This window comes from Lolium perenne, chromosome 3 (genome assembly GCF_019359855.2).
Source record: "Lolium perenne isolate Kyuss_39 chromosome 3, Kyuss_2.0, whole genome shotgun sequence".
NCBI classification, from domain to species: domain Eukaryota; kingdom Viridiplantae; phylum Streptophyta; class Magnoliopsida; order Poales; family Poaceae; genus Lolium; species Lolium perenne.
Window position 1 is genome coordinate 323,449,964 of NC_067246.2, and position 72,089 is coordinate 323,522,052.

Sequence of the window (72,089 nt, forward strand, 5' to 3'; positions counted from 1 at the left end):
TCACGGAGACTTTTTATAGGCGGAAGGGCAGGTCAAGAGGCGGCACGGGGGCCCCACACTACAGGCCGGCGCGGCCAAGGGGGGGGCCGCGCCGCCCTATGGTGTGGCCCCTCCGTGGCCCCTCTTCGTCTCTCCTTCGGACTTCTGGAAGCTTCGTGAGAAAATAGGCCCCTGGGCTTTGATTTCGTCCAATTCCGAGAATATTTCCTTACTAGGATTTCTGAAACCAAAAACAGCAGAAAACAAAGAATCGGCACTTCGGCATCTTGTTAATAGGTTAGTTCCAGAAAATGCACGAATATGACATAAAGTGTGCATAAAACATGTAGATAACATCAATAATGTGGCATGGAACATAAGAAATTATCGATACGTCGGAGACGTATCAGCAGGCCTCGACGGGACAGCAATCGTGGGCGGTGGAACGGCGGGAAAGTTCCCGCGCGCACCAAGGTTCCCGCGCGCGCGAAAAGGCCATTGGCGCGCGCTCGCGCCCAAGTTTCCCGCCAGGCCGCTGGCTATAAAAGACGGCGGCGGTCACAGACCGCATCACACCCGCTCCGCCGTCCTCTCCCCCTCCACCTTCTCCGGCGCCCTCTCCATCACCATGCCGCCCACCCTGCAGGCCACGTGGGCCAACCTCTCTCTCGCCGCCCGGGCCAGGTTCCCGCGGACGGAGGAGGAGGAGCGTGCGGACTCGGGGTGGGTCGCCGACGACGAGGCGCTCCGCGTCACTGTCGAGGCGGCGGCGAAGAAGGAAGGGGACGCGGAGATGGTGGAGGCGGCCGCGGACGGCTGGCACGAGACCGCGGACGGCTGGTACGAGGCCGCGGAGGAGCGGGCGGCCGCCGCGGAGGAGGAGCCCACGAACGAGGAGGACCTCGCGCTGGCGAACATCAAAGCCGCCATCGAGGAGCGTCTCGCCGACCTCACGCGCGTGACGAAGGAGCACAAGGCGACCTGCCGGGCCGGCCGTCGCCGATTAGGCGACCTCCTCGGCCAGAAGAATGAGCTGGTCGCTACGCGAGCAGCCCGCCACCTCATCCAGATGCCCACGCCCGAGCGGCGCGCCCGGGAGGCTGCTGCGTCGGCGGAGCGCGGCCGACAAGAGCGCATGCGCCGGCGGAACGAGAACCACGAGGCCCAGGCCGCTGGCCGCGTCCGCCTGGAGGCGCGCACTGCTGTGGAACGCGCCGTCCTGCAGGAGCTGGTGCTATGCGGGAAGCAGATGGTGCCGCCGCAGGAGGCGGAGCGCGAGCGCGGCCGAGGCGCGCGGACGGAAAAAAGGAGGATGAAGGCCTCAGCCGCGCCACCCAGCTTGTAAGCTGGAGTGGAATCCTCACGCCTACAGGCCGTCCGCGTCGAGTAAAATCCACGGCCCCGATGGCGAGCCGGCGAGGAGTCGCCGGCCAGGCCGCCGGCCCCGTACGTATTAGGATAGAAGCACTAGTAGAAAAAGAGGCTTCCATACGCCCTCATTAGTCCCCAAATATTTTGACCCGAGACTAATGGGGCCTTTAGTCCCGGTTCTGCTGGTGAACTAAGACTAATGCTCTGGCCGAGACGAAAGGGTACCCCTTTAGTCTCGGTTGGTAGGGCTATGGTGGGATGCAGCTGGCGCAGAAACCTTTAGTCCCGGTTGGGGACACCAACCGGGACTAAAGGGGTCCCCAACCGGGACTAAAGGTTTTTCCGGGTTTTTCACTCCCCACGCACCATGCACCCCCCTCCCCCCTAGATCGTCTTTTTTTGCTTTGTAAAATACAAAATAAAATAATAGAAAATAAAAAAAAATTGTTTTCAGATTCTTGTATATTATGCAACCTACTATTCGGAGAAATTAAGAAATTCGAATTTTCACTTTTTTTGCAAAAAAAGTTTGAAAAATGGTAAAACCGCAATAACTTTTGCATACGACGTCGGAAAAAAACATATAATATATCAAAAAAATCCTGGGAAAAAGTTACATCCGAATTCACCTGGGTTTACCCGGTTAGACAATTTTTAGATTCTCAAAATTCCAAATGAAAATATGAAAGCAGGAAGATTTTAGTTTTTGCTATAAATTACGGATTTTATATTTTTAAATTTTTTTAAAAATTAGAATTAATAATTACATCCAGCATAAAGATTACTATTACTTTTACCCAATTTTTAGATTTTCAAATTTTTAGGTTTTAAAAAATACTTAAAAAATTAAAAAAATTAACAATAATAAAAATTAAAAAGTTTATGTTTATTTATGTATTCACGACTATTATTACATCATTATTTTTGTTTATGAAAAGAATTTTTGAAATTCAAACAATAAAGAAATGTGACATCGATCAACATGTTAATAGAACTGATATGATAGTAGTATCACATACATGCGCGCGTAACACTTGGATGCGGAACGGAATGGAACTCGGAAGTTAAGTGTGCTAGTGGTGGAGTAGTGGGAGGATGGGTGACCGAGCGGGAAGTTTGACCACGAGTAGGTAATTTGACTAGAGATAAGTGTAGTTAGAGATAGAGACTAAGCTATACAAATAACTGAAATAATAGGAATTCTGAAGAAAAAAATAGAAAAAAAAACGGAGTGAAAAAAAAATTAGAAACCCAAATGAATTAATTTTTTTTTAACGAAATAGCAACCGGGACTAAAGGTTATTCGTCCCGACGCACGCTAGCCGCCCAAGTGGCGGGGCCTTTAGTCCTGGTTCGTAAGAAACCGGGACTAAAGGGGGAGCTTTAGTCTCGGGTATTTAGTCCCGGTTGCACAACCGGGACTAAAGTCCCTTATCAACCGGGATTAAAGGCCATTTTTCTACTAGTGAAGTAGTAGACTTAAAAAAATGTAATAGGTATTTTTTAATGGAAAAACTATTTATGTCTATGACACGCGGGCCAGGGGAGGACATGGGGAGGACGCGCGCGGCCAGCCATCGGCGTCCGCGGCCACGCAAACTCGTCCCAGATTTGGGCCGGGTTTAGGTCGTCCCGAACGCCGCGGCCATCCGTTTTTGGGATGGGTCCGCACGCTGGGCCGCGGTTTTGTCCGTTTCGACCCATCCGGACGCGCGGACGCGGGATAATCGCTGCATTGGAGATGCCCGCCTGGTAATTCTCGAACCTGGCGAGTTCGAATCAAATATCCGAGATTCAAATCTGAACTCAGTTATTAAACGAGTCGCTTCAAGCTAGCTCGCTACTTGACGGGGTTTTATTAGCTAGTAAGCTGAGATAGCTCAGAAGGCATAGTTGTGGGGGCCTATATAGCGTCAATAAGAACTCGGTTATTAAACGAGGCGATTCAAGCTAACTCGCTATTTGACGGGGCTTTATTAGCTAGTAAGATGAGATGGCTCAGAAGGCATAGTTGTGAGGGCCTATATAGCGTCAATAAAGATACGATTTTTTTTCCGAAAATTACAGCGATATATTAATAATTATTACCAGCAATACAAAGAGACTCAAAATAGGTCATTGCATCATCCAGTGACGACTACAAATACTAACCGAAGGGGTGCCGTCGTTCTCACCTCTCCATCACCGAAGGAAGGCAAAACTTGTCGTAGTAGAGCTTGTTGTAATAGACACACTAGAATTCATCAAGATAAGACCCCGAAGGACCAGCGTACCATAGCAACAACGATCGCCAATGCTGACAACCGTCAATTGGAAGAGACTGATTTGAAACCACACAAGCGAACAAGAAGACTAACCGGATCCCAGGAGATCTATCAAACAGCTAGATGCACCATCGGAGCAAGGATATGGTGCGGAGGACCTTATCCCGACTTTAGGATGTAGCCACCGCCTCACCATCCGGAAGACTGAAAACAAACTAAACGGGAGAAACTGAAAATTACCGCTGACGAGAGGCCGTGGTTTACCACACCTCCAGACCCCAAAGCCACCACAGACGGAGCGGATCGACAACATTGCCGGCAAGAGGGACAAATCCCTAGATGGGTTTTGGAAGCGCCTCATGATCGTCTCATATATTTTCATGCTCGTACCGGTTCACTTGTAAGACACGTCTTCCTTTGCCCCTCCATGCTAGTAAAATAATACATCACTTTCATTATCCCTCAATGTTATATAAGAAGGCAAATGATAACTCCTAGTTCTTCCACACGATACCGGGTATGAAAATGAGTACTACCGAGATTTTCTTCTCCTTCTTTAGAATACCCACGTGGAGAGTTTGCTCTGAGATTTTACCATGTAGATCCCCCCACCGGCCTCGATTCTCATTGCCGACGGTGGCCATGGTGGTCGGTGGTGTCTGGGAGGGGGGTCTGGCTCCCTACAATTTTAGATTTCCTTCTCCTTAGCTTCTCCGAGGCAAATAATGTGGCGTATCTGGATGCACCACTGGCATTCCTCTATCTTCTCTCCTTCAAGCCCATGGTTGCCACGAGTTTGAGGGGTGGAGCTAGGTTGGAGGTGGATGTCCCGCCTTTCTGTCCCAAGTGGTGGTGTCTCCACCAATGTCGAGGTTGACTGCGTCGAGCTGCTGAATCGCGGTGGAGAAGGAGCAGGACCCGATTTCTTTTCTAGTGTTTCTTTTGAGGTCATTTGTGCAAAATGCAAGGAGTTAGTTGTTTCTTCTTACTCTTTTCGGTCCCTATCTATAAAATATATTGTCACCTACAATAAGCAATGAAGCACTCGATCCTTCTGGACCATTCTCTGTTCAAAAAATAGAAAAAATACCGCAATGGATATAAATATAGTACTTCTTTCGGTTTTGTATATTATGCCACTATTAGAAATACATTTTGCATTTTTATTAGACCTCAAAAAAATGGTGCCCATTAATGAGAAAATTGCATGCAACCATAGAAATACATTGCATCAACATGTTTACTCCCTCCATACCTATCGTATCCTGTAGCCATAGGCTCTCGTTGATGCCCGGGAGACGATAGGACCATAGTGTATACAATCTGCAGCTAGTCTAATAACCTGTAAAAATAATTGTACCCTTTTGTTTGTTAAAAAAATATCGCTTCTCCATGCCCATATGGACAAATATAAATATGACAAACATGAATCTGAAACACCAATGCTTATCTTAACTCTAATTTTCTTATCAGTCCAATTTGCCCAAGTACCAAACATATTGGAAATATCTGATGATAATTAAGGGTGTATGTGAAGTAATCATGCGCCAATTTATAAAACCAAAAGAATATGAGAGAAACAAATGTCCAGCGGTGTCCACTGAGTCACAAAAGTAACACTTTTGACACCCATTTCCAATTTCGTTTAGCTAAGTTATTTGTTGTTAACATGACTTTATTATTAAGAAACCACATGACAATTTTAATTTTAAGCGGAATTTTCAACTTCCATGGGTATTTATATTTATGTAAAATTCTTGTATGACCATTCATCATTCATTTGGTCCAAGCACATAGACTTGACAATAAATAATCCCGTGGATGTAAGATTCTAGGTAAATTTATCTGAATTTCCTAAAATCTTTACCATCATAATCTATGACATAAATGTAACTATTCGTTCCATTTGTTGTCGGTTACCCTCCTAAAGCCAATATTTAATGTGGTTTATGCTAGAACATTTGCATCCTAGACATGTTTTATTTGTCCAATGTTATATAATGATGTGTACGACTGCCCTAGCGCATGGTCGACCCATCTCCTATTTTGAAAGAGCCTCTGGCAAATAAGTATTCTTTAACCCGCATAAGGCCTTTTAAGAAAAAAAAACTGTGGCTTTGGCTCAAGTTTCGACAAAGTTTTATTATCTAGGTATTTGTTATGTAGCAATTGTTGCCACATTCCTTCTTATATGAATAGTTTTAAAAAGACATTTATTAAGTAAGAAACCTGTTTATTAATTCAAGCACCTCAATATCTAGTCCTCCTTGGTCCTTTGGGTGACATATAATATTCCATTTTGATAACTTGTATTTCTTCTTAGTATCATTACTATCACTTTGTCGGAAGAATTTTGACCAAAAATATCTAAAAACTTTCTTATTGATAAGGTATTGACTTGTCAATGCCTACAGATTGTAGACTAGGGTTTTCGTAAAGAGTGGAGAGCAAGTAGATCTCGAAGGTTCAGCCGGAAAAGTACTCGACTGCTAGAAAACTAGGGTTATGTTGACAATGCAATTGATACTTTCCTCGTCCCTCGACTCCCCCTAATATAGGAGGCGGAGCCGAGGATTTCGTATTACACACGGTTACATATTCCGGGAGACTCTTTGAGTTCAACCCATAAATTTACAAGCCATTATTCCTATTACAACTCTTATCTTTCCAAACTATCTCTTAACTGGGCTTCCGAGCTTCATAAACTTCGGATCATGGGCCTTCGGCAAACCCTGAGTACTATCTTCGGCAGGCCCATTGGGGATGCCTATGTCAGTAGCCCCCGAGGTTTTGCTTGAATCGAAGAATCAGGGAAAATCTCCACCTTTACAATGAACACTTGATTTCTTCGAATTATCAGATATTTTTTATGAATCTATCTTATATTGTACAGGATAATGATAATTGGGGCTGGTTCATCTGACGGATCAGGTACCAGTTAACCGCTCTCATGGTAATCCCACAAATACCTACTTCAAGATAAAGTCCCTGGACATGATCTCGGTATACTGGCGTAGTTTGGACATGTGCCGCTTAAGGTCTTACCATATGCCGAACTCCAGTCGCGTTTTATCAGGTACCTAACGCGTCCGTTAGGATTTTTCTTCGCATCTGTTGATACGGAAAAAAGTAGCAGAGCGCATTCTGGTGCGATGCCATGCCGCGCAGGACGGATCATGGGCTCTTACATTCGCAAAGTATTTGCGGTATTCAGAGATTATTTTGCGACTGACGCACTCTGAGAATATTTTGTCGAGTGCCTCTTTCGGCTGCTGGAATAGCACATTTACTCGAGTCATATCATGACTTTATGTTTTTATTGTCTTCCCGATGGGAGTATATGAAGAGTTACACCATAACTCGAAATATGATCTACAATATTTCTTTAACTTCATCGGGTACGCTAACAGCGTTCCCGATGGGAGTAGGGTGGGTGAGGAAAAAAATCGACTAGACCAGTTTCGATCTGTTTACCTCTGTCCATCGCGCTGCTTGCTACCGAAGATGTTGACGATGTTGAACGTGCCATCGAGATCAGCTCCTTGACGCCTCTAATCCCCACAGACGGCGCCAATTGACAAGGTATTGACGTGTTAATGCCTACAGATTGTAGACTAGGATTTTCGTAAAGAGTAGAGGGCAAGTAGATCTCGAAGGTTCAGCCGGAAAAGTACTCGACTACTAAATAACTAGGGTTATGTTGACAATGAAATTGATACTTTACTCGTCCCTCGACTCCCCCTTATATAGGAGGCGGAGCCGAGGATTTCGTATTACACACGGTTACATATTCCGGGAGAATCTTTGAGTTCAACCCGTAAATTTACAAGCCATTATTCCTATTACAACTCTTATCTTTCCAAACTATCTCTTAACTGGGCTTCCGAGCTTCATAAACTTCGGAGCATGGGCCTTCGGCAAACCCCGGCTACTATCTTCGGCATGCCCATTGGGGATGCCTATGTCAATTATCCCTTTAAGCATTTCAAGTAATGAAAGTATAAACATTGGTAAACTATTCAAAATTGAATTAATAAGGACTAGATGATCTCCATAAGTGTGTAACTTGCTTTTCAAATACCATAGCTTTGCAATAAAACGATTCTCTGCTGGATTCCATCCAACATTTCATAGTTTTCTGTGATGGATACATACCTCAAGGTACCGAAAAGGTAGGGAAATCGACTCACATCAAATTTTCTTGTACTGATGTTCCATATCTTTCGCTTTTCCAAAACTAAAAATCGCACTCTTGTGGAAATTCATTTTAAAACCTGATAGTTGCTCAACTATGCACAAAATTAGCTTAATATTTACACCCTTCTCTAGATCATGCTCCAAAAAAAGTATGCTATCATCATATTGCAAAATAGAAACCCCTCCTTCTACCAAGTAAGGTATGAGACTCACAACATAACCACCTCCTTAATTTGCTCGAGCAATAAAAACAGCCAACATATGAGCAACGATGTTGAAAAACATTTCAGTTAAACATGACACACAAAAGTACGATACACTTAAACATTTGACTTACATTTACATATTAATCAACATTTCAGTTACACATGACATATAAAAAAGTATGATACACTTAATATTTGAATGGCTCACGATCAATATTACCACATGTATTACATAGAAATCTAGTAAATAATTAAACTAAGATACCTCCTCATATGCTCTTGGTGCTACGCCTTTTTTTTGCTTTGGCTTCGGATCTTCGAGCCTCACCGTCTTCTTAAGCTCCATCGTCACTCGGTATAGCATGTAAGCCCGCGAGTGGTCATCGGACATAGCCTCGAAGTCCTCCATAGTACATACTATGAACATGGCTTAATTGACGTTGCCACAACACGAGAGAGATCTCCAGCAAGTCGATCTGCCACCTCCACCGAGGACTCCACGTGGTGGGAGCAGAGGAGGGGGCAAGCCTTGAACGAGCAGCTTGAGGACCGGGAGCCCATGGGCCCATGCTCGACCAGGTAGCGCTGCAAGAAAAGCGGGAGCCCTTTGCGCCTCCTCCATCTATACTCTGTGGGTGACTTGCGAGCTATTTCAGGTGGCGATGCATCGAGTAAATGACGAGGAACTACAACATTACAGGCGGTCATGTCTGAAAACTACAAATATTGGGCAAGGCGACACATAACTACCACGCTTGAGGCTTGGTCGAGACGTGGAGCACTGATTCTGCCAATTAGCCTTGTTAAGTTGTTTTCTAACCGTTCGGCCCCACCTGTCAGGTCTACGTGGCAAGTGAAAACTTAACTACCGGTTTCATTTTCCATAAAAACTCTAAAATCTTATTTTCGTACTACACATAGGTCCTCCTCATTTCCTCACATGCAAATACAAAATGGATCTCTTTACTATTATATTCCAGTTGGTCGTACGTCATACAACGCGTTTGGTGAAGGAGATTGGAAGCATCTAAACCGTTCAATCTGATCCAAGGTCTCTGCTTCGTTTGATCATTTTTCCACTCCACCCGCATATAAGAGGATCAATCAAATCGATTCTCCTTTAATTAGCCATAAATGCTATTTCCTTTCTACAACGGAATGAAGCAATCAAATATCAGTTACCAAAATCAAGACATTTGTTACAGGTGCATCGCTCGGCCTTTCTCTCCTCCCGCAAAATGCTCCGACGCCTCCAGAGTCCAGATGCAGACCACCTGGGCCTCCTCGCCCATCCGACGCCATCAGCGCCGCCACCACCACCGCATAGGCCGAGATGGCCACAACGACTCCGCCACCGCACCGTCCCGGACCACCACTCCTCGGCCTCTTCACCTCCTTTGCGAGCTTCTCGGCAACCTGATGTCAACTCTATCAGCTTCCTCGATGTAGAGGATGTCCAGCGGGGTGGCGTGGGAGAGGAGCTGCGCTCGGCCGGAGCTCATGGCGGCCGCTTTTGGGAGGGCCGCCCTGTCGCAGTCGCCTTTGTTGTGTGCTTCAGGCGCACTGTTGGTTCAGGTATGAGCTCTCCACGAAGGGATTCTACTTCCTTTTTGTTCCCCTTATCTTGTTATACTAGCTCTTGTTTTCGTTTCCCAGCAACTTGGTTGATCACGTTTTGTTCAAGGTTCTGCTGCTGTGTAGAGACCCTCTATTGCTTTATAAAGTCAATGAGGAAAAAGTTGGAATGCACTAGGACAATCTTTTCCTCTCCGGTGAACATGCGGTCAATTTTGGGCGTGAAAATAATTTGGATTTCCATAGCATTTCTTACAATGATTATATCATCATTTGTTAATATGAACCGTACTCTATAACTACAATCGATTTGAACTACGTGAAAGGGAAAATGGAGAGAGGGGATACTTTGTTGATGTATATATTCAGTAACAACGAATATTTTATTAATCCACGTGGCATAGCTATGTTTATGAAATTTCCTTTAATTCTATATTAAGTACTTCATGTCGCTTGCTTATTTCTACTAATACTGAAAGACCCTATAATTTCCCTTTTTGTGCGGTCCACTTTATCGGCTATACCCATGTTAGTACATCTTAAGATTTGAGCTTTAGGTGTGTTCATATTACTTCCTCTGTCGAAAAATAAGTGAATCAACTATGTCTAGATTTGGATGTATAAACACACTAAAAACGCGTCTAGATACATATCTAGACAAAGTTTGAGTCACTTATTTTTTGGATGGAGGGAGTATAACTTTCATGAATCTATTTTCTGGTCATGTATTAATTTCATGATGGTCGTACTTGAACCTTTCATATATCCATTTATAAGTAGCTTTAAGTCTTTTCTACAGGCTTACAGAAAGGCTCCCGGCGATAAGATTTTTTTCTTGTAGATCAACCATACATGTGTGTCATTATCAATTGTTAACAATTTGCTTTGTCTCTTTCAGTAAGACATATACCTGATGACATGTCAATGATACGGTGTCATTAGCCAAGATTCATGATGTTTCTTCCATTTCTTTCTTTGCAGGGGAGCTTTGAATTTTGTCCTTATCATTTGGTGCTCTGGTTACAGTTCCTATAGCTATACATGCATGTATGAGGATCAGCTCTTCATATGTCACTGTTTTGTTAGTGCCCGCAAGCTGAATCTGGCCAACATTGACATCTGGGACTCATATTGTTGTTTGTGTTGGAAGAATGGCTAGGCCAGTTGTGCTAACTTTGGTTATATTCTCATGGCTCCCCCTTTTTATCCATGCCATGGTCTATCAGTTTATCTGCATGAGTGAATATATGAGTTCATTTCTTTTATTAAGATGTTTTTTATGAGTTCATCTATACCGAAGCAATCCTCATCTAATATTTAATTTCTTCACGGTTACTGTGGGCTTGCTACAGGCGGCTGATCAAGGGCGATGCCAACAAGGATGGATAGAAGATGTGCAAGCAGGTTATCGCGAGGAGCTGGGAAATATTTTCTTGATGTTCACTTCTGAATTTGTTCTTACCTCCGTATGTGCTAGCGTATAGAAAATTTCGGATCTGTGAGGTACAGGCTTTGTCTCCAGTGACTAGATTTTCCATTTGGCGCTATATAACTTCACCAGTTCATACTGAACTAAGTTACTCATGTCATCCTATGCAACAGCTGCTGGTGTTGAATATGTTCATGCTATACAAGACTTGTTAAATCAAGAAATTCTTTGTTTTTTCTGTGTTATATACTACACAAGTTGTGAAGTTTCAAGTGCATAACCTTGCTGATTTTTTTCACTCTTCTCAACTTTACAGTGTTGCAGCAGATATTCAGACAATGCTTGAAGATACGATGTTGAATTTTGAGAAGGAAAGGTAACTCAAGCTTGTGTGAACTCTGAAATAGTGGTCATAGTTACCAGTTGTCTTTTTGCAAGAACAATTCCGCTTGAAACCCTACCTGGTTTCTGAAAAGTAAAAGTTCATATTTATTTAGATTGTAAACTCAGTGTTCTATGTTCATGTGCAAGCAGATTTTACTGAAAGTACTGTCAAACACTTCCATAGAGGTGTTCAATTTAAAATTCTTACAGCTTGATATTTACTGATTTACATACGTTAAATGATGACAAGTAATTTGCACTGTATGTAGTTTTAAAGTTCATTGAACAAGGAGTACACCAAACTGAAACATTCTGGTCATGTTGTAGCAATAATATTTCTGATTTTTTAACTTAGCAGAATATATTCACATTTGGATTATATCTAACTATTTCCATGCAAGTTACATACTCCCTTCATTTTTTTGAGGGACAGACTCCCTTCAATTTTTAATCCCATAGTAATACGAACAAAATAAATACTAGCTGTCCCTCTTGAAGGATCCAACTTGTAAGGTCCAGCTCATTCTTATAGCCTTTCAAAACACCCGCTCTCCCCTTTATCATCTCTTGGTAATTCTGCTATTTCCTTCGCCGAAAAAACAATCCGTCTATATATTGTGGCATGAATTTGTGCATTATCTATTCTCCAATCTGAGGCATCTTAGGGATCGGAGGATGTTACAGAGGCATCAGATGGTTGGATTGATCGGCAAGGACACTTTAGTCATGTTTCTCATGACTAGGCTTTAATCTCTGTAAGTTGATTTACTTCTTATTAACCAGATTGTTTTTTCTTACATTCCACTCTGAATCCAATTCCTCATAAAATGATGTTGCAAGTTTATCTAAACTTAGATGTACCTAGACACTCTTTAGTGTATAGATACATCTAAATTCAAACAAATGTTCGACATCTTTTTATGAACGGAGGGAGTATTATATTGAAATGGAGGTAATGCTATTGTTGTCCCCACTATTTCCTGGTATTCATAACTAGATGCTAGCTCTTTTGCCCAAACCACCTTGAGAATTAATATGGCTGATACCAAGATTGTCCTTGTACAAATGATTGATATTTGTAGACCACAAAAGTTCAGCATAAGTATACAATATATAAAACTTTATTCTTCTCATTATGGTATTCCTATTGCATGGGAATTACGGAGATCAAACAATGGTATGAACCTTAACCGTGATGAACTAACTAGCTGGTGATATGGTACTTCTTGAAAAGATGTCAAATTGTTAGAAAAAAATTCAGAAATTGTTGACCTTTTTATTAGTTCATGGTATGTATTGTACCAATCCAATATCTGCACGGCCTCCAAAATAGTACACCTTCTACAATATCTAGGCAGGCCTGGTGCTGTGGCATGTTTACTGCAACCTTCTTCATTTGATGTCTTGCCATACTCAACACGGCTCGTGTTTCAGATATTGAACCAAACCTACCTGTTCTGCCAAGAGGTCTTGTCCAAGGTTTACGATAATTTGCAATCTCCTATCTCAGCCTAAATAAGGAAGACAAGGGATGATCTAAGAAAATAGGAGACAGGGTACCCCAGATGAATGTCCTTCCAAGTGATTTCGGTTTATTGATGCATGCCAAATCTCCTATGTGATGTCTCTGGGAGAGTAAAGAAGGAAGGGACGCAAGCAAGCAAAGGAAGAAAGGGTGTGTTGTCGCAGAAGCCTGCATAGCCCTATTTTGCCCCTTTTTTTATTTTCCTCGCAAGACACAACTGTATCCCCCCTTTTCCTATTTTTCCCAGATTACACCGAGCTACTTACGCTCGTTCCCTGTTGGAAAACAAGTTGGCAATTCGGGTTGTTTTAAAACATTTAAATGTTTAGACATGACAAAGAGATTTTTGTATCTGTAAGAATTTTTCAGCACTCTAGCTTTATCTCGATGTCAATTATAACGGTTGTCAAATATGCTTCGAGACAATCTTATGAGTTTTCAGAATATTTTATGGTTGTCTTTCATATATATGCAAATTTTTACATCTATTGTATTGATATATATTGCAAGGAAAAATAGGAGCCGTAGCAACGCACGGGCATTCAACTAGTTTACTATTATATTCGAGTTGGTACGTCGTCAAACATGTTTGATGTCAAAGATTGGAGACATCTTGACCATCCAATCTTACTAAACATCTTCCCCGTGTGATATCCAGCCATCCGTCTGTTGACATCTCCTAATCACCAATCACTTTCCAAAATCAAGGCTACAAGTATTAAAACAGTCATGCAAGATAAGGAAGTAAACAGGAGGTATTAATAGTGGATTGCCACAATTAAGGGATGGACAAAATCAAGAATCGCCATGATCAATGAGGAGACAATAATTGGTAGTAATACATGGAAGTGTATTATGAGTACGTACATGGAAATTAATCAGGACATTCCATGGCAGAGGAGGAGACAGACGGGGCTGGGCGTGCAATGGTATGAGCGGCAAGATCCATCCACCCACAGTCCATGGCGCCACCCCGGAGAAATACGGCATCGCGTGCCTCGTTGCGGCCGCCGAGAACCTCACCGGTTGCTTCCTCAGTGTGAGCCGCCGCGCCGGCGTTAGGAGATGAAAGGACTGCTTCTTGGCCTACGCCAACGCCAACACCAACACCTCCTCCGCGCGCGAGGACGCCTTCCATAGTTCCATGACGTTGTCTTCGCCGGCGAAGACCCGGGAGAAGGCCCCAACTGTTTTGACCTGTCGAGGTCTTCGCACCCGCGTGCAGTCCATGGCGCGGCGCGACGCCGCGAAGGTCTTGGGCGCGGTGGTCCTCAATGCCTCCTCCGCTCTGGCGAGGGACATCACCGGGAAGAACACAGTGCGCGTGTTGGCCGACGTCGCCAGGGGGCATACTACGGTGCTCTTGCTGGCGCAGTGCGTGTGGGACCGCGCGATGGAGTGCATGCCTGGGTGACGTGCCGCGACATGTGAGGCCGTGCTTCCCGGGCCTCGACGACGCGCTTGTGCGTGTGGCGACGGCGTCGGGTAGAGGCATACAGCTGCATCATTTGAACCGATATGTCGGTTCTGCCGCATCAGATCGTGGCGTCATGGCAGAGTACTTCCTCTCTTTCTAATCCTTTCGTGCAAGATCATGTCGATTTCCTGCCAGTCTTCAAGCATGAACAATTCTAATTTCTAGCAGTGTTCTAATTAGTGAGTGCATGCCGACAAACCTGTCGTTTCGAGTTCATTCCCTTGAGTTCATTTGGCATTGGGCGTTTGCTCCTGTCTCGTTACATCCTGAGTGGCGGAGGAGGAGCAGGCCGAGGCATGGGCGCAGGAGGATGAGCGCCATGAGGCAGCATTTGCTAATCTACTGATGATTTTCATTGCTGCCGGAATGCTCTCACGGGTACCAATACCATTGTGTCTGCATTACAACTTTGTGGTTGCAGAATTGTAGCCTTGAATTTTTGCCTTGTAAATCTGCAAGAATACTTATTTATATTTATGTACACAATCAACATTTATTTGACTTAGGATGCCTTCTTTGCAGGCCGCGCTAACATTAATTCCAATTCTTCCTCAAATCGCTTGTAAAAGATGCTACTTATAGTTGGGCAGTTAGGGAGTAAGGGTGGACACGAGCCAGCTCGGTCTGGGCTGGGTCCGAGCCTGCTTTTAGCTCGCTCTAAATGGGCTCGGCTCGGGCTGGCTCGTTTGTTCCACGAGCTCGAAAAATGGGCTCGGCTCGAGCTTAACGGAAACTCGGGCTGGCTCGCGAGCTGGATGCCTATAGTCACTGCCATGTGGGCCCCACAATCGATCTGAGCGGAGCCTTACGTACATCGCCAATGGCTGCGGCACGACGTGTTGGTGCGATTCTTGATCTTGCTCATCGATGCTTTCCTACTTCCGGCAGCCGCGGCCGGCCGGTGACGCGAGCCAGAGCGGCGGCGCGGCATCGTCGTTGTCGCCGCCCCGGCGGCTGTTCGCGTCGAGCTTGTTCGCCTCCTCGCCGTCGACGTCGGGCAAGAACCCGTGGCCGTCGGCCATGGCCCCCTCGTCCTCCTCGTCCGGTTCAGCAGTCGCATGAGAACCCCGCGACGTTCGTCATTGCCTACTACGGCGACCACACGTGCAGAGCTGGCGTCGGCGACTCGTGCCATCAGGCGGCACCGCCGCTGCCTCCTGCTGTCATCGACCCAACTGTTGTGATCCACGTTTCGTTTTGGGCCAGAAACCACTCAAACTAGGCCCAGATCGATCCCCCTGTTAATTCGAAAAAAAGTCACGAGCTAATGGGCTGGCTCGGGCCGAGCCGGGCGAGCTTTTAGCCCGCTACGGGCCAGAAAATTAGGCTCGGCTCGGGCTGCATCTAACGCGGGCCGAGCCCAAAACGAGCCTGAGTCAGGAAAAGCTCGGGCCGAGCCAAAAGCTCGGCCCAAACCTCCAGCCTTAGTTAGGATACACTGATGTAACAAACTTTTACTAGCTCTTCTCTGATATTCAATTGTTGACTATTGGAGATTTGAGGACACAGTGTTTTCATATGCTGAATAATTTCAATATTGCTGGTTTTCTTCTATGGCATCGGACGGTCACACTAGGTCATGTTTACGACATTGGCGCAGGCAGAAGTGGACATGCTCCAAGTGATGCCGATCAGCGGGGAGGATGCCGGGCAGGGGTGCGCGGAGCCAGACCTGGCGGTGTCACTGCAGGTGCAACAGCAGTTCATCCATGCCAGTTAAACACAGGAACTCTCGTTAGTAAAAAAAATTACCTACTATTGAGGAGATATGTGAAACTCTTTGTCTTAGTTTCTAGCTTCACGTACCACCTAATAATCAGCAACATAAATGATTGTATGGATTTATCTTTTTTTCCTATCTTGCTCTTCTAGGGAGGCACACTCGTCGCCTCGAAAGAGCTGGTGCTTCTATTTATTTACAAAATTAATCTCAATGGCCTACCCTCTCTTTTATAAAGGATTAGAAACTATACTAAAAGGTAACTAGCAGTGATACCTGAACATTAGGAGATATCAATCTTAATCCCCAAACTATAGAGTATAACTTGCTTAAAAAGGAAGGTATATACAGTCTTTAACATGATCAAGGGAAGGGCATCAGGTATATCATGAAGGGCAAGATCGATGTGCTTACACCATTTGGGAACATGAAGTTGTCCATAAATAAAACGGGTAGATTCACTTGCCTCAAGAAGGATGACAGACACAACAAGGTATATATACCTTATGTGCTTATTTTGTAGTTCATGGATGCGAGAGAAGTTAATTTTATGAACGTTGCCGGAAATAACCAACTAGCATAGGCCACGGAGAAATGTTGTTGGAAGCGGCAAAAAACCACCGAGTTTTACACATATGATGCTTTGAGGGAATATCAAAACTCGTTGAAAAACTCAGTGAGTTTTACACAACCAACATTTGTGATATTGCTATCATTTATGTACACTCGATTTTTCATGTTATTTATATCTCCAGAGGGAAAATTGAGAGACCGTAGCAACGCACGGACATTCAACTAGTAATAATAAGGAAACAAAATACCCACCTGACCCTTGACTGATTGGATAGCAGTGAACAGCGGCGGAGAAAATCCCCACCCGGCCCTAGCCCTTGACGCCTCGCGCGCCATGTCCGCCGCCCAACCTCGTCCAGAGCACTGCCGGCCGGCCCGTCTGCTGTTTCTGTGCGCGCGCAGGCCACGCCCAGCACCGGCTCTCGCCACCATCGCCGCTCGGCCCATCGACAACGACCCGACCTCAACGGAAAGCTCCCCGGCGTCCTCGATCTCGACGGCGAGCGCCTCCGCATCCTTCCCTGGGTCGATGTTTCCGCGGGCAAGCGGTACGGCACGAGGTCAGGTGGAGGAGGCCAACGGGCGGTCGGCGTCTCCCCTTTTCTAGCTCGCCGGAGGAGTTCCTCTGCCCCGTCTCCGGCACACAAGCAACCGCCGTCCAGGACGGCCCGCCCGCTCAGAGGGTTCCGGGACGTGGTGCGAGCCATCGTTGCCCCAAACGCCCGCGCAAGATCTTGGACGCCGCAGGACACGAGCAACCGAGCTTGTTGCCGTCTCGGGCCGGGGTGCTGGCCAGGCTACCAGCCGGCCGCCGCACACAGGCGAGCTGCGCGAGCAGGGGAGAAAAACATCACACAATTAATAAATGATCTGCAAAAAGAAAAATGAAGCACGCAATTTCTTCACGAGGAGTTGTTTACCTTGTATCGTATATGATTTCATATTTTGAAACATGTACGATGACCGATGAAAAACTTGAAGCCAGTCTAGATTTTTGGAGCCTTAAAAAGGCCCATATGGCTTGATCTATAATAGTGGCACTATCTAAATACAGGGAGGGACGTGATCAGCACGCACCACTACGTTAGCAAGTCGAAGTCCTTTGATCTGAATAGTTCCGGAGGTCGAGTGAGAAGTAACCTGTACTTGCCTGGATCACGTAGTAGAGAAGTTAGGGCCTGAGGGTAGTGGCACATCCAGTCCGCTAGAGTTTAAACCTCAGATCTAATACTTTAACGTTTTATGAAAATAAAATATTTGTTAGTGTGAGACGATGTTTTCTTCCACAGCGAGTCACATATGGTGACCTCATCAATACCAAGACCAGGTGAGACGCGCGGCTCAGCGCAGTGGCTTGGCATGGCAGTGGCCAGCCAGCCCGCCTGGGATCGATCCCCGCAGGGGACGATTTTCAGGTGTCTCACCGGGGCTTTGCTCCAGAATAAAATCCCCTCCACACATATGTGCCACAACTACTAGCTCCTAGGGACACCCAAATTATGTGTGCTGTGTGTATAGTTCTAGAGTCTAACTTGTGCACTAGTGGTGTGCGTGTGGTGTGAGTGTGGTGTTGAGTTAGTGCATAAGTTCAGATACTACAGCTGTAACACAGATCGAGGGGTCTCAAAAAAAAAAAAAAAATACCAAGACCAGGTGAATCAGTTTATTAGACTAATTCTTTTATGTGGTTGAGTTCATAGGGTTGAGTTTATGCACATATTTGAGTCATTGATGTGTTTCGAAAAAAAAAATAGTCCCGGAGATTTAGTGGACGTCGTAGTGGACTCATCGTGGACATTGTTGCAGCATTCAGAAACATGGATCACAAATTTGTAACTTCTTTCAGTTTCAGTTCCTTCTCCTTATTCATATTGACGCACTACCACTGACCGCCAGGAAGTTAATGTTGCAAACTTGCAATCCTCCATGGATCGATGTACATATCCGGCCTGGCTCGTTACACTTCACTACTGCCGCCTTACATGCAGCTTATTTAGACTGGCAGCCTACGATCGTAGATAGCAAATGCAGTTAGAACCGGATGGCGTACGCCGGCGACTTGTCCGGCCTGAAGAGCCCGAAGTGCTTTTCCGTCTCGATGCCGGTCTTCTGGTTTTCGTCAAACATGGCGAAGATGTACGTCTCCAGCGCGCCAGCCCTCTTGGGGGTGCCCCCGCCGACGTGGTCGATCAGTCCCTGGTTGTACGCCCTCGCGTTGTCCGCGCTCGCGCCGAACCCGCCGGCCGACGGCCAACCGCTCTCCGACACCACCACCCTCACGCCCGGTGCGCCGGCCTTCTCCAGCGCCGCGTGCACGGCGTCCACCATGGCGTCGAACAAGCACGTGTAGGTCAGCCCGTTGTTGTCGTCCCTCACCGTGGTGCCCGGCCGGAACGTCGCGTAGTTCAGCTGGATGTCCCTCGGGTTGTCGCGGTAGGCGAAGTAGGGGTAGATGTTAGTGAGCAGCGGCGCGCCGGTGCTGGCGAGGAGCCGGGCCACGTCCGTTATGTAGGACTGCGCGAACACGCCGGCGGAGGGCGGGAAGGAGTTGGCCACCGCGTCGAACCGTATTGCGGTGGACACCTTGATGCCGCCGAGGCCGACGGCCGACAGCGCGGCGTTGAGGTTCCGGATGGCCGGGACGATGTTCCGCGTGTCGCCGCCCTGGACCTCGTTGCCGGCGGTGATGTACTTGATGGTCAGGCCCTGGTAACGCTGCACGTTGTCCTTGACCCAGGCGGCCGCGTTGGAGGCGCTGGCGGCGATGCTGCCGAGCTGATCGTTGCCGACGTCGATGATGAGGCCGATGCCGGAGTTACGTAGGGCGGAGAGCGCCTGCCCGTCGGCGAAGTAGATGCGCATGTCCGTGATGCCCTTGGACCTGTAGAGCTGCACCACCTCGCTCCGGGACGGGAGGTTGTTGCCGATCACGCCGTAGCAGACACCGATGGACTGCACACCTGCATGCGTAGTGCCACTATTCGTTAGCTGTCCACTCCTACGTACGTGCCTGACGTGAAGGAAGAACTGACTTATTTATTCGTAGGAACCGATGCTAAGATTGATTTGGCTCAGTACTCTGGAGTAGCGTCTATCACTCTCCCTCTCTATCTTTTCTAGAGTACTTGGCTTATCGATTTTGCTAATTCTAAGTCGATCGAGAATTATCAGTTGCTTTCCAAACCGTTGGATTGATTCATGATTCGGGTTGTCCTAGTTACACATGGGCTACAAAAAAGATATCTACCGTTGAATTTGATTCGTGATTTGTGCTGACTTATGAGTTGCACACAAGATCAAGGCATACCCCATGTCATCAAAATCACCCACCAAGTTTTGTGAAACAGATCACAAATTCCATCATGATTCAACAAGTTATCGTGATTTCTCGGGCCATTAACACTGATCCTGCATGCAGGCTAAAGATTATAAGCGGCCCGGTTGTATATGTTAGATTCAGTTAAATTAATCGATGAGCTAAAGTGTATTAATGCTTAAATTGAAGTGAAATGTTCTAATTTTACTATGGGACACTCTAGGGGTACATCAGCGCCCCAAAAAACAAGGGGTACATCAAAAAATTATCATCAAAATATCAAAATCGTGCATATAGAAAATTGTAAAGAAGAAGACGAAGAAGAAGAAGAAAGGAGAGACCCAGCCATTATTTTCAAATCTTTTCAACTTAGCAGCGCAAGTTTCTCGATGAGGATAGTTATCTGTCATAGTGGGATTTACTCAGCATGTGAGGTTTTCAACGACTCATGAATTTTGCTTTGCCTAGCATACAAGTATGCAGTGCATGCAACGCAGTCCGAAAAATAAGAAGATGCAGAGATTGTCAGAGCATGTACATGTAGGGGCAGAAGCAAATGCTCCAACAATGAGAGCAACCGCAAGCATAGAAGCAACATCCTGCCTCGCCATTGCTCCAAGCTAGCTCGATCCCTATATATGCTGCTTCTCGGTGCCACGCTAACTGGGTGTGCCAATGCAGCTGCACTACTCCCCCCTTATATAGAAGCTCTCAGGCACCTGCCTGCCATGGCGTGTGGTCAAGTTACACGTACGTACCTTGTTTGACTCGTAACAACCACGTAACTGAAGATGCCCGCCATGGCTGGCCAGGGTATACGTACGTAAGTGCATGCCACGGACGTCTTTCTTCCACGGAGAGGAGAGCACTGAAACTCAGGCGAAAAAATAGTCCAGGGGTTGTGGAATATCTCGGGATTTTTCTGTTTTACTTATATTTATATGTAGAGGCTCTGTCCTGGAAATGCAATTCTAACGACGTCTCGTCCTCAGCCTCTGCATCAATAGATACACACGGCTTGTTTTATTAACCAGAAGTACGAGTTCGACACAATTCAACCATTACAATCAATCAAAGGGTAGAGTCGATACTAGAATCAACCAAAAGAAAGCACGGTCTATAGAAAAGCTATCTATTTGCTATTCTATTAAGATGCCGACATCCAGTAGCCTGGAAAAAACAGTCCTGAGCAACCACTAGCATCCGGTTGCACCTAGTAACTATAATGAATAAATGGTTAACGGTCTCTGTAGAATCACAAAAACGATATTTTTAACACCCATTCCACTTCCGTTTAGCTAGATTGTCCTTAGTAAGAAGCACTTTATTACTAAGAAACCACATAAATATCTTAATTTTTAGGGGAATCTTTAATTTCCATAAATATTTTTGAAGGTATACAGTATGCCCATTCATTAAGTCAAGGTACATAGACTTGACTGAAAAAACCCCGGAATCAGTAAGTCCCCAAATAAACTTATCAGATTCAGCCGATAAAGTAACTGTCATTAGCTGTTGACAAAGGTGTAACCATTGCAGCCATTTATGATCGTTCAAACTTCTTCTAAAAGAAATATTTATAGGCACCGTTGCAAATACCGTTGATGCTAAAATATTTTTATGTTGCACAATATTATAGAGCATGGAATATTGTTGGGAAAGAGGCAAGTTTCCCATCCAAATATCCTCCCAAAACCTCACACTTGTCCCATCCCCTATTTTGAAGTATCCTCTTTTAAGTCATTCTTAACATGCATGAGTCCTTTCCAAAAGGATGAGTCCGTTGGTTTAGCTTCAACTTGAGCAAGCGTTTTGTTTTTTAAGTATTTATTAAATAACAATTGCTGCCACATACCCTCCTCGGAAAGGAGTTTAAACAGCCATTTACTCAGTAAACATTTATTCTTTAGCTCAAGTACCTCAATACCAAGCCCCCCTTGATTCTTAGGTCTACAAATAATGTTCCATTCGATAATCTATATTCCCTCTGTTCCAAAATGTAAGGCGTCTAAGGATTGGTTAAAGTTAAACATTACAAATTTTGACCAAATATTTAGGAAAATATATTTACATCTACAATATCAAATGGACATATTAAGAAAATATACTTGCCGGTGAATCTATTGATGTTGGTTCAGTATTGTAAATGTTCATATTTTTGTGTATAAACTTGGTCAAACTTAAAAAACGTTGACTTTTGACTAATTCTTAGACGCCTTACATTTTGAAACGGATGGAGTACTTATTATTTTCATCAGATTGCCAAAAGAAATTAGATCGATAATAATCTATTCCGAACTCCAACTGGAATTTCCAAAAAGGAAAGCATAAACATAGGTAAACTCGTGAGTACAGAGTTAATCAACACCAGCGCCTATCTCCGTAAGATAGCATATGATTCGTCCATTCCTATGTGCACCATGAAATTACCGACTAAGTTACAAATATACTTAATCGTATGATCCATGTCTTCGATCTGTAGCGCAAATTACGAAGAGAAACGGACGATTAAAATTTGACCGGTAGATCAGGATGCTGCTAGAAAAATCGCTTTACGCTCTGTCCTGCTATTTCTTCGATCGGTAACTAGTTTGTTTCAGGTTGGTTTGTAGCATGCGTATGAGTACGGTTACGGGTATCTATGCTGCTTATCTTGACGTACGAGCAAGTGCCCTATACGTACTACGTACGTAGTATGTTAGAATTTCCGGTCTGAGGTGCTAACGGACTGGAACGGTGGCTTGTACCGTAGTGGCTTTCCACATGTGCCGAATTTGTTCTTTTGCCATATCATCCGCATGCACCATCGATCAGAGACGCTATATATGGTTATCCAATCGTTCACTGGTGTACACTCTACTATGCACCTGATTGCTGATTTAGTCTTTCCGAAACTTATCTCGCCCCACCAAATCTTGTAAGTGCTACAAGTGATATTTGAATCTTGGGACAGGGGTTGTTTTCGCCCTCGATTCTACAAGGAGTGGAATCTAGCAGAGGTGAATCCGCATTTTATTTTCATACTAGGACTAAATTAAAAGGCCCTAATCCTTTCACCCAGCAGACAACAGCTATTGACAGAACCAATAAACCGCTGAGATAACGTCCAAAAGTACAGATATTAGATAAGTTGTTCAAACTTGACCACCCAAAATAACTCTAGAATGCAGATAACAAATCTCTGATATAACTAACAAACAACTGAAATATCCTGCAAGGACAGAAAGCACATAAGTTTCTTGGGGTATCACTCCTCATTTGAACCACATTCCACTCTCAGAGTTCCAAATCATCAGAGCAACATGCAAGACTTGCTTCAGGCTAACATTTCTCACGGCGAATGATGTAGACCACCATCTTGAGCAGCTCCTCATTGTTCATCAGCTTGAAGAGGCAGAGGTCCCCCTCCCGCAGGTGGTTGGCACGGGAGAACGAGGGCCATCCTTTGACAACCCTCAGCTGAGGGCCCGTGCGGTGGGTAGACCATCGCATCTCAGTGGCCCACGTCCCCCTCTTCCGATCACGCTGAAGCACCAAACTGATGACACCCTCCTTTCCATGATGCCCAGTAGCGTGCTTCTTTTCAAGATATGTGGTAGCGTACCGTACACCAAAGTTCTGTTTATTATACATATACAGGGAAATGTTAGAATGATACTGGTGAAGAGATAGTTCTTTTTTTCGAATTGAAGATGCAGAGATAGTTCTTTTTATCGAATTGAAGATGCAGACATAGTTGATAAATGTGTTCCTGTCTATCTGATCAAAGCATACATATCCAACTGAGGGTTGATAGGCAGTAATAGGAAATGCTTCTTATTTCCGAACTTACTAAGATGGGAGAGGTATTGCGGCGACAGACATTTATCTTGTTCATGATCGCAACGTAAATGGGTAGTTCTCTCTCAATTTCTTCAACTTTTTCCAACACTTTCTTCTCCTGCGCTGGTGTTAGACGAATTCTGCCTGGCAGAATGAAAGGAGGATCAGAAGCTCCTTCAGAACTCTCAGAGGTTCCATGCTCTTCATGGTCTGAAGAGGAGGTCTCTTCACCTGGAAAAGTTTCAAATGAATTAGACAGATATAATGCGAACTGAAATGTGACACATGCATCCTAGCCGTGTCTACATCTTAGTGCGCTGATGTCATACCATCAGTCGGTGGTTGCTCGTTAACACCAGTGACATTTGTGCTTGTCCTTCCATAATTTGAGCCAATGCCAGTTCTTCTATCAGTGAAATGATCAATGCTCGCTTTGTGAAGGAAATGGACAATCATTTTGAATCTTCCGTTCTTACCATTTGCCATTGGTTGAAAGAGCCAGATATCACCCTCTCTGACATGATTGTCCCTAACAAAGTTACCCAAATAAAGGTTGCGCCGACCTGCATCAGACACGCCAGATGGCCTGACTTGCAATTTGCACTTCCAGGTAGTTTTTTTCATAGGCACTTGGAGTATGATATTTGTATCTTCACATGGAAAGTACTGGAGTGCATAATCCTTGCGTATAACCTGATTAAAAAAAGGGACAGCATGTGATAGTGGTACTGTTAATCTTGTTTCATCCGATAGCTGAAGTACTAGGACGGAAAAGTTAAGACTGTCACAAAGTCTGAACTTTTCCAATTGCAAAATAAGTCAACGATACAGTTGATTTTGATTTTTATGCATTTCCTTGCAAACTATCCTTCAGAGGATTGTACGAGTTAGAAGCAGAACACAAGCTTTCTTTAATAATATCATAACTAAAAAATGTATGTAGCTATAACAAATGAGCATTTCATAGAAAGTTTGAACGGTAGAACTGACGTACCAGATTACCATATGGTTTTACATTGGTCTTCTTCATCACTACAACAAGCACCGGGATTTTAGGTCGCATTCTGCTTACAAGTGCTTGTATTTTCACCTCCTGTTCTTCCGTAAGATAGCAACGCCCTGATAAGACAATATCATCTGGAAGCACCTGACGGTAATCAGACTCCACAGAATTTCCCTCAGAACTTTTAGAGGCTCCATGCTTTTCACGATCCGAAAAGGAGATCTCTTCACCTGGAAATTTTTTCACATGAATCATACACATATAATGCAAACTGAAATGCGACACATGCATCCTAGCAGTAGTAGCATGTTAGCGTCGTGCTGCAATACCATCGGCAGGGGGTTCATCCTTAACACCAGCCACCTCTGTGCTTGTCCATCCATCATTTAAGCCAATGTCAGTTCTTCCACCAGGAGAATGATCAATGCTTGCTTTTTGAAGGAGATGGACAATCATTTTGAATGTTCCCTGCTTAGCATTTGTCATTGGTTGAAAGAGGCAGATATCACCCACTTTAACACTATTGTCATGGACAAAGTTGCCTAAGCGTAGGTTGCACCCAACATCAGGCCTGACGCGTAAATTGCATTGCCAATCCTTGCTCTTCCCAGGCACCTGGAGGGTGATTGTTTGGCTTTCACATGGAAAGTGCATGAGCGCATAGTCCTTGCGTATTACCTGAAAGATGGCAGGATGATAATGTCAACCTATTTTATCTGACACAGAAAGTGCAAGACTATCACAGCTCACAAAGGCTATTTTTTCTTGAATGCAGATGATAAAACTGTAAAATAAGGCAATTGTATTGCTGATTCAACTATGAATATGTGTTTTGTTACGAAAGTATCTTTCAGAGATCTGACACAGTTCAAACCACAAGGCTGGAGTTCCAAATACTATCAAAATTAGGAAAAATTAGGTGGTAAAGTTAACGTACCAGATCAGTCTTAGGTTCAACATTTGTCTTCTTCATCATTACAACAAGCACTGGAATTTTCGGTTGAATTTCAGCTACGAATGCATGTATTTTTGTTTTCTGTGCTACTGTAAGAGCGCATCGCCCTGATAAGACACAGTCTTTTGGGAGCATCTGAAGACCGTCGAACTCCATTGATGCATCTGCAGATGGATTGTCTTCTGAGGTAAAAAAGTTTCAAGAGTGAGGGAACAATGGGTAAGTGGGAAACTAATTCAATTTAAGAACACAAGTTTTTTTCGCGTGGAATTGGAGAACACAACTTACCCGAAAATTCATCAGAAGTATAAGATAATGCAGCCATCTTTGCTGATTCACAATAATGGCATGAGATTTCCTTTGGGCATCCATCTGAATCTGATCCTTCACCCGATGACAACTGAGTAGTGCCATGACGTGAACTGCTTGAATTACCAACATAGTGACTGTTTGGTGTTTTCACATCAGAGGCAGTTTTCATCCCAGCACAGCACAAGGCTTTCTCCTGGCCATTGGAATCAAAAATTGTAACCTCAAAGCGGGCATTTCCAAGGTATCGAAACATCAAGGAATAATTCTCTTCTATTATATTGGCAGCAACAAATTCCGCCCATCCAGACTTGAGGATTGTTCTGTTCATACTCTCAGTAACTCCAACATCATATATGTTACCATTAGGAGCTTCTAGTATGACGCTTTCCGGGATCTTTCTTCCAAAATACTTCACAAAGCACTCTGGTATGACCTGTAGCAAGCAGGACTGGGTTTCCATTAATCTGTCTTATGAACCTCAGCTTTTGTGAAATAAAAACAACAAGGCAGCGAATAAACTCAAGAAATATTTCAGGCAAGCACTTAACTAAGAAAGACATAAGTAGCTCACCATGCTATGCATGAAGTTTCCTTTAATCTGTCTTATGAACCTCAGCTTTCTGTGGCAGCATTCGCATGCATTGCTCATCTTGGATACGTCCTTTAACAGGAATCATATATCATGTAAGGTCAGATTATTCATTTCGCAACATATTATACCTCCAAACCACTCAAAATCTGTAATGCTGCACTAAATATTAAGATACTATGTTTTTCCAGAATTTATTTCAGTTGATGTTTTTCTAGGAATAGCAACATCAACAATATACTGTGAACACTTCCAAAATAATGCGTCCCTGAAAACATATTATGATTATCGTGCAAATTAAAGAAAATGAACACAAAAACGATGCTGCGGCTATAAAGGTGTAGACGAAGTCGATGCTCATAACTAGATTGCAATACCAAAAGAGCAACTGGGAAAAGAAGCTCACCCCGGTGTTGACGGTGTGCAGCAGAATGCAATGGCGGAGACAGAAAAAAAAATATGAGGGGGGCCAAACGAACAAAAGTAGAGGGAAATGTTTTTGGGGAGGGAACCAGATGCCAAAATAAATTGGTTTTCAGGGTGTTTTTCCTTAAAAAGCAGGGATATAAATAAAAAAAGTTGATGTTAGGGAGGGGGGGGGGGGGGGGGCAGGGCTCCTGCTGGTTCCCCTGACTCCGCCAGTGACAGAATAATGCATCAGGAAGTGCTTATGAAGGGATTTTCAAGGGACTGAAAAGGCACGCATAGGAAAAAAGTAATATTCCTTTATGAAGGGAGCAGCATTGTAAGATTTACTTAGCCGTGCATTTTGTATAGAATTCTCATATTCACAAGACATTAAACAATGTATACCGTGTTGATATTTTCCAACACCTATAAGGTTTGGAGACTTCTTATAGCAAGACTATAACACCATTTGTAGTATGCTCCATCTTATTCCAAAGATATAAACAACATTCCCATAATTGCCAAAATAAATGGAGAGAATAACTCCTAAGAACATATCTAGCAAGGCCTCCACCCTCGCTCCTAAACCACATTTTTATGGCCGAAGGCTCGAAGCCAACAAATCTGTCCAACAAGGCCCCTACTCAAACCCCTATTCACCATCCCCCTGAAACCCCAAGAATTAGAGGTCCCCTACTCATATTCTCGCTTCTTATATTCTCACATGTTAGCATTTAACCAAAACTGATAGCGGACTAAAATGATGGCAAGTGGCTAATATTGCATTACAGGCTTACAGCCGATGTGGAATTCGTAATCATAGCCTACAAAACGTCTAAAACAATGGCCATTTTCTGCATTTAATCTAGAGAAATAAGCTGAAGGCCTGCGACGAGAGGATCTGCTGGGATAATGCAATATCCGTAGTACCCGATATAACTTTAGCATGGATTCCACCCAAAATCAATCTATTGCTCAGTGGCGTAAAACAGTAAGAAGTCTCAGTTATTTTTCATCCAACATTATTTCTTGCCTAACTGGAGCTCAGTTTTAATGGCAGCGACATAATAAGGAAAATAGTTGTTACTCGGGCATCCCAAAATATAACATTTGAAAAATGGTTCAACAGGTGGTCCAAAATAACACAGATAACAAATTTGTGTGACTGCCCACAAACTAAACCTTCTATCCCCTTAGCCAAGAAAAGAGCAAAAATATGGAAATATGAAATAAGTAACTATTATGAATGAAAATGATGGAAATGGAAACTGAAACATAGCGCACTAAGGCTTGCATCTGACTAAAACATTATGCACTGCATAGTTGTACAAACATTTCTGCTCTAGAAAGAGAAGGGTCTCTATATTTCACAAACTGCAAGAGCAAAAACTATCATGTTGAACAAGTAGTAAAAAAGGATTGAGAGCTTGTTCCCGCAACTTGAAATTCGAACACGCCAAAAACTGAACCGACAAAACAAAAGGTGGAAAATAGCTGGATCAGAGTTGTCTATAATAGATAAGAGTTTTTCTTTTCATTGTATGCAAACCAAAATAAATAACTGTCATGAACATTATGACATACATACCAAACAAAAAATAAAATAAATAAACTGCCGGGCTAACATAAACAGGATGGTGTAATAACTTATTTTTAGATGGTGTAACATACAAAAAAACTCCGTACATAAAATAGATGAACGGGAGGAAACAGGAAAGAAAACACGGACTTATATGGCAGACTAGTCATGATTCATGAACAGAAACACCATTCCTCATCAACGCACACTACAGACTCTATCTGATGCTAATTACCTACTTGAGTATACAGATTATGTAGAGTACAAATCAGAACCGTCGGATGGAGTTCTAGTAGCTCTGATGGGGTAATAAATACACAATAAACAGATCTACTAATAGCTAGTGCATTTTGAAAGAAAAAAATGCCCTAAAAAGTAGTGCATTTTGAACTAGTATTCGTGTGAACCTGAAAATAAAAAACAGCACGGACGCACCCCAGTTTCAGCAAAATCAGCACATTCCAACATCCATAGCTTAATCTAGCAAAGTCAACTAAATACAAGCGTGCAGAGACATTGCTCACGATCAGAACAACTAGATACAGCGAAGAAAACTCACTATTGCGGGTATACAGACAAGCAGGCAAAAATAACGCAGATAATTTCCACCATGAGGAAAATCAAATAGAATCGCCTTACACAAACCCAAATCGGATGATCATGGGGCGAATAAGAAAAGGATTCACCTGCCTAGCGTGATGAGCGGAGAGCGGAGACGGTTCAAGGCCGCCTCTGCAACGCCAGCAAAGAGACGGATACCGGCGAGAGTTTCTGGCACGACGGAGGAGGGGGGAACCGGACAGAGCACGTACGCCCTGCTGAAAGTGCTGTTTGTGTTGCCTCTCCTTTGCATCCCCTTCTCTCTCTATGTCGGAATGAGGAGGCGCGAGAACCTAAGCGCCGGGATAAGGATCGAAATTAAGTCCCGAGTCGGTGGTAGGTTTCACTTTTCTCTCTTCATCACAGGTGAGACCAATAGTCGACGGTGGTTTTATTTTTTCGAATTAAGAACCCGGACTAGTGCGATCTTTAATCTGATTCGGTTTGTATCTTAGAGCAAGTACAATAAATCCTAGTCAGCTGGCTATAAGGATTAAAACAGTATATTATTGCTTAGTTGGAGGAGAGAGATGAGGAGAGAGAAGGAGAGTGGGCTCTTATGCAAGAGCCAGCTCTTTGATTAAGTACTACATTTATATAGCTCACTATTGTATATGTTGGTTCCAAGTTGGCTATAGATGACATGTCACTTGGCTTATAGCCAACAGCTGGCTATACTATTTGAATTGCTCTAAGACTAGTTGGGAAGTATCATACATTTGTACATGATACTAGTTTATAAGACTACCCACAATGGGAGTATCCATAGGTAGTATCATGCATTACATGCATGCAAAATGCTGATGTGGCTGTGCAATTAAGGATGAGAGAGAGGATACTAGTATCGTAGGTAGATACTGTATCATAGCACATACTACTAAAAAAATTAATGTAAAGTAAATCTTGTACATATATTTGCATTGAGATTCTACAAAAACAATTAATATATGGAGACTATGATATCAGTACATGATACCATGCATTCCGGAGATAGTAACATTGTTATCACCAGAATTTGACCGGATCAGAGGTGGGCCGTGTTTAAAGATGGGCTTCAAGAATATACACGGAAGATATACATGAATCGGCCTTGTACACGAAGTTTGGGCTAATTTGCCCGTGTATCTGTAAATATAGTAGGATACGTGTCGGTTAGATAGAATTTGGCTCGTACACGGTTGGGATTATTCCCACGTTAGAAAGTCTACGGACTATAAATATGTATCTAGGGTTATTGAGAAAAACAACAATCACGTTCGCAACAAACCAATCTAGGCGCATCGCCAACCCCTTGTTTCGAGGGTTTCTTCCGGGTAAGCATCATGCTGCCTAGATCGCATCTTGCGATTTAGGCAGTATACGTTTATTCGTTGTTCATGCGTTGCTCGTACTGAAGCCTTGTTGATGGCGAGCAACGTAGTTATCATAGATGTGCTAGGGTTTGCATTGTTTTACCTTTATACATGCTTTGATTCATGCTATTCCTAGACGTCTAGCCGCCTTTACACCTATCTTAGGTGTAAGGGCGGCACCTTGCTTGATCCGTGTTTAGTAGATCCGATCTGTTATGATTGCTCCTTGTTCTTCAAGGATTAGTTTAATATCTGCATAGTTAGGCCTTGTAAACGGGTTGAAGGATCCAGTAGCACGTAGGAGTAGTTTGCTAGCCCTAGATAAGATGTTCCGGGGATCAACTCTATGTTGGTTTTTAGGCCTTGTCTAGGGCTGGTTTATTATCATCTCACGTGGCTGCCAGGCTCAATCACGTGTAGGATGTTCCGATTATGCGGTGAAAACCCTAAATCGTCGTAGGTCATTTTAGCTATATATTGATCAAGCAGGACCACCATGTGATCGTAGACCTCATACGAACCATGGGTGGATCGGCTCCTTGAGCCGATTCACAGGACAACCTGAAAGCCGATCGAGGCTCGTATTTAATGTTTACGTGTATGCCATGCAGGAAACTAAGCGAAGCAAATCCATCACCTTCCTGACCAGGTATAGGTCAGGTGGCACGCCCTTACACCAGCATCGGGACGTGCGTGCCGGGGCTTTGCGGGCCGTCGCTCGAGGGACCAGGGCCAGCCGCAGTTCTGGGAGCCTCCCGGCTCTACGTGTTGCCCGTCGCTACTCGCCGGTGGGTTTCGGACGCCAACACATTCTGGCACGCCCGATGGGACAGTCTTCGACATCAACGGCATCAACGGCATCGCCATCTGCATCTGAGATGGCGGAAGGTCCTCCAGTTACGTACGAAGATCTGACTGAGGAGCTCAAGAAGAAGTATGACGATGTCAAAGCTATCTTCGAAGCCGACCTCATCGGCTCTTTCCAGAGGACCCGCTCACATGGCATCAGGTGGAAAGGGTTCTCACCTGAAGGCGCGCTCGATGGAGTGGACCTGTCTACCCGTTCAGAAGAACGCACCAGGTCTCTGCGTCAGGAGGTCAATCACATGGTAGCTCATTCGCTACACCGCCATTCTGAGAGCCTGGTGAACGCTTTGGAGCGTGTCGCGCTTCGGGTGATCCAGGAAATCATGAGACATCAGTACTCTCCGACAGGACCTGCTCTAGGGACTCACCAAGGAGAGATACCACTCCAGACCCGACCACCGCTGCCATTCGCGCTGGCAGCACCAGAAGTGCCGAGTTCACCGGCATTCATCGTCTACAAGATCGGCGGTGACCCTAGTGATTACCAGTTCTTGTATGAGGCGCCTAAGGAAATCCCGCACGGATACACATGCACATATGTGCCAGACTGCAGTAACTGGGCACTCACGAGCCAGACTGCAACAGCAGGGGTTTCTGGAACAGCAGGAGGGGCTTCTGGATCAGATCTTGAGAAGCAGACGTGGCTAGCTAAGTATGCCACTCCAACAAACCTCCAGAGCTCAACTCCTGCAACTAGCTCAGATCTTGAGTAGCAAGCGTGGCTAGCTAAGTATGCCACTCCAGCGAATCTTCAAAGTTCGACTCTTGCAGCTAGCACCGCGGATCAGATCAGTACCATCTTGAGAGACCAGTTCGGCATGGTACCGAAAAGGAGGGCAATCGGCTATTCCAAGCCGTACCCCAACGAGTACGATTTGATCCCACTACCACCCAAATATCGGCTCCCTGAATTCTCCAAGTTTATTGGGTCAGATGGCTCCAGTTCAATCGAGCACGTGAGCCGATATTTGGCGCAGCTGGGCACGATCTCAGCGGCAGATGCACTACGCGTGAGGTTCTTCGCACAGTCCCTCACAGGATCGGCTTTCGGGTGGTACACCTCGCTGCCACCAGATTCAATCCGGACTTGGAAGCAGATGGAAGAACAGTTCCACATGCAGTATCATTCAGAGGCTTCCGAGGCTGGCATTGCCGATCTAGCACAGGTACGGTAGAAACGCGGAGAAACAGTGTCAGAATACATCCAGCGCTTCAGGGCCATCGGGAACCGATGCTATTCGGCTCGTTTGACTGAAAAAGAAGCAGTCGAGTTGGCGGTGGTGGGGCTCGCATCGCCGATCAAGGATATGGCTTCCCAAGCAGATTACCCTTCACTGGCGCATATGGTTCAGAAGCTGTCATTATATGAACAGCGCCACCCGGAGTTGTACCAGGACAAATTCAAGCGTGCGGTAGTCCTGGTTGAGACAGAGGAAGATGAAGGCTCCGCGGGAGATCAAGAGGTAGCAGTGGCTGAATGGACTCGGGGGGCAAGCCCCGTGTCCTGCAAGTGGGTTAAGCCACAAGGTCCTCCAAGAGGGTTTGACTTCGACGTGACCAAAGCTGAGCAAATTTTCGACCACTTACTCAAGGAGAAGCAGCTAAAGTTACCCGAAGGCCTCAAAATCCCCACGGCGCAGGAGTTGAACGGAAAGCCATACTGCAAATGGCATAACACGTTCACCCATACCACCAATGACTGCAGGGTGTGGCGTCAGCAGATCCAAATGGCGATAGAGCAAGGGCGTCTAATCTTCAGCCAGTACGCCATGAAAGTCGACACGCACCCCTTCCCCGCCGTTAACATGGTGGAGTGCACTTACCCTGGGAGGTGCCAGCCAGGTTTCTCGTTCAGCATTAACATGGTCGGGCCTGGACACCACTCTGGTAAGGACAGAGACGAGGGCACCCGCTCTCATGACAAGGACAAGGAGGAAGCCGCTCCACGCGATCAGCTCCGACACGATGGCAAGTGCTACATCACAGAGGGAGAAGTGAAGAATGTGCGATATCAACGACCTGTCTCTGATCATCTCCTCAACAAATATGTGAGTCAGTACGACCAGCGCCGGCGATACAGCGACGACGACGAAAGAGATCGTCTGGCTAGCAGGGACGCCAGGAGATATCGTCGGCATGATCGCGACGAGGAGAGATATGAGCGCCATGCCAAGGAAAAATCAAGAGAGCAGGACGACGTGGACAAGCACTGGGATTGTCCCTTCTTCAAACACTGCTGGGATTCAGGAATGAGCCGATTGCCCACAATCGGCAACTGCCCAGAATGTAGACAGAAGAAGAGGGGCACAGGAGACGTGTCAGTGTTCAAGCGTCTAGGACCTCTCCCATCTCGGAACAGGCAAGCTGAGTCCTCTCGGGTAGAAGATCTTGAGGAGTTAGAAGATGACGATGAAGAAGAAGAAGATAAGTACCACCGGCCAAGGTGGTGCCCTGATGGACTCAGCCGTTCCCAAAAGCGTAGGGTTCAGCGACTACGTGGCTTGGAGGAAGCCGAAAGGTTATACCTGCACACGTTAAGGAAGGCGCGGCCTCATTTAGCTGCGAAAATTCAGCGAACTCTGGACGAAGAGGGTCGACCACAAAAGAAGGAGTGGCGCCCCAAGCAAAGGAAAGCCGATGACGAGACATCGGCTGGTACAAACATGGTGTTCATCCTGCCAGCAGAGTTTTGTGCTCCTGGAACAGAAGAGGCATCTGTGGCACAACTTGACTGCGGCCCACGGCCGGTTATTTTTTAGAAGCCACGAGAAAGAAGCTACAGACACCTGAAGGCCATGTACTTACGAGGTTATATCAATGGGCAGCCGGTCAACAATATGCTGGTCGACACCGGAGCGGCAGTCAACATCATGCCATACTCCATGCTACGTCGTCTGGGACGCTCCAGCTCGGATCTGATCAAGACCAACGTCACACTAAGCGATTTCAACGGCCAAGCATCAGAAGCACAAGGTGTTCTGAACGTGGATCTGACCGTGGGGAGGAAAACCATCCCTACGACATTCTTCATTGTCGATAGCAAGAGCACCTATGCTGTCCTGCTAGGGAGAGATTGGATCCACGCCAACTGTTGCATTCCATCCACGATGCACCAATGCTTAATACAGTGGGATGGAGATGAAGTCGAGGTCGTCCACGCAGATGACTCAGCCGAGATCTCAACGGCTGGCATGAACGTTTGGGAGACGGCAGGCCAAGAGCCACTCTCCGGAATCACTTTGGACGACTGCGAGCGCATCGACGTGACAAAAAACGGGGTGAGGCTGGTCTTATCCACCGGCCTGACCGTGTAACAAGAGCAAAGGCTATGGACGTACGTGGCAAGGCCGATCCTTGTGATCGGCCCCAAAAAATAAAAAGTGATAATCTTATCTCAAGCATGTCACGTAGTCATAGTAAAGCAAGACCAAGATGTAAACCTTCATTGAGCAATGCAATCAAAATGGGGGCCGATTCCAGCAATCGGCCCATATTATTATCCTCGCCATACGTTTTGCCTGTTTTCAGCGTCGATCTAACAGGTGACGGAAAGCTAGGGTATGGGTTTACATCGGCTGATGAGCTAGAAGAAGTCGACATTGGTCCTGGGGATAAGCCACGACCAACTTTCATCAGCAAAAAGTTAGATCCACATCTCAGGAGCCAGATGATAGCTCTGTTAAAAGAATACCCAGATTGCTTTGCATGGGATTACACAGAGATGCATGGGTTAGACAGGAGCATCATTGAGCATCGGCTCCCTCTCAAGAAAGGATTTCGGCCATTCCAACAACGAGCACGTCAGATGAAGGCCGAAATCCTGGAAGAAGTCAAGAAGGAGATCGAGAAAATGTTAGCCGCCGGGTTCATCAGGCCATGCAGGTACGCTGAATGGATCTCCAGTATCGTACCTGTAGAGAAAAAGGACGGCCGATGGCGTGTGGCCATAGATTTCCGAGATCTCAACAGAGCCACTCCAAAGGATGAATATCCAATGCCTGTGGCAGAGACATTGATCAATGCAGCTGCTGGCCACAAGGTGTTAAGCTTCATGGATGGCAATGCCGGCTACAACCAAATCTTCATGGCTCCAGAAGATATACACAAGACTGCATTCAGAGTACCAGGATCGGTGGGCTTGTTTGAATATGTGGTCATGACTTTTGGACTGAAGAACGCCGGTGCAACATACCAACGAGCCATGAATTACATTTTTCATGATCTGATCGGCAAGTTGGTGGAAATTTACATCGACGACGTGGTGGTTAAGTCTGTCTCCATGGAAGGACACTTGGACGATTTGCGACGCGTCCTATACCGAACTCGAAAATTCGGGCTGAGAATGAATCCAAAGAAGTGTGCCTTTGGTGTGACGGCTGGTCAGTTCCTAGGTTTTCTGGTTCATGAACGAGGAATTGAGATCGGCCTGAAAAGTCAGGAGGCAGTACGTACCATGCAGCCGCCTACCACGAAGAAGGAACTCCAACGTCTCATCGGCAAGATCAACTTCGTCCGACGGTTCATCTCTAATCCGTCAGGACGAATCGAGCCGTTCATGGCGTTGGTGAAAATCAAATCTGATGACGAGTTTCACTGGGGGGCAGAACATCAGCGAGCGTTTGACGAGATTAAGCGGTATCTAACAACGCCGCCTGTGCTAGTTCCACCTCAGCAAGACAAGCCGTTCTATATCTACTTATCAGTAGTTGACACGTCCATTGCTTTAGTGGTGGTGCAACTCTATGAGGGTGTTGAAAAGGTCGTTTTCTACCTCAGCAGAAGGATGTTGGATGCAGAGACAAGGTATCCTGAGGTCGAGAAGCTATGCCTCTGCCTATTCTTCACCTGCACCAAGCTTCATCACATCCTTTTGACGGCAGAAATCATCGTCATATGCAAGTCAGACGTGGTCAAGCACATGCTGTCGGCTCCTGTTTTGAAAGGCCGACTTGGTAAGTGGATGTTTGCGTTATCGGAATTCGATCTCCGGTATCAGCCTGCGAAAGCAGTCAAAGGACAAGCGTTGGCCGATCTCATAGCTGAACGGATCAATACTAATATAGCAGCACTATCTGTACGTGCATGGGCTATGTTCTTCGATGGATCGGCTTGTGACGATGGTTGTGGCATCGGCATTCTGCTCGTGTCGCCTCGGGGGGCAACATATTCCTTCTCCATCAGGCTATCTACACCTTGCACCAACAATGTCGCTGAGTATGAGGCGATACGCAAGGGAATGGAGTTGCTTTTGGAAGCCGGGGCAGAAGCGGTGGAACTTTTTGGAGACTCGAAGTTGGTGATCTCCCAGCTCACGGATGAATACAAGTGCGAGTGTGAGTCACTCTTCCCTTATTGGACGGAATGCCGCGAGCTGATGGCAAAATTTCGGTACATCAACTTCAATTGGGTCCCAAGATCTCAAAATACCGAGGCCAACGATCTCGCACAGATGGCGTCAGGCTACAAGGACATACCAGACGGGTCAGAAGTTCAGGTGCAGTTCCTGGAACAGGATGACTGGAGAGCCGATATCTTCAATTACTTGAAGGATTCGGCTCGGGGGGCACCTAAACGGATAAGATACAAGGCCATGAAATATGTCCTTATAGGAGATGACATGTTCTACAGGACGTTGGAAGGGTTATTACTCAAATGCCTGGGACCAACTGAGTCTAATCGGCTCTTACATGAGGTGCATGAAGGCGCCTGTGGAACTCACCAATCGGCTCATAAGATGAAGTGGCTGATTAGGCGATCAGGGTTTTACTGGCCCACCATGCTTGAGGACTGCTTCAACTACTACAAGGGGTGCCAAGCGTGTCAGATGTTCGGGAAGATTCAGATGGTACCCGCATCAACAATGAATCCCATCATCAAGCCTTGGCCATTTCGAGGTTGGGGCATGGATATGATCGGCAAAATCCATCCTGCGTCGAGCAAAGGCCACGAGTGGATTCTGGCCATTACAGATTACTTCACCAAATGGGTGGAGGCCGTCCCTATGAAGAAGGTAAAATCAGAAGATGTTATCAAATTTGTGAAAGAACACGTCATTCATAGGTTCGGGATTCCCCAAACCATCACGACCGATGGAGGTTCGGTCTTCATTTCTAAAGAATTCAGAAAATTCTGCGATGAAATGGGAATTAAGCTGATCCGATCATCTCCATACTATGCTCAAGCCAACGGGCAAGCTGAAGCGTCCAATCAGAGCCTGATCAAGCTGATTAAGAGGAAGATTGACGAGAACCCTAGGGTTTGGCATGAAACATTGTCAGAAGCTTTGTGGGCCTATCGCATGTCATGCCATGGAGCTATAAAAACTTCGCCATATCAGCTCGTCTATGGGCAGGAAGCCGTACTACCTTGGGAAATTACGGCTGGATCGAGACGTGTTACGTTTCAGAATGATCTAACAGCTGAAGAATATGCAGCCCTGATGAGTGATACCATTGAGGATGCAACGGAACTTAGACTTTGGTCGTTGGAGAAGATTAAAGAGAATAAAGCCAGAGTAGCTCGTGCATACAATAAGAAGGTGAGACCAAAGGAGTTTCAAGTTGGTGATCTAGTATGGGAAGCCGTGTTGCCACTAGGAACCAAGGATAAAGCATATGGCAAATGGTCTCCTAATTGGCACGGTCCGTACAAAGTCGTCCAGGTTTTGAAGGGTAATGCATATATGCTGGAACAGTTGGACGGCGTTAAGTTCCCCGCAGCTGTCAATGGGCAACATCTCAAGAAATATTTCCCAAGCATGTGGGACGATGGACAGTGAAACATGGGGGCCGATGTATAAAATCGGCCAGTAAAAAAATCATTTTCATATACAAATCACAGCCGATGCGCGGACATCGACTTTAGAATAAAAAAAAAATAGCCGATGCATAGCCATCGACTCTAGAGGAACAAGCTCAATCGAGCAGGTTAACAGATCGGTTTCAGGCCAGAAGTTCATGGCATCTGAGAGGATTCTCCCATTGGATTTGCTGAGGAGTTGAATCTGCGCGTTTGAGATTGGAGGATGGCGTGGACGCGGTTTGGATCTGTTTGACCGTGAGGATAGGCAACTAGTTTGGCCTCAAAGCGTGTTTATGGTACAAGCCGATGCCCTGCCATCGGCTCTTTGAGCATTGATTTCGTTTGACAATCGGCAAAATTGACGAAAGAGCAGAATCGATATAGGAATATCTTCTTCATTGATAAAGGAGATTTCTTGCAAAGAAAGAGCCGATTGCTCAAGGGAGGAAGAACAAAAGAAGGGTCTATTGACCAATCTGCTACTACTACTACTAGACCTATACTAGTAAATCCTACTCTACGGGCCGTCGCTGCCCTCATCGTCGCCATCGGAGCTCTCGTCAGCGCTGCTGCCGGCGGGCTCCTCGTCGCTGCTCCAGTGGCCCTCATTGGGGGCCTCCTCATCTTCATCATCGTCGTCGTCGTCGTCGTCTGACCCGGCGCGGAAGCGCTTCGCCGGCGGGTAATCCTCGAGGGAGTCGTCATCGTCTTCTTCTTCCTCTTCCTCGGAGGAAGTGTAGTCGTCCCAGGAGAACGAGTCGTCCTCGCTCTCCGATTCCAGTTCCTCATCAGCGAGGAACTGGAGGTCTTCATCTCCAATGGTCAAGGATTTGTCGTCCTCGGACCAGACGGAGGAGGCGTGGTCCTCCTGGTCCCACTCCTCTGGGGCGCGCTCATCGTACGCCGCCATCGGATCCCACTCCGGCGTGGGCTTGCGGGAGGAGGATGAGGAGGAGGAGAAGGATTGGGAGGAGAGATCCGACGAGGCGGAAGAGGAAGATGAGGAAGACATTGCTGCTGAGATTGGGGTTTCTTGGTGCCGATGGCCAGAACAGAGCAAGGGGATGAAGTGGCGAACCGCTCGGAGCGGTTAAATAAAAGGGGATATAGTGGAAATTCAATGCCACAGCAGTTTCCGAGGAAGTGGTGCCCAAAAGAAAAAAAACTGTCAAATCACGCGGAGAAGTTGAGAAGGCAAGGCATCATGATGAAGGATACTGCGGCGGTTTTGCCCTGCCACGACATGACCCAACGAAGAAAAGGCAGAGTGGTTTTGGAATTATCATTTCCAAAACCAGGGGGCATGTGTTATCACCAGAATTTGACCGGATCAGAGGTGGGCCGTGATTAAAGATGGGCTTGAAGAATATACACGGAAGATATACATGAATCGGCCTTGTACACGAAGTTTGGGCTAATTTGCCCGTATATCTGTAAATATAGTAGGATACGTGTCAGTTAGATAGAATTTGGCTCGTACACGGTTGGGATTATTCCCACGTTAGAAAGTCTACGGACTATAAATATGTATCTAGGGTTATTGAGAAAAACAACAATCACGTTCGCAAGAAACCAATCTAGGCGCATCGCCAACCCCTTGTTTCGAGGGTTTCTTCCGGGTAAGCATCATGCTGCCTAGATCGCATCTTGCGATCTAGGCAGTATACGTTTATTCGTTGTTCATGCGTTGCTCGTACTGAAGCCTTGTTGATGGCGAGCAACATAGTTATCATAGATGTGCTAGGGTTAGCATTGTTTTACCTTTATACATGCTTTGATTCATGCTATCCCTAGACGTCTAGCCGCCTTTACACCTATCTTAGGTGTAAGGGCGGCACCTTGCTTGATCCGTGTTTAGTAGATCCGATATGTTATGATTGCTCCTTATTCTTCAAGGATTAGTTTAATATCTGCATAGTTAGGCCTTGCAAACGGGTTGAAGGATCCAGTAGCACGTAGGGGTAGTTTGCTAGCCCTAGATAAGATGTTCCGGGAATCAACTCTATGTTGGTTTTTAGGCCTTGTCTAGGGCTGGTTTATTATCATCTCACTTGGCTGCCAGGCTCAATCACGTGTAGGATGTTCCGATTATGCGGTGAAAACCCTAAATTGTCGTAGGTCGTTTTAGCTATATATTGATCAAGCAGGACCACCATGTGATCGTAGACCTCATACGAACCATGGGTGGATCAGCTCCTTGAGCCGATTCACAGGACAACCTGAGAGCCGATCGAGGCTCGTATTTAATGTTTACGTGTATGCCATGCAGGAAACTAAGCAAAGCAAATCCATCACCTTCCTGACCAGGTATAGGTCAGGTGGCACGCCCTTACACCAGCATCGGGACGTGCGTGCCGGGGCTTTACGGGCCGTCGCTCGAGGGACCAGGGCCAGCCGCAGTTCTGGGAGCCTCCCGGCTCTACGTGTTGCCCGTCGCTACTCGCCGGTGGGTTTCGGACGCCAACAAACATGTAGTAGTATCATACACATGCTACTTCTATATGATACTATGCATTGTGACTAGTCTAATACTACCTTCAAAATGCATGGTATTATAATATGATATCATACTTATGTCATATTTAATGTTTTGTAGAATCTCAATGCAAATGTGTGCACATGATGTATTTGTGAGGTTTATATGTCATGATACGGTATCATATTATGATACTACTCTCATCTCTCACCTTATTAATTGATGTGACACATCAGATTTTTGCCAACATATATGGCATATATGATACTACTTATGATACTCTCATTGGGGCTAATCTTAGAGCAACTCTAGTTGATCCTTCATATCGGCGTGGAAACGCGACGACGGGCCGATATGAGGTCTCGGCTATTTTTTGGACATACCAGACCCCACATCGGTGGTCTGGTCCGGAAAATGAATCCAGGCCGCAGCCCAAACCACCAAAATATCCACATATATAGCGATCGGCGAGGCGGATGGAGGCCAAACCCCATCCGCTCCTCCGCCTCTCCGTCTCCCGCCAACGTGAAATCGCCGCCCCTCCAGTGAGCAATTGAGACTAGTCACAATGGGAAGTATCATATACTAGTATAATGCACATGATACTAGTTTGTGATACCACCTCAATGCATAGTATCATAATATGGTATCATACTTATGCCATATTTAATGATTTGTAGAATCCCAATGCAAATGTGTGTACATGATGTACTTGTCATGAAATTTTCTAGGTTTTTGTGTCATGATACGGTATCATATTATGATACTACTCTCATCTCTCACATTATTAATTGATGTGACACATCAGATTTTTGCCAACATGGCATGCATGATACTACTTATGATACTCTCATTGGGGCTAGTCTGAAGCGGTTGCATGTAGATCAAGCGTCCCCACCTCCCGCCGGCGACGATGGTGGCAGGGCACGGTCGCGGGGGCGGCCAGGTAGGCCGCGGTGGACGCTCCACCAAGCGCGGTGGGAGCTCCACCGCTCCTTCTACCGGTGAGAAGATGAAGGCGGAGAAGGTCAATTCGGATGCGGCGCACATCCACGGTAGCTACCGCTGCCGCAACTACGGCGTCGCGCCGCTCGACTTCGCCAAGCGGGAGTCCAACCGCTACCGCCGCGCCTCCTCCCCTTCCGTGGTGTCGTCTTCGTCGAGCTCCCGCCAGCGCCCTTCGACGGCGTTGGTGGTGAAGATGGAGAAGGATGACACTGAGCCGTCGCAGCTCCCGTAGCCGCAGTTCGTGCTCGGGGACTACCTCGACGACGCGCAGCTGGAGCACCTCCTCCCGCAGCTCGGCGTGAAAGCGGGGCTTGCGCCGGGCGACTTCGTCGAGGAGCGCGACCTTGACACGGTGGTTGGCATCATCTCGCGTTTGAGCCAGCGCGACGCGGACAAGGCCGACGAATGGCACCGCATCGCGGAGGAGCAGGGTCGGGTGTTTATCCCGGAGCCGATTTTGCTGTTTTAGGTTGTCGTGGCGGCAGATTTCAACTCTAATCTAGAAAATTCGAGTTCCTTTTGCTATAATGTAGTCGAATGTAGGATCAATGTACGTATGAACTATTCGAATGAATTGCAAATTCAGTCTTCCGCACATTTTTTTATTTGCAGTTCTATATGCCGTATTGCTGGCGTGCAGTTGACGTGGGAGTTAGAAATCTCTGTGGTGTAATTTTTCTTCAGGTCCCCGACAACGGCGCCAGAAAAAGAGCTTGATACGCGTACAGCACGCGTCCGCTGGGAACCCCAAGAGGAAGGTGTGATGCGTACAGCAGCAAGTTTTCCCTCAGTAAGAAACCAAGGTTTATCGAACCAGTAGGACCCAAGAAGCACGTTGAAGGTTGATGGTGGCGGAGTGTAGTGCGGCGCAACACCAGGGATTCCGGCGCCAACGTGAAACCTGCACAACACAACCAAATTATTTTGCCCCAACGTGACAGTGAGGTTATCAATCTCACCGGCTTGCTGTAACAAAGGATTAGATGTATAGTGTGGATGATGATGTTTGCAGAGAACAGTAAAAACAAGTATTGAAGTAGATTGTATTCGATGTAAAGAATGGACCGGGGTCCACAGTTCACTAGTGGTGTCTCTCCAATAAGAAATAGCATGTTGGATGAACAAATTACAGTTGGGCAATTGACAAATAAAGATGGCAATGCACATACATATTATGATGATTAGTGTGAAATTCAATTGGGTATTACGACAAAGTACATAGACCGCTATCCAGCATGCATCTATGCCTAAAAAGTCCACCTTCGGGTTAGCGTCCGCACCCCTTCCAGTATTAAGTTGCAAACAACAGACAATTGCATTATGTATGGTGCGTAATGTAATCAACACAAATATCCTTAGACATATCATTGATGTTTTATCCCTAGTGGCAACAGCACATCCACAACCTTAGAACTTTCTGTCACTGTCCCAGATTTAATGGAGGCATGACCCACTATCGAGCATAAATACTCCCTCTTGGAGTTACAAGTAACGACTTGGCCAGAGCCTCTACTAATAACGGAGAGCATGCAAGATCATAAACAGCACAGAGATGATAGACTGATAATCAACATAACATAGTATTCCATATTCATCGGATCCCAACAAACGCAACATGTAGCATTACAAATAGATGATCTTGATCATGATAGGCAGCTCACAAGATCTAACAATGATAGCACAATGAGGAGAAGACAACCATCTAGCTACTGCTATGGACCCATAGTCTAGGGGTGAACTACTCACACATCACTCCGGAGGCGACCATGGCGGTGAAGAGTCCTCCGGGAGATGATTCCCCTCTCCGACAGGGTGCCGGAGGCGACCTCCTGAATCCCCCGAGATGGGATTGGCGGTGGCGGCGTCTCTGGAAGGTTTTCCGTATTGTGGCTCTCGGTAGTGGGGTATTCTCGACGAAGACTATATGTAGGCGGAAGGGTAGGTCAGGGGGCGTCACAAGGGGCCCACACAACAGGGCGGCGCGACCCCAGGCCTGGCCGCGCGGCCCTGGCGTGTCGCCGCCTCGTCGCCCCACTTCGTTTCCCTTTCGGACTTCTGGAAGCTTCGTGGAAAAATAAGACCCTGGGCGTTGATTTCGTCCAATTCCGAGAATATTTCCTTACTAGGATTTCTGAAACCAAAAACAGCAGAAAACAGCAACTGGCTCTTCAGCATCTTGTTAATAGGTTAGTGCCGGAAAATGCATAAATATGACATAAAGTATGTATAAAACATGTAGGTATTGTCATAAAACAAGCATGGAACATAAGAAATTATCGATACGTTGGAGACGTATCAGCATCCCAAAGCTTAGTTCCTACTCGTCCTCGAGTAGGTAAACGATAACAAAGATAATTTCTGAAGTGACATGCTATCATAATCTTGATCAATACTATTGTAAAGCACATGAGCTGAGATCAAATCATTCAAAGCAAATATCTATATTGATAAAAGAGATGATAATGCAAGAGTTAAACAAGCTAGAAGTTTCCATGAACTATTTCTTTAAAGACATGAAACCGTACAAAGTTCATTAAGGATGTGTTAAGTATTCAGCGTAGAAGTTCTATCCTTCATTCCAAGCATCAACTAAATTTTCACAACATAAGAAGGATTCAGTCAAGTAAACATAAACATGAACATCATGAATCAACTGTTTTGAAGTCTACTCAACCGGTGAGCGCAAGCATTTGGTATTAGCACCAGAATGTTATGGCATAAAGAACGTTAATGGGGGTTTGGAAGGCCAAATGAAAAAAAGTCTTACAAAGCTATAAGTGATCATTAGACAAGAGGAAGCCTTATGATCGAAGCTATACAAGGAGTAGTGATTGTCATGCAACGGATGCACATAGAGCTATATGTATATGAAAGCTCTCCAATGGAACTAGTGGGGGTGCATCCAACTTGGTTGCTCATGAAGACCTAGAGCACTTTTGAGGAAGCTCATCATTGGAATATACAACCCAAGTTCTATAGTGTAAATTCCCCACATAGTTATACTAGTAAAACATGAAAACTCTCTCATATGGAGTGTAGGTGCTAAACATGAGCACAAATGATGACTATGAATACAGCAGGTGCTAAAACATGAGCACAAGTGTGGATAAAAGATAGTAATGCTGGCCCCTTTTTCTTTCTCAACTTATTTTTTCTTTTTTTTCTTTTTTTTTCCTTTTCTTTTTCTTTCTATTTTTTTTCTTTCTTTTCTTTTTCTCTTTTTGATGGCCTCCATGGCTCTTTTCACTTTTAGGGGCAACATTCTAATATGACAACACACTTTTTGGTACAAATAACTCATAATGAATGAAACATGATGTATGAAACTGTATGCCTCTGCCAGTGTAGCAGGATGTGCAATGATCTAGCGTAACATGGGTAAACCACACATCAGCTATATAGAATCATGCAAAACAATATATAAATAATAAATGACAACATGTAATGTAAAATGGAAGTTGCATGGTAATATATCTCGGAACAGCTATGGAAATGCTGTGGTAGGTAGGTATGGTGGCTGTTTTGAGGAAGATGTATGGCTTATGTGTAGGAGAACAAGAGAAAGTCCTCCCACGGGTTTGGATGTACTGGCGAAGTATGCACAATTCTCAATGTGAGCAAATGGCAATGCAAAGTACCGAAGAGGCTAGCAAATTTGGATGGTGGAAGTGCAAAAAACCGTAGCTTAACATTAGTCAAAAAGAACTCACAAGCTTATTGCAAACATCTAGCAGGTTCAACATTAAGAGCATGATTAAAATTTACTCCAAGGAGGGCCGTTCACGGTGGCACAAGTACCCCGCTAGCTCCCTCGACCTTCAGCACAACTTAGTTATTACGATGAACTCTCAGACATAGAAAGCTATTAAGTCCAACTACACCTTCAACTATTTAAATAGAGTTTGTAGTACGGCACAAGCTTAAAGACAACAATCCACTACTAATTTTAACTTATTTATCCAGCAAGCCTCACCATCTAAATACCTCAAAACGTTTTCAAGGAATCGGATCATCAAAGCTCAATGATCTACAAGTATTTTATTATAAACTACCACATGCAACATTTCCTGTTTCCAACCATATAACAATTAACGAAGCAGTTTCAATCTTCGCCATGAACATTAAGAATAAAGCTAAGAACATATATGTTCATATGCAACAGCGGAGCGTGTATCTCTCCCACACAATGAATGCTAGGATCCAACTTTATTCAAACAAAACAAAACAAAACAAAAGCAAACAGACGCTCCAAGTAAAGCACATAAGATGTGATGGAATAAAAATATAGTTTCACTAGAGGAATCTGATAATGTTGTCGATGAAGAAGGGGATGCCTTGGGCATCCCCAAGCTTAGATGCTTGAGTCTTCTTGAAATATGCAGGTATGAACCACGGGGGCATCCCCAAGCTTAGAGCTTTCACTCTCCTTGATCATATTGTATCATCCTCCTCTCTTGATCCTTGAAAACTTCATCCACGCCAAACTCAAAACAAACTCATTAGAGGGTTAGTGCATAATCAAAAATTCACATGTTCAGAGGTGACATAATCGTTCTTTACACTTCTGGACATTGCACTAAGCTACTGAAAGTTAATGGAATAAAGAAATTCATCAAACATGGCAAAACAGGCAATGCGAAATAAAAGGCAGAATCTGTCAAAATAGAACAGTCCGTAAAGACGAATTTTTCAGGGTCACCAGACTTTCTCAAATGAAAATGCTCAAATTGAATGAAAGTTGCGTACGTATCTGAGGATTACTCACATAAATTGGCAGATTTTTCTGAGTTACCTACAGAGAATACTACTCAAATTCGTGACAGCAAGAAATCTGTTTCTGCGCAGCAATCCAAATCTAGTATGAACCTTACTATCAAAGACTTTACTTGGCACAACAATGCAACAAAATAAAGATAAGGAGAGGTTGCTACAGTAGCAACAACTTCCAAGACTCAATTATAAAACAAAAGTGCAGAAGTATAATCATGGGTTGTCTCCCACAAGCGCTTTTCTTTAACGCCTTTCAGCTAGGCGCAGAAAGTGTGTATCAAGTATTATCAAGAGACGAAGCATCAACATCATAATTCGTTCTAATAATAGAATCAAAAGGTAACTTCATTCTTTTTCTAGGGAAGTGTTCCATACCTTTCTTGAGAGGAAATTGATATTTAATATTGCCTTCCTTCATATCAATAATAGCACCAACAGTTCGAAGAAAAGGTCTTCCCAATATAATGGGACAAGATGCATTGCATTCAATATCCAAGACAACAAAATCAACGGGGACAAGGTTATTATTAACCGTAATGCGAACATTATCAATCCTCCCCAAAGGTTTCTTTGTAGAATTATCAGCAAGATTAACATCCAAATAACAATTTTTCAATGGTGGCAAGTCAAGCATATTATAGATTTTCCTAGGCATAACGGAAATACTTGCTCCAAGATCACATAAAGCATTACAATCAAAATCATTGACCTTCATCTTAATGATGGGCTCCCAACCATCTTCTAACTTCCTAGGAATAGAAGTTTCACGATTTAGTTTCTCTTCTCTAGCTTTTATGAGAGCATTTGTAATATGTTTCGTAAAGGCCAAATTTATAGCACTAGCATTAGGACTTTTAGCAAGTTTTTGTAAGAACTTTATAACTTCAGAGATGTGGCAATCATCAAAATCTAAACCATTATGATCTAAAGCAATGGGATCATTGTCCCCCACATTTGAAAAAAATTCAGCAATTTTATCACAAGTAGTTTCAACAGTTTTAGCAGTTTCAGGCAGTTTTGCAAGCTTTGCATTAGGAGTGGAAATATTGCCAACACCAATTATTTTACCATTGATAGTAGGAGGTGTAGCAACATGTGAAGCATTTTCATTACTAGTGGTGGTAATAGTCCAAACTTTAGCTACATTATTCTCTTTAGCATTTTCTTCTTTTTCCCACCTAGCGCGCAATTCGGCCATCAATCTAATATTCTCATTAATTCTAACTTGGATGGCGTTTGCAGTAGAAAATGACTTAATATCTTTAGTTTCATTAGGCATAACTTTCAATTTTAAAAGATCAACATCACATCAAGACTATCAACTTTAGAAGCAAGTATATCAATTTTACCAAGCTTTTCTTCAACAGATTTGTTAAAAGCAGTTTGTGTACTGATAAATTCTTTAAGCATGGCTTCAAGACCAGAGGGTACATTCCTATTATTGTTTTAAGAATTCCCATAAGAATTACCATAACCATTACCATTATTAGAAGGATATGGCCTATAGTTGTTACTAGAATTATTCCTATAAGAATTGTTGTTGAAATTATTATTTTTAATGAAGTTCACATCAACATGTTCTTCTTGGGAAACCAATGAAGCTAAAGGAACATTATTAGGATCAACATTAGTCCTACCATTCACAAGCATAGACATAATAGCATCAATCTTATCACTCAAGGAAGAGGTTTCTTCAACAGAATTTACCTTCTTACCTTGTGGAGCTCTTTCCATGTGCCATTCAGAGTAATTAATCATCATATTATCAAGAAGCATTGTTGCGGCGCCTAGAGTGATGGACATAAAAGTACCTCCAGCAGCTGAATCCAATAGGTTCCTTGAAGAAAAATTTAATCCTGCATAAAAGGTTTGGATGATCATCCAAGTAGTCAGTCCATGGGTAGGGCAATTTTTAACCAAAGATTTCATTCTTTCCCATGCTTGGGCAACATGCTTATTATCCAATTGCTTAAAATTCATTATGCTACTTCTCAAAGATATAATTTTAGTAGGAGGATAATATCTACCAATGAAAGCATCCTTTCATTTAGTCCATGAATCAATACTATTCTTAGGCAAAGATAGCAACCAATCTTTAGCTCTTCCTCTTAATGAGAAAGGAAACAATTTTAATTTTATAATGTCACCATCTACATCCTTATACTTTTGCATTTCACATAGTTCAAAAAAATTATTAAGATGGGCAGCAGCGTCATCAGAACTAACACTAGAAAATTGCTCTCTCATAACAAGATTCAGTAAAGCAGGTTCAATTTCAAAGAATTCTGCTGTAGTAGCAGGTGGAGCAATAGGTGTGCATAGGAAATTATTATTATTTGTGCTAGTAAAGTCACACAACTTAGTATTTTCAGGAGTACCCATTTTAGCAATAGTAAATAAAGCAAACTAGATAAAGTAAATGCAAGTAACTAATTTTTTTGTGTTTTTAATATTGCAAACAAGACAGTAAATAAAGTAAAGCAAGTAAATAATTTTTTTGTATTTTGATATAATGCAGCAAACAAATCAGTAAATAAAATAAAGCAAGACAAAAAGAAAGTAAAGAGATTGGAAGTGGAGACTCCCCTTGCAGTGTGTCTTGATCTCCCCGGCAACGGCGCCAGAAAAAGAGCTGCTGGCGTGCAGTTGACGTGGGAGTTAGAAATCTCTGTGGTGTAATTTTTCTTCAGGTCCCCGGCAACGGCGCCAGAAAGAGAGCTTGATACGCGTACAGCACGCGTCCGCTGGGAACCCCAAGAGGAAGGTGTGATGCGTACAGCAGCAAGTTTTCCCTCAGTAAGAAACCTAGGTTTATCGAACCAGTAGGAGCCAAGAAGCACGTTGAAGGTTGATGGTGGCGGAGTGTAGTGCGGTGCAACACCAGAGATTCCGGCGCCAACGTGGAACCTGCACAACACAACCAAATTACTTTGCCCCAACGTGACAGTGAGGTTGTCAATCTCACCGACTTGCTGTAACAAAGGATTAGATATATAGTGTGGATGATGATGTTTGCAGAGAACAGTAAAAACAAGTATTGCAGTAGATTGTATTCGATGTAAAGAATGGACCGGGGTCCAAAGTTCACTAGTGGTGTCTCTCCAATAAGAAATAGCATGTTGGGTGAACAAATTACAGTTGGGCAATTGACAAATAAAGATGGCATGACAATGCACATACATATTATGATGAGTAGTGTGAAATTCAATTGGGCATTACGACAAAGTACATAGACCGCTATCCAGCATGCATCTATGCCTAAAAAGTCCACCTTCGGGTTAGCGTCCGCACCCCTTCCAGTATTAAGTTGCAAACAACAGACAATTGCATTAAGTATGGTGTGTAATGTAATCAACACAAATATCCTTAGACATAGCATTGATGGTTTATCCCTAGTGGCAACATCACATCCACAACCTTAGAACTTTCTGTCACTGTCCCAGATTTAATGGAGGCATGAACCCACTATCGAGCATAAATACTCCCTCTTGGAGTTACAAGTAACGACTTGGCCAGAGCCTCTACTAATAACGGAGAGCATGCAAGATCATAAACAACACATAGATGATAGATTGATAATCAACATAACATAGTATTCCATATTCATCGGATCCCAACAAACGCAACATGTAGCATTACAAATAGATGATCTTGATCATGATAGGCAGCTCACAAGATCTAACAATGATAGCACAATGAGGAGAAGACAACCATCTAGCTACTGCTATGGACCCATAGTCCAGGGGTGAACTACTCACACATCACGCCGGAGGCGACCATGGCGGTGAAGAGTCCTCCGGGAGATGATTCCCCTCTCCGGCAGGGTGCCAGAGGCGATCTCCTGAATCCCCCGAGATGGGATTGGCGGCGGCGGCGTCTCTGGAAGGTTTTCCGTATCGTGGCTCTCGGTACTGGGGTATTCTCGACGAAGACTATATGTAGGCGGAAGGGTAGGTCAGGGGGCGTCACGAGGGGCCCACACAACAGGGCGGCGCGGCCCCAGGCCTGGCCACGCGGCCCTGGCGTGTCGCCGCCTCGTCGCCCCACTTCGTTTCCCTTTCGGACTTCTGGAAGCTTCGTGGAAAAATAAGACCCTGGGCGTTGATTTCGTCCAATTCCGAGAATATTTCCTTACTAGGATTTCTGAAACCAAAAACAGCAGAAAACAACAACTAGCTCTTCGACATCTTGTTAATAGGTTAGTGCCGGAAAATGCATAAATATGACATAAAGTATATATAAAACATGTAGGTATTGTCATAAAACAAGCATGGAACATAAGAAATTATCGATACGTTGGAGACGTATCAGCATCCCCAAGCTTAGTTCCTACTCGTCCTCGAGTAGATAAACGATAACAAAGATAATTTCTGAAGTGACATGCTATCATAATCTTGATCAATACTATTGTAAAGCACATGAGTTGAGATCAAATCATTCAAAGCAAATATCTATATTGATATAAGAGATGATAATGCAAGAGTTAAACAAGCTAGAAGTTTTCATGAACTATTGCTTTAAAGACATGAAACCGTACAAAGTTCATTAAGGATGTGTTAAGTATTCAGCGTAGAAGTTCTATCCTTCATTCCAAGCATCAACTAAATTTTCACAACATAAGAAGGATTCAATCAAGTAAACATAATCATGAACGTCATGAATCAACTGTTTCGAAGTCTACTCTACCGGTGAGCGCAAGCATTTGGTATTAGCACCAGGATGTTATGGCATAAAGAACGTTAATGGGGGTTTGGAAGGCCAAATGGAAGAAAGTCTTACAAAGCTATAAGTGATCATTAGACAAGAGGAAGCCTTATGATCGAAGCTATGCAAGGAGTAGTGATTGCCATGCAACGGATGCACATAGAGCTATATGTATATGAAAGCTCTCCAATGGAACTAGTGGGGGTGCATCCAACTTGGTTGCTCACGAAGACCTAGAGCACTTTTGAGGAGGCTCATCATTGGAATATACAACCCAAGTTCTATAGTGTAAATTCCCAACAAAGTTATACTAGTAAAACATGAAAACTCTCTCATATGGAGTGTAGGTGCTAAACATGAGCACAAATGATGACTATGAATACTGCAGGTGCTAAAACATGAGCACAAGTGTGGATAAAAGATAGTAATGCTGCCCCCTTTTTCTTTATCTTCTTTTTTTTCTTTTTTTCCTTTTTCTTTTTCTTTCTATTTTTTTTCTTTCTTTTATTTTTCTCTTTTTGATGGCCTCCATGGCTCTTTTCACTTTTAGGGGCAACATCCTAATATGACAACACACTTTTTGGTACAAATAACTCATAATGAATGAAACATGATGTTGTAGGGATTTGAAGCATAGAAAACAAAAAAATTCCTACCGCGAGAACGCAATCCAAGCCAAGATGCAATCTAGAAGATGGGAGCAACGAGGGGATGAACGAGACTAACCCTTGAAGATTTCCAAACCCTACAAGAGGAGGCTTGATGCGTGTGATTGACACGTCCGTTGGGAACCCCAAGAGGAAGGTGTGATGCGCACAGCGGCAAGTTTCCCTCAGTAAGAAACCAAGGTTTAATCGAACCAGTAGGAGTCAAGAAGCACGTTGAAGGTTGATGGCGGCAGGATGTAGTGCGGCGCAACACCAGGGATTCCGGCGCCAACGTGGAACCTGCACAACACAACCAAAGTACTTTGCCCCAACGAAATAGTGAGGTTGTCAATCTCACCGGCTTGCTGTAACAAAGGATTAACCGTATTGTGTGGAAGATGATTGTTTGCAAAAAACAGTAGAACAAGTATTGCAGTAGATTGTATTTCAGTATAGAGAATTGGACCGGGGTCCACAGTTCACTAGAGGTGTCTCTCCCGTAAGATAAACAGCATGTTGGGTGAACAAATTACAGTTGGGCAATTGACAAATAAAGAGGGCATGACCATGCACATAAATATTATGATGAGTATAGTGAGATTTAATTGGGCATTACGACAAAGTACATAGACCGCCATCCAGCATGCATCTATGCCTAAAAAGTCCACCTTCAGGTTATCATCCGAACCCCCTCCAGTATTAAGTTGCTAACAACAGACAATTGCATTAAGTATTACGCGTAATGTAATCAGTGACTACATCCTTGAACATAGCACCAATGTTTTATCCCTAGTGGCAACAGCACATCCATAATCTTAGAGATTTCTGTCACTTCCCCAGATTCACGGAGACATGAACCCACTATCGAGCATAAATACTCCCTCTTGGAGTTACAAGCATCTACTTGGCCAGAGCATCTACTAGTAACGGAGAGCATGCAAGATCATAAACAACACATAGACATAACTTTGATAATCAACATAACAAGTATTCTCTATTCATCGGATCCCAACAAACGCAACATATAGAATTACAGATAGATGATCTTGATCATGTTAGGCAGCTCACAAGATCCGACAATGAAGCACAATGGGGAGAAGACAACCATCTAGCTACTGCTATGGACCCATAGTCCAGGGGTAGACTACTCACACATCACTCCGGAGGCGACCATGGCGGCGTAGAGTCCTCAGGAGATGATTCCCCTCTCCCGGCAGGGTGCCGGAGGCGATCTCTGAATCCCCGAGATGGGATTGGCGGCGGCGGCGTCTCTGGACGGTTTTCCGTATCGTGGCTCTCGGGACGGGGGGTTTCGCGACGGAGGCTTTAAGTAGGCGGAAGGGCAGGTCAGGAGGCGGCACGAGGGGCCCACACCACAGGGCCGCGCGGCGAAGGGGGGGGGGCCGCGCCGCCCTAGGGTGTGGCCACCTCGTGGCCCCACTTCGTCTCCTCTTCGGTCTTTTGGAAGCTTCGTGGCAAAATAGGACCCTGGGCGTTGATTTCGTCCAATTCCGAGAATATTTCGTTACTAGGATTTCTGAAACCAAAAACAGCAGAAAACAGCAACTGGCACTTCGGCATCTTGTTAATAGGTTAGTTCCAGAAAATGCATGAATATGACATAAAGTGTGCATAAAACATGTAGATAACATCAATAATGTGGCATGGAACATAAGAAATTATCGATACGTCGGAGACGTATCAGCATCCCCAAGCTTAGTTCTGCTCGTCCCGAGCAGGCAAAACGATAACAAAGATAATTTCTGGAGTGACATGCCATCATAACCTTGATCATACTATTTGTAAAGCATATGTAGTGAATGCAGCGATCAAAACAATGTATATGACATGAGTAAACAAGTGAATCATATAGCAAAGACTTTTCATGAATAGTACTTCAAGACAAGCATCAATAAGTCTTACATAAGAGTTAACTCATAAAGCAATAATTCATAGTAAAAGCATTGAAGCAACACAAAGGAAGATTAAGTTTCAGCGGTTGCTTTCAACTTGTAACATGTATATCTCATGGATAATTGTCAACATAGAGTAATATAATAAGTGCAATATGCAAGTATGTAGGAATCAATGCACAGTTCACACAAGTGTTTGCTTCTTGAGGTGGAGAGAAATAGGTGAAGACTCAACAATGAAAGTAAAAGAATGGTCCTCCATAGAGGAAAAGCATCGATTGCTATATTTATGCTAGAGCTTTGATTTTGAAAACATGAAACAATTTTGTCAACGGTAGTAATAAAGCATATGTATCATGTAAATTATATCTTACAAGTTGCAAGCCTCATGCATAGTATACTAATAGTGCCCGCACCTTGTCCTAATTAGCTTGGACTACCGGATCATCGCAATACACATGTTTTAACCAAGTGTCACAAAGGGGTACCTCTATGCCGCCTGTACAAAGGTCAAAGGAGAAAGCTCGCATTGGATTTCTCGCTATTGATTATTCTCAACTTAGACATCCATACCGGGACAACATAGACAACAGATAATGGACTCCTCTTTTATGCATAAGCATGTAACAACAATTAATAATTTTCTCATATGAGATTGAGGATATTTTCCAAAACTGAAACTTCCACCATGGATCATGGCTTTAGTTAGCGGCCCAATGTTCTTCTCTAACAATATGCATGCTTAACCATAAGGTGGTAGATCTCTCTTACTTCAGACAAGACGAACATGCATAGCAACTCACATGAAATTCAACAAAGAGTAGTTGATGGCGTCCCCAGTGAACATGGTTATCGCACAACAAGCAACTTAATAAGAGATAAAGTGCATAAGTACATATTCAATACCACAATAGTTTTTAAGCTATTTGTCCCATGAGCTATATATTGCAAAGGTGAATGATGGAATTTTAAAGGTAGCACTCAAGCAATTTACTTTGGAATGGCGGAAAATACCATGTAGTAGGTAGGTATGGTGGACACAAATGGCATAGTGGTTGGCTCAAGTATTTTGGATGCATGAGAGGTATTCCCTCTCGATACAAGGTTTAGGCTAGCAAGGCTATTTGAAACAAACACAAGGATGAACCGGTGCAGCAAAACTCACATAAAAGACATATCGTAAGCATTATAAGACTCTACACCGTCTTCCTTATTGTTCAAACTCAATACTAGAAATTATCTAGACCATAGAGAGACCAAATATGCAAACCAAATTTTAGCATGCTCTATGTATTTCTTCATTAATGGGTGCAAAGCATATGATGCAAGAGCTTAAACATGAGCACAACAATTGCCAAGTATCACATTACCCAAGACATTTATAGCAATTACTACATGCATCATTTTCCAATTCCAACCATATAACAATTTAACGAAGAAGAAACTTCGCCATGAATACTATGAGTAGAGCCTAAGGACATACTTGTCCATATGCTACAGCGGAGCGTGTCTCTCTCCCATAAAGTGAATGCTAGGATCCATTTTATTCAAACAAAACAAAAACAAAAACAAACCGACGCTCCAAGCAAAGCACATAAGATGTGATGGAATAAAAATATAGTTTCAGGGGAGGAACCTGGTAATGTTGTCGATGAAGAAGGGGATGCCTTGGGCATCCCCAAGCTTAGACGCTTGAGTCTTCTTAGAATATGCAGGGGTGAACCACCGGGGCATCCCCAAGCTTAGAGCTTTCACTCTCCTTGATCATGTTGCATCATACTCCTCTCTTGATCCTTGAAAACTTCCTCCACACCAAACCTAGAACAACTCATTAGAGGGTTAGCGACAATAAAAATTAACATGTTCAGAGGTGACATAATCATTCTTAACACTTCTGGACATTGCATAAAGCTACTGGACATTCATGGATCAAAGAAATTCATCCAACATAGCAAAAGAGGCAATGCGAAATAAAAGGCAGAATCTGTTAAAACAGAACAGTTCGTATTGACGAATTTTATTGAGGCACCAGACTTGCTCAAATGAAAATGCTCAAATTGAATGAAAGTTGCGTACATATCTGAGGATCACTCACGTAAATTGGCATAATTTTCTGAGTTACCTACAGAGAAAACAGCCCAGATTCGTGACAGCAAAGAAATCTGTTTCTGCGCAGTAATCCAAATCTAGTATGAACTTTTCTATCAACGACTTTACTTGGCACAACAAAACACTAAACTAAGATAAGGAGAGGTTGCTACAGTAGTAAACAACTTCCAAGACACAAAATAAAAACAAAGTACTGTAGTAAAAACATGGGTTGTGTCCCATAAGCGCTTTTCTTTAACGCCTTTCAGCTAGGCGCAGAAAGTGTGTATCAAGTATTATCAAGAGACGAAGTGTCAACATCATAATTTGTTCTAATAATAGAATCAAAAGGTAACTTCATTCTCTTTCTAGGGAAGTGTTCCATACCTTTCTTGAGAGGAAATTGATATTTTATATTACCTTCCTTTATATCAATGATAGCACCAACAGTTCGAAGAAAAGGCCTTCCCAATATAATGGGACAAGATGCATTGCATTCAATATCCAAGACAACAAAATCAACGGGGACAAGGTTATTGTTAACGGTAATGTGAACATTATCAACTTTCCCCAAAGGTTTCTTTGTAGAATGATCAGCAAGATTAACATCCAAATAACAATTTTTCAGCGGTGGCAAGTCAAGCATATTATAAATTTTCTTAGGCATAACGGAAATACTTGCACCAAGATCACATAAGGCATTACAATCAAAATCTTTAACCTTCATCTTAATGATGGGCTCCCAACCATCCTCTAGCTTTCTAGGAATAGAGGCTTCGCGCTCTAGTTTCTCTTCTCTAGCTTTTATGAGAGCATTTGTAATATGTTGCGTGAAAGCCAAATTTATAGCACTAGCATTAGGACTTTTAGCAAGTTTTTGCAAGAACTTTATAACTTCAGAGATGTGGCAATCATCAAAATTCAAACCATTATAATCTAAAGCAATGGGATCATCATCCCCAATGTTGGAAAAAATTTCAGCAGTTTTATCACAGGCAGTTTCAGCAGTTTTAGCAGTTTCGGGCAGTTTCTCGAGCTTTGAATTAGAAGTGGAAACATTGCTAACACCAATTCTTTTATTATTAATAGTAGGAGGTGCAGCAACATGTGTAGAATCAACATTACTTGTGGTGGTAATAGTCCAAACTTTAGCTATATTTTTCTCTTTAGCTAGTTTTTCATTTTCTTCTCTATCCCACCTAGCACGTAGTTCAGCCATCAATCTTATATTCTCATTAATTCTAACTTGGATGGCATTTGCTGTAGTAACAATTTTATTTTCAATATCCCTATTAGGCATAACTTTCGATTTCAAAAGATCAACATCAGAGGCAAGACTATCTACTTTAGAAGCAAGTATATCAATTTTTCCAAGCTTTTCTTCAACAGATTTGTTAAAAGCAGTTTGTGTACTAATAAATTCTTTAAGCATGGCTTCAAGTCCAGGGGTGTGTTCCTATTATTGTTGTAAGAATTCCCATAAGAACTACCATAGCCGTTGCCATTATTATAAGGATATGGCCTATAGTTGTTACTAGAATTGTTCCGGTAAGCATTGTTGTTGAAAATATTATTTTTAATGAAATTTGCATCAAAATGTTCTTCTTGTGCAACCAATGAAGCTAACGGAACATTATTAGGATCAACATTAGTCCTATCATTCACAAGCATAGACATAATAGCATCAATCTTATCACTCAAGGAAGAGGTTTCTTCGACAGAATTTACCTTCTTACCTTGTGGAGCTCTTTCCGTGTGCCATTCAGAGTAATTGATCATCATATTATCAAGAAGCTTTGTTGCTTCACCAAGAGTGATGGACATAAAGGTACCTCTAGCAGCTGAATCCAATAGGTTCCGCGAAGAAAAATTTAGTCCTGCATAGAAGGTTTGGATGATCATCCAACTAGTCAGTCCATGGGTTGGGCAATTTTTAACCAGAGATTTCATTCTTTCCCATGCTTGTGCAACATGTTCAGTATCTAATTGTTTAAAATTCATTATGCTACTCCTCAAAGATATAATTTTAGCAGGGGGATAATATCTACCAATAAAAGCATCCTTGCATTTAGTCCATGAATCAATACTATTTTTAGGCAGAGATAGCAACCAATATTTAGCTCTTCCTCTTAATGAGAAAGGGAACAATTTTAATTTTATAATGTCACCATCTACATCTTTATATTTTTGCATTTCACATAGTTCAACAAAATTATTAAGATGGGCAGCAGCATCATCAGAACTAACACCAGAAAATTGCTCTCGCATAACAAGATTCAGTAAAGCAGGTTTAATTTCAAAGAATTCTGCTGTAGTAGCAGGTGGAGCAATAGGTGTGCATAAGAAATCATTATTATTTGTGGTTGTGAAGTCACACAACTTAGTATTTTCAGGGGTAGCCATTTTAGCAGTAGTAAATAAAGCAAACTAGATAAAGTAAATGCAAGTAACTAATTTTTTTGTGTTTTTGATATAGCAAACAAGATAGAAAATAAAGTAAAACTAGCAACTAATTTTTTTGTATTTTGATTTAGTGCAGCAAACAAAGTAGTAAATAAAACTAAGCAAGACAAAAACAAAGTAAAGAGATTGGGAAGTGGAGACTCCCCTTGCAGCGTGTCTTGATCTCCCCGGCAACGGCGCCAGAAATTTGCTTGATGCGTGTGATTGACACGTCCGTTGGGAACCCCAAGAGGAAGGTGTGATGCGCACAGTGGCAAGTTTCCCTCAGTAAGAAACCAAGGTTTAATCGAACCAGTAGGAGTCAAGAAGCACGTTGAAGGTTGATGGCGGCGGGATGTAGTGCGGCGCAACACCAGGGATTCCGGCGCCAACGTGGAACCTGCACAACACAACCAAAGTACTTTGCCCCAACGAAACAGTGAGGTTGTCAATCTCACCGGCTTGCTGTAACAAAGGATTAACCGTATTGTGTGGAAGATGATTGTTTGCAGAAAACAGTAGAACACGTATTGCAGTAGATTGTATTTCAGTATAGAGAATTGGACCGGGGTCCACAGTTCACTAGAGGTGTCTCTCCCATAAGATAAACAGCATGTTGGGTGAACAAATTACAGTTGGGCAATTGGCAAATAAAGAGGGCATGACCATGCACATACATATTATGATGAGTATAGTGAGATTTAATTGGGCATTACGACAAAGTACATAGACCGCCATCCAGCATGCATCTATGCCTAAAAAGTCCACCTTCAGGTTATCATCCGAACCCCCTCCAGTATTAAGTTGCTAACAACAGACAATTGCATTAAGTATTGCGCGTAATGTAATCAGTGACTACATCCTTGAACATAGCACCAATGTTTTATCCCTAGTGGCAACAGCACATCCATAATCTTAGAGATTTCTGTCACTTCCCCAGATTCACGGAGACATGAACCCACTATCGAGCATAAATACTCCCTCTTGGAGTTACAAGCATGTACTTGGCCAGAGCATCTACTAGTAGTGGAGAGCATGCAAGATCATAAACAACACATAGACATAACTTTGATAATCAACATAACAAGTATTCTCTATTCATCGGATCCCAACAAACGCAACATATAGAATTACAGATAGATGATCTTGATCATGTTAGGCAGCTCACAAGATCTGACAATGAAGCACAATGGGGAGAAGACAACCATCTAGCTACTGCTATGGACCCATAGTCCAGGGGTAGACTACTCACACATCACTCCGGAGGCGACCATGGCGGCGTAGAGTCCTCCGGGAGATGATTCCCCTCTCCGGCAGGGTGCCGGATGCGATCTCCTGAATCACCCGAGATGGGATTGGCGGCGGCGGCGTCTCTGGAAGGTTTTCCGTATCGTGGCTCTCGGTACTGGGGGTTTCGCGACGGAGGCTTTAAGTAGGCGGAAGGGCAGGTCAGGAGGCGGCACGAGGGGCCCACACCACAGGGCCGCGTGGCCAAGGGGGGGGGGGCGCGCCGCCCTAGGGTGTGGCCACCTCGTGTCCCCACTTCGTCTCCTCTTCGGTCTTCTGGAAGCTTCGTGGCAAAATAGGACCCTGGGCATTGATTTCGTCCAATTCCGAGAATATTTCGTTACTAGGATTTCTGAAACCAAAAACAGCAGAAAACAGCAACTGGCACTTCGGCATCTTGTTAATAGGTTAGTTCCAGAAAATGCACGAATATGACATAAAGTGTGCATAAAACATGTAGATAACATCAATAATGTGGCATGGAACATAAGAAATTATCGATACGTTGGAGACGTATCAAGGCTCTCGTTGCTGCGGTAGATGATCACTTGCCGCTTTCAAAAGCACGTAGAAGATCTTGGCGGTGCCACAATCGGGCAGCACCTCCGTATTCGGTCACACGTTCGGTGTTGATGACAACGTCCTTCTCCCCGTTCCAGCGGGCAGCGGAAGTAGTAGATCCTCCTTGGAATCCCGGCAGCACGACGGCGTGGTGGCGGTGTCGATGGAGATCTCCGGTGGAGCTTCGCTAAGCATATGCGGGAGAAGTAGTGGAGGAGGGGCGCTAGGGTTTGGGGAGAGGGGGTGCCTTGGGCGCCGGCCACAAAGGGGGGCAGCCAAGGTTGGAGGCTGGAGTGGCCGGCCACCCTCCCCTTGTCCCTCATTATATAGGTGGAAGCCCCAAGAGTTGTAACAACTACGGGACTAGTCATGATAACAAAAATAAGGTAAATGCAAATAACTATTTTTTTTGTGTTTTTAATATGGCAATAAGATAGTAAATAAAGTAAAGCTGGCAACTAATTTTTTTGTATTTTGTTTTAGTGCAGCAAACAAAGTAGTAAATAAAAGTAAAGCAAGACAAAAACAAAGTAAAGAGATTGGAAGTGGAGACTCCCCTTGCAGCGTGTCTTGATCTCCCCGGCAACGGCGCCAGAAAAAGCCTTGCTGCTTGTGACGGTAAAGCACACGTCCGTTGGGAACCCCAAGAGGAAGGTATGATGCGTACAGCGGCAAGTTTTTCCCTCAGTAAGAAACCAAGGTTATCGAACCAGTAGGAGTCAAGAAGCACGTTGAAGGTTGATGGCGGCGGAGTGTAGTGCGGCGCAACACCAGGGATTCCGGCGCCAACGTGGAACCTGCACAACACAACCAAGATACTTTGCCCCAACTTAACAGTGAGGTTGTCAATCTCACCGGCTTGCTATAACAAAGGATTAGATGTATAGTGTGGATGATGATGTTTGCAGAGAACAGTAGAACGAGTATTGCAGTAGATTGTATTCGATGTAAAAGAATGGACCGGGGTCCACAGTTCACTAGAGGTGTCTCTCCGTAAGATAAATAGCATGTTGGGTGAACAAATTACAGTTGGGCAATTGACAAATAAAGAGGGCATGACCATGCACATACATGCTATGATGAGTATTGTGAAATTCAATTGGGCATTACGACAAAGTACATAGACCGCTATCCAGCATGCATCTATGCCTAAAAAGTCCACCTTCAGGTTATCATCCGAACCCCCTCCAGTATTAAGTTGCAAACAACATACAATTGCATTAAGTATGGTGCGTAATGTAATCAACAAATACATCCTTAGACATAGCATTGATGTTTTATCCCTAGTGGCAACAGCACATCCACAACCTTAGGGGTTGCTGTCGCTCCCCCAGATTTAATGGAGACATGAACCCACTATCGAGCATAAATACTCCCTCTTGGAGTTACAAGTATCAACTTGGCTAGAGCCTCTACTAGCAACGGAGAGCATGCAAGATCATAAACAACACATAGATAATAGATTGATAATCAACATAGCATAGTATTCCATATTCATCGGATCCCAACAAACGCAACATGTAGCATTACAAATAGATGATCTTGATCATGTTATGCAGCTCACAAGATCCAACAATGATAGCACAATTAGGAGAAGACAACCATCTAGCTACTGCTATGGACCCATAGTCCAGGGGTGAACTACTCACACATCACTCTTGAGGCGATCATGGCGATGAAGAGTCCTCCGGGAGATGATTCCCCTCTCCGGCAGGGTGCCGAAGCCGATCTCCTGAATACCCCGAGATGGGATTGGCGGCGGCGGCATCTCTGGAAGGTTTTACGTATCGTGGCTCTCGGTACTGGAACTATTATCGACGAAGGCTTAAGTAGGCGGAAGGGTAGGTCAGGGGGTGCCACGAGGGCCCCACACGCCAGGGCCGCGCGGCCAGCACCTGGGCCGCACTGCCCTGTTGTGTGGGCGCCTCATCGCCCCACTTCGTATCTCCTTTGGACTTCTGGAAGCTTCGTGAAAAAATAAGATCCTGGGCGTTGATTTCATCCAATTCCGAGAATATTTCCTTACTAGAATTTCTGAAACAAAAAACAGCAGAAAACAGCAACTGGCTCTTCGGCATCTCGTTAATAGGTTAGTACCGGAAAATGCATAAATATGACATAAAGTATGTATAAAACATGTGTGTATCATCATAAAACAAGCATGGAACATAAGAAATTATCGATACGTTGGAGACGTATCAGGGGGCAGCCAAGGTTGGAGGCTAGAGTGGCCGGCCACCCTCCCCTTGTCCCTCATTATATAGGTGGAAGCCCCAAGAGTTGTAGTCCAAGTCTTCGAATAAGACCCCAACACCAAAACTTCCCAAAGGTGGGAAACCTACTCAAGGGGGAAGTCCTACTCAAGGTGGGACTCCCACCTTTCCTTGAGGTGGGGTGGCCGGCCACCTCAGGTGGAGCCCACCTGGGACTCCTCCCTTAGGGTTTGGACGGCCAAGCTTGTGGAGTCCCCACCTTCCATAGTGCCTTTCTTCCGGACTTTTCTAGAACCTTCTAGAACCTGCCATAAATGCACCGGATCATTTCCACACTTGGAATATGACTTCCTATATATGAATCTTATTCTCCGGACCATTCCGGAACTCCTCGTGATGTCCTGGATCCCATCCGAGACTCCGAACAAAACTTCGAACTCCATTCCATATTCCATATCTACTTAAACGACATCAAACCTTAAGTGTGTCACCCTACGGTTCGCGAACTATGTAGACATGGTTGAGACTTCTCTCCGACCAATAACCAATAGCGGGATCTGGAGATCCATAATGGCTCCCACATATTGAACGATGACTTTAGTGATTGACTGAACCATTTACATACGATACCGATTCCCTTTGTCACGCGATATTTTACTTTGTCCGAGGTTTGATCATCGGTATCTCTATACCTTGTTCAACCTCGTCTCCTGATAAGTACTCTTTACTCGTACCGTGGTATGTGGTCTCTTATGAACCATTCATATGCTTGCAAGCTATTAGACGACATTCCACCGAGAGGGCCCAGAGTATATCTATCCGTCATCGGGATGGACAAATCCCACTGTTGATCCATATGCCTCAACTCATACTTTCCGGATACTTAATCCCATATTTATAACCACCCATTTACGCAATGACGTTTGATGTAATCAAAGTACCTTTCCGGTATAAGTGATTTACATGATCTCATGGTCGAAAGGACTAGGTAACTATGTATCGAAAGCTTATAGCAAATAACTTAATGACGTGATCTTATGCTACGCTTAATTGGATGTGTCCATTACATCATATATTATATATTAAAAGCAAAATACGGATGTTTTAAATAGAGCCATCACGTTAATCCACATAGGCTAGATATAAATGTACCGTTGATTTTACTGCTAACGGTTGAGATTTAATAGATCTAAGAGTTACGTAAACATATATAGTGTCACAAACCCACGTTTGTGCATCTATATAGTGTCACGTTTGTGCACCATGTCAAATATAGCTGCGTAAAGTAGTCCCGTGTTCCAATAAATAATGTGTAGATGCTATCCATATAAAAGGCAAGGAACGCTGACGATGGAAGCTGATCCACGCACGCGTAAATAAAAGATGTACAAAGTCTAAGCTCACGTGGAAGCTGATCCATCAAACATACACGAATCTAACTATGCTGAGATAAATTTTATCTATTTGTTTTTGTTTTATGTGTAAAATAAAAATGTCCAATAAAAAGCGTACACAGTTTAATGTAAAACCAGGTATGGTATGACTGCACGATTTCGTTGGAAAACTAGAAAAATATTACATCTGATCATCATATAATCGTGAAAAAGCGACCGAAAAAATCACACCTATCATGGCACTATCAATCCTCCCGGCACCTTTCATATAAGTAACTAGATCACAACGTTTTTCTTCTCGGTTGCAAAAAAATTCCGGTAGGCACCGGTATTACTGAGTTTCAAAAATACCATTCATAATATCTCCGGAGATTTGTCAACCAAATTTATAAATTTGTACAAAATTTTTAAATTTGAGCAAATTTTACAAATATTGTTATATTTCGCCCAGTAAATTTTTTTTTCGATGGTAACCGAAATAACCGGTTTATCGCAAGAATTCGGAGATCTCGCCTGGCAAAAAAAACCTTGCCCCTCACTTACAAGCTGACCCTCCACGTGTCAAACAAAGGAACTTATGTTTCATTTAATATCTAAGTATCAAATTAGTGCAACGTTCATGTATTTGTATCTAAACTGTTGTTGGAAACCCAATTCGTCCAGGTGCTACACGATTAGAATCATATTGTGCATGCATCGCATAAACCAACGTGATATCGTTGCTTGCTTCATATATGTTGCATACAGACGGTGACTAAGATTAACCATAAAATACGGCGGCGATGGTGATTTTCTAAAATTCACCTCAGCTTTGCAAGTTTATTAGTGAAGAGAGATAAAAGTTTATATATAAAGTCTGAAATTTGAGGAATGTAACTATATTTATAAAGTCTAAAAATATGAGTTATATATGAAGCTCACGAATAATTTATATGTTCCAACAAACTTGCAATATACAATGACAAAGTGCGCACTACAATACGAGAAAATAAATTATTAACCTGAGTTTATATAAATGGGAGATATTCATTAATCATGACAGATAGTAAATCATGTCAAGTGCAACTGCCACATAGGGAGCATGAACTATTTTTTAGTAAACAAATAAAAAATTCTAGCAGCAAGGTATTGTACCATTGCGTGTTCATTACCAAAAAAAATCATACTATGTCAAAGAATAGTAAAAGTCACATATTCATATTGGAGACATAGGGTGCATTTAGTGAGTGGATTTAGTTGTGCCAAAAAATATAGTGGGCCAGAGTATCTACTACAACGGAGAGCATGCAATATCACAAATAACATATGACAAGAATATATAATCGATCTCAATATTAAATATTCATCGGATCTTAGCAAACACAACATGTAGCATTATATAAGGATGATCTTGATCATGTAGGGCAGCTCAGAAGATCTAAAAATGAGGCCCAAATTGGAGAAGACAACCATCTAGCTACTGCTATGGACCCGTAGACCAGGGATGAACTACTCACGCATCACGTCGGAGGCGGGCATGGCGACGTAGATGCCTCCATCGATGATATCCCCCTCCTGCAGGGTGCAGAGAAGAGCTCCAGAAGCCTCCCGAGCTAGGGTCTGCAATGGCGGCTGCGGCAGAACTTTTCGTGGATGGAGGCTCGGGTGTTCAGGGTTTTCCCGAGATTGCGATTAAATAGGCGGAGGGGCGATGTCGGTGGAGGCCAGGGGGACCCACACCACCCCTAGGCACATGCCAAGGCCAGGCCACACCTAGGGCTGGTCTGGCCGCCCTGCGCTACTTCTTCGACCCCTCTCTGGACTCCGTCTTTGTTACGGTAAAATATTGACTTCGGCTTTTGTTTCGTCTGATTCCGAGAATATTTCCTGTACAACTTTTCTGAAATACAAAAATAGCAGAAAATAGGAAACTGGCGCTGGTACAATTAGATATATGAAGCAAAAGATGGTGTGGTTAGGGATGATTTGTTGCATTATATAATGAATGTACGCTGGTGTATTTTACATCACCATGATGAGAATGCGGCTGAACGAATTAATGTAACTAAGCATGCGTGGAACAAAACATTACACCAATATAACCACTAAATATTTAGGTGAAAGAAGAGTGCCCAATAGTTTACAATGATCCATCAATGTGCCGGTGGAATCATTAACTCTATGTTCTATACCATTATTGATAAGATTGAAGAGGGATACGTAGATATCCATACACAAGTTTGCTATATTACTTGAAAGGCTTAGGACTTCAACGCCATACAATTAATGTTGTTTGAGACCAATAGTTTCTATATCAATGGGAAATGCCCTAACTATGAGTGAGAATCCTTGCCAAGAATCCAATAGCTAAATTGCAAGCAATTTTTGTTTTGTTTATTGAGAGTTTGGTTCAGAAATATGTGAAACAGTTAGAATTTTCTATCCTCATGTTTTCAACTTTTATTCTACACTATAAACACAAGAAGAATATGGCTGCCATACATGGACATTGACATGTCATCTTAACACTGAATTCTTGGTGGTATTACAATCTCGAAAGAAGAGTATTTTCCGCAATGCTTGGTAGTATTATTATTTTATTACAAGATTATTTATATATTATATATATAGTAATGATTACACTTTCTATAATTTACGGCACACCTAAAAACTATTTATAGATATATACATGGATGTTGCCCTCGCATTTGCGAGGGCCACCATGCTAGTTCATATAATGACATAACCTTGTTATTAATAACATCCAATGTTCATGATCATGAAACTATGATCATCTATTAATCAACAAGCTAATTATACAAGAGGCTTACTAGAGACTCCTTGTTGTTCACATAACACACATGTATCAATGTTTCGGTTAATACAATTATAGCATGATATGTAAACATTATCATAAACAAAAAGATATATTATAATAACCATTTTATGATTGCCTCTTGGGCATATCTCCAACAGATGTATGAAACTGTATGCCTCTGCCAGTGTAGCAGGATGTGCAATGATCTAGCGTAACATGGGTAAACCACACATCAGCTATATAGAATCATGCAAAGCAATATATAAATAATAAATGATAACATGTAATGTAAAATGGAAGTTGGATGGCAATATATCTCGGAACAGCTATGTAAATGCTGTAGGTAGGTATGGTGGCTGTTTTCAGGAAGATGTATGGCTTATGTGTAGGAGAACAAGAGAAAGTCCTCCCACGGGTTTGGATGTACTGGCGAAGTATGCACAATTCTCAATGTGAGCAAAAGGCAATGCATAGTATCGAAGAGGCTAGCAAATTTGGATGGTGGAAGTGCCAAAAACCGTAGCTTAACATTAGTCAAAAAGAACTCACAAGCTTATTGCAAACATCTAGCAGGTTCAACATTAAGAGCATGATTAAAATTTACTCCAAGGAGGGCCGTTCACGGTGGCACAAGTACCCCGCTAGCTCCCTCGACCTTCAGCACAACTTAGTTATTACGATGAACTCTCAGACATGGAAAGCTATCAAGTCCAACTACACCTTCAAATATTTAAATAGAGTTTGTAGTACGGCACAAGCTTAAAGACAACAATCACTACTAATTTTAACTTATTTATCCAGCAAGCCTCACCATCTAAATACCTCAAAACATTTGCAAGGAATCAGATCATCAAATCTCAATGATCTACAAGTATTTTATTATACACTACCACATGCAACATTTCCTGTTTCCAACCATATAACAATTAACGAAGCAGTTTCAACCTTCGCCATGAACATTAAGAATAAAGCTAAGAAAATATATGTTCATATGCAACAGCGGAGCGTGTCTCTCTCCCACACAATGAATGCTAGGATCCAATTTTATTCAAACAAAACAAAACAAAAGCAAACAGACGCTCCAAGTAGTAAAGCACATAAGATGTGATGGAATAAAAATATAGTTTCACTAGAGGAACCTGATAATGTTGTCGATGAAGAAGGGGATGCCTTGGGCATCCCCAAGCTTAGATGCTTGAGTCTTCTTGAAATATGCAGGGATGAACCACGGGGGCATCCCCAAGCTTAGAGCTTTCACTCTCTTTGATCATATTGTATCATCCTCCTCTCTTGATCCTTGAAAACTTCCTTCACACCAAACTCAAAACAAACTCATTAGAGGGTTAGTGCATAATCAAAAATTCACATGTTCAGAGGTCACATAATCATTCTTTACACTTCTGGACATTGCACTAAGCTACTGAAAGTTAATCCTGAACTTTTCCGGTAACCCTGAAAATGACTTCCCATATATGAATCTTATTCTCCGGACCATTCCGGACCTCCTCGTGATGTCATGGATCCCATCCAAGTCTCCGAACAATATTCGGTCTCCATCTCATATTCCATATCTACTATACAACATCGAACCTTAAGTGTGTCACCCTACGGTTCGCGAAATATACAGACATGATCGAGACACCTCTCCGATTAATAACCAATAGCGGGACCTGGAGATCCATAATGGCTCCCATATATTCAACGATGACTTCGTAATCGAATAAACCATTAACATACGATACCGATTCCCTTTGTCGTGTGATACTTTACTTATCCGAGGTTCGATCATTGGTATCGTTATACCTAGTTCAACCTCGTTACCGATAAGTACTCTTTACTCGTTACACTGATATGTCGTACCTTGTGACCTTGTCACATGCTTGCAAGATAATTAGATAACATTACACCGAGAGGGCCCAGATTATATCTATCCGTCATCAGGATGGACATATCTCACTTTTGATTCATGCTCTTCAACTCATACTTTCAGAATACTTAATCCCATCTTTATAGCCATCCTATTACGAAGTGCCGTTTGATGTAATCAAAGCATCAATCCGGTGTAAGTGATTCACACAATCTCATGGTCGAAAGATTGGGTTACTATGTATCGAAAGCTTATAGCAAGAGGAACTTAATGACTTGATCTTATGCTATTATTACTATGGGTGTCTGTCCATCACATCATTCACCTAATGATATGATCTTGTTATTAATAACATCCAATGTTCATGATCAGGAAACTATGATCATCTATTAATCAATAAGATAGTTTAACAAGAGGCTTACTAGGGACTCTGGTTTGTTTACAAAACACACATGTATTAATGTTTCCAGTTAGAACAATTAGAGCATGGGATGTAAACATTTATCATGAACACTAAGATATAACAATAAACACTTTTATTGTTGCCTCTTGGGCATATATCTAACAGTCTTCCACTTGCACTAGAGTCAATAATCTAGTTCATATTTTTAAAGATCTAACACCTTGGCCTTCTGGTGCTTATCATGTTTTGCTCACTGGAGAGTTTTCAGTCAACGAACCTTTCATGCTCAGAAACATATGTATTTTTCAATTTATTTGGGTCTCCACGCATCACTCATTTTTCAAATGAGTCGGCATTAATCGTATATGTTTGGTCTTCTACTGGAACATTAATTCTCTTGTCTAAAATATGTTACCAATATTGTCACATACAATATAGCTTCATAGTTCTGACACTACCGGATCAACACCAAGTTCGAAAAGAATTTCTTAACTCAAACACCCTCGGTCATTGTTAAAACAATGATATACTCTGTCTTCGTTTGTAGAATCTGTCACAATATTTAGAACTCATCTAAGTCTAGCATAGACTGCTTCTAGCCCATTATTCTACCTTCTTAATGAACACTTAGCCTAATTGAGATTGAAATTCATTTTTATATGTGATCAAACTAATATCGGTGCAACACCTTACATCGATTTTTTTATCATTTCCACATACAAAACTATATATATCCTTGGTTCTTCTAAAGAACTCACGGATATTCTTACTATTTTCCAATGATCATCACATGAATCATTCTGGTATATGCTCGTAACACTTTAGAGCACATGATATCTGATTGTGTATGTATTGCTCGTGATCCAAAATCACTCATGTGTTTTTACTCATTGAGTGTCAAATACACTAAAGTTTTGTTAAACTTCCACATGGAAAAGAACACCTTCTTGACATTTTCATATTGAACTACTTCAATATTCATTATATGTACCTTGACTTAAACTTGTTATGCGCTTCAATCTATCTTCGTAGATCTTGACGCTAAATATGTTCTTAGTCCATATCCTTTCATTGAAGTTAAGTTTCCATGAAACCTTTTAATCAAGTAAAAATTACATCATTTCTAATCAACAATATATCATCCACATAAAGTATTATAAATATGTCTTAGTGCTCCCACGTAATTTCTTGCAAATGCAAGCATCTTTATCGTGTCTGATGAAATCAAAAATCTTTGATTATTTCATCCATTGAAGATTCCAACTCCATGATACTCACTTCATCCAGTGAAGTTTATATACCTATCTAGTATTCTACGGAATAGCAAAACTCTTAGTTGTATCTTGTATACACCTTTAATACACACTTCTGATAAGGAATGTATTTCTGCCATCCTACTAACATATCTCATAAAAGAAATATGTAGCGATTACTAGAATAATACGAATAAACTATAAGCATCGCTGCAAAAGATCAAATCTTATAGCAGTCTACTCTTTAAACATTGTCGTAAACAAACTTTTGACAAGTCGAGCTTCTTCAAGGATATTTCATCCATGTCCATTAATTTTATAGATCCATTTACTTTCAAAAAGTATTTATTCCTTCCGAAGGTTTACCAAGATCCAAGCTTGATTATAGATACTATCTTGGATTTCATGGCACTTAGCCATTTTAACGGAGTTAGGGCCCATCATAGCTTCTTTGTATGTAGTTGGTTTATCATTGTTCAAAATCAATCCTTTGTCCAAAAATCATTTATTTGATCAAAAGTTGTTCAATAGGTACTTCGATCTCCATGACTATAACACTTTTGGAACCATTTTCGACGCTGTGCCACTCTGCTCATTCTGCTCAGGTTCATCAACCTTATTTAGTTTCATTGTCCTCCCACTCAAATATTTCGTGAGAAACAATTTCTTGGAAATAAGCAATAAACATCAACAAACACTTTTATCTTTGATTTCATAGTGGAAAGAATTCCCAATTTATTCTCTGGGATAACCAACAAAGACATTCATCCGATTTTGGTTGTAAACTCATTTACTTATGCTATGCATATCAAAATTTAAGAAAGAACTATTAGGGTATATACTCATGCCATAACTCGTACGGTGTCATTTCAACAGATTATGATGACGCACTATTTAGTGTAAAAGTGGTAGTCTCTAAAGCATAATCCACAAAAAAATAATGGCATTATTTTATTTTTATCTCATAATTAATCCAACAAGTTTTGGATACGTCTCTCGAATAATCCATCATAACTACGGTGTTCCGAGAAACGTGAGTTGTGGAACAATTTCGTTAACTCTCTTAGATGTTCCTAAAACTCGTAATCCAAATATTTCCACCATGATCCAATCATAGATATTTGAATTTTCTATTACGATGATTTTCACTTCAAGCTGAAATTTACTTGAATCTATTCAAATGTTCCAGACTTCTTCCTTATCGAATAAATATATCCATATATACACTCAATTTATTGTTGGAAGTTTTCATAAAGTAGAAGAATCTTCTGCACATAACTATGTCCAATGAATCATATACATTATCATGTATGTTTCCACTAAGCTAGTTGCCCGTTCAACTCTTGGCCTATGAACGGTGTTCTAGTCATTCTCCTTAGAAAATATTTGCAAGCGCCGAACGATTCAAAAATCGAATGACTCCAAAAATACATTTGCATGGAGTTTCTTCATGCGTTTCTTTTTAAAATGACATAAATGGCGGTTCCACAATTAAGTAAAATTCTTATCATTTTCCTTATGGCATTTTAGCGTCAATGTTATGTATGTGTGTTTCACCATTACAATTTATAATAACTTATCCATCGTACATGGATTATGGTCATAATTTTGAACAACTCATTGTTTTCATTTGACTAGAGAAAAATAACAATTATGAAGTTCTTTATTATAACTCTGAAGGGCTAGGTAGAATGCCAACGCCGAATATAATAACACTTTATTTTGTTCCAGGTGTGCATTATTACCACATTCCTTGTCAGTCAATTAGGTCATCGTATTCTTGTATTGCGTTGTGTTGTATGATATCTAATACCAATAAATATGGTAAAAATACCCAAGAATTTCATTGTGTGACCAATCAAAGAATACATCCATAATATGTATATCATCTATATACACCCGAGCTAGACTTTCTAGTCTCTTCTTTCTTTCTGCCAAAAACCTTTGTAGTTTCTCCTTTGC

General features: G+C 43.2%; 2 protein-coding genes and 1 long non-coding RNA gene across 5 annotated transcripts; 1 reads left to right on the forward strand and 2 right to left on the reverse strand.

The window, feature by feature from the left end:
* Nucleotides 1-9,159: 9,159 nt before the first annotated feature.
* LOC127345697 (uncharacterized) lies at nt 9,160-13,356 on the forward strand. 3 transcript variants are annotated; one of them, XR_011756277.1, is made up of 3 exons: nt 9,160-9,592; nt 10,574-12,160; nt 12,840-13,356. It is a non-coding gene; the product is annotated as an uncharacterized lncRNA (long non-coding RNA). The 3 variants fall into 3 exon arrangements; XR_007878852.1 differs by having other exon boundaries at nt 10,574-11,095; nt 11,338-13,356; XR_011756276.1 differs by having other exon boundaries at nt 10,574-13,356.
* Nucleotides 13,357-18,731: 5,375 nt separating this feature from the next.
* LOC127338862 (glucan endo-1,3-beta-glucosidase GII-like) lies at nt 18,732-20,627 on the reverse strand. The gene is made up of 2 exons (XM_051364826.2): nt 20,555-20,627; nt 18,732-19,660 (listed from the first exon to the last, which is right to left on the reverse strand). Exons 1-2 carry the CDS (start codon nt 20,625-20,627, stop codon nt 18,732-18,734), a joined length of 1,002 nt encoding a protein of 333 aa, XP_051220786.1.
* Nucleotides 20,628-23,119: 2,492 nt separating this feature from the next.
* On the reverse strand, nt 23,120-29,588 carry LOC127340376 (B3 domain-containing protein Os03g0620400). The gene is made up of 9 exons (XM_051366136.2): nt 29,371-29,588; nt 26,680-26,769; nt 26,085-26,541; nt 25,779-25,978; nt 25,171-25,519; nt 24,833-25,071; nt 24,168-24,531; nt 23,849-24,069; nt 23,120-23,634 (listed from the first exon to the last, which is right to left on the reverse strand). The coding sequence occupies exons 2-9, from the start codon at nt 26,755-26,757 to the stop codon at nt 23,338-23,340; spliced, it is 2,205 nt and encodes a 734-aa protein (XP_051222096.2). The 5' UTR covers nt 26,758-26,769; nt 29,371-29,588; the 3' UTR covers nt 23,120-23,337.
* Between the last annotated feature and the right edge of the window lie 42,501 nt (nt 29,589-72,089).

What these genes read in the sequence shown, in the direction of transcription:
- LOC127338862 (XM_051364826.2), bottom strand. Translation starts at nt 20,627, where the DNA reads ATGGCGAGGCAGGATGTTGCTTCTATGCTTGCGGTTGCTCTCATTGTT. An exon ending in ATTTGCTTCTGCCCCTACAT is followed by an intron (nt 19,661 to 20,554) that starts GTACATGCTCTG and finishes CTACGCATGCAG; the next exon opens with GTGTGCAGTCCATCGGTGTC.
- LOC127340376 (XM_051366136.2), bottom strand. Translation starts at nt 26,757, where the DNA reads ATGAGCAATGCATGCGAATGCTGCCACAGAAAGCTGAGGTTCATAAGA. An exon ending in GAAACTTCATGCATAGCATG is followed by an intron (nt 26,542 to 26,679) that starts GTGAGCTACTTA and finishes TGCTTGCTACAG; the next exon opens with GTCATACCAGAGTGCTTTGT. An exon ending in TACTTCTGATGAATTTTCGG is followed by an intron (nt 25,979 to 26,084) that starts GTAAGTTGTGTT and finishes TTTTTACCTCAG; the next exon opens with AAGACAATCCATCTGCAGAT.